Source organism: Carassius carassius, chromosome 8 (genome assembly GCF_963082965.1).
Source record: "Carassius carassius chromosome 8, fCarCar2.1, whole genome shotgun sequence".
NCBI lineage: Eukaryota > Metazoa > Chordata > Actinopteri > Cypriniformes > Cyprinidae > Carassius > Carassius carassius.
In genome coordinates this window covers 21,890,025-21,962,113 of record NC_081762.1, presented here as the reverse complement: position 1 = coordinate 21,962,113, position 72,089 = coordinate 21,890,025, and the positions used below count along the sequence as shown (strand labels likewise).

Here is a 72,089-nt window from a genome sequence, read left to right as displayed (position 1 = left end):
TCCAGTGCTAGCGTGTCCAGGTCACAGGAGTCAAACAGATCGCTAATGCCCTGCTCATCACTCAAACCCAGCATGTATTCATCGCTGAGAAGAGCAGGAGACAGCGGCACGAAGGGGATGGTCTCCTCCGGCTGCTGGAGAATGGAAGACAAGGAGGAACTGAGGGGTGACATGGGGGCACTTTCAGTCAGGGGCCCATAACCGTTAGAGCTGCCGTTGATCTTCACACCATCAGCCATTCCATCTGTAGTGGCTTCTGAAATGATAAAGAACAGGAAAAAAAAAAATACTTGGAAGGATGAACTTAATTTGAAGAACCAAGGTAATGTTGCTGTTGAAGTCCTTGCCTTGGGAGACTTTGAGAAACGCAGGGTGATTTCCATTCACATCAAGGCCATTTTGCAGCAGGCTCCCGGAGTCACCACCGTCCGTACAGAGGAAAACATCAATGGGACCCTTGGAGCTACTCAGGTGGACTTGTAAACTCTGAATTGACATTAAAAAGGAGTTAAAGTATATAGAACAAATACAAGTCACTTTCACTTACATAAGCTGCCTCTACTAGATCCAAAGTAACTATTAGACCCGGTTCAAAACAGTGTATTGAGAAGCATTTTGGTAAACCCAAGCACAAGTAGACAAGTGAGACATTCCCATTCACAATCTCTTTTGTAGGGTTGGGTACCAAAACCCGGTTCCAATATGGCACCAGTACCTATGGAACTGGTATGCACCGAACAGAATCAGAACACAGATTTCAGTCCCTCATTTCGGTTCCTCTTAAAGTGATCGACTGAAATATTTGTCCTGGTTCTCCGAAGTGTACACAAGCAGGGACGTTGCTAGGCTTTTTAGGCGGGGCTATACATTTAGCTCCATAAACTGTACACAAATTTGCGATCGCCTCAGAGTCAGTCCCCTTAAATTTCACATGAAAACGGCAGCAGACCGGTCTCCTCTCAGTCTTTCAGCGCGCTCTTCAATCCACAGACCGCGGCGGAACAGCGCGAGCTGACTCAAACAGAAAAATATGTGCTTATCGATAGATTGTTAGAATATCCGTATATGTGCAGTTCTTTGTCATAAATACAGTTTACAAAAGTCCCCAGGGAGTAGGGCTGGGATAAACAATTATTTTTTAAACTATTAATCTAGCGATTATTTTTCGATGCATCGATTAATCTAACGATTAATTTTTTTCCAGACCGATTCGATTTCGATTATCTCCCCATTAATTGACTACTAACAATTTATAAATGTTGATTAACATATCTGAATGAAAAAAAACACGAATTACTTATTGCAATATATGTTTATTGCTCTTAAAATTACAAAATAAAAGACTGACTAAGAATGCATTACTTTGCACTTGTATAGAGATAGCATTCAATAAAACCTTGAAGCCTTGAAAACACATAGCTTACTGAAACAAGCTTACTGAACACATAGGGCCTAGCTTACTGAAAAAAGTTCTTTCAGATGAATATAACAACTTGATGTCTAGCATTCAATAAAAAAGGTCACCCAAAATACTTGTTTAGAGCAATTGAAAGAATACAGTAACCAATGTAAACTTGAGGGCTTTAAGCTAATACAGAGAGTGCTTTTCCAAAAAAAAATAAAAATAAAAAATAACAGTGGGAGCCAACAGCCTGTCGTGGAGAAAAAAACAAATCTCTCAATGCTCCACGTGAAACTTTGGCGTTCCGCCCTTTTTCTATCGTGTCTAATGATTTTGGTTAATATGCACGAGAGAGAGCGAGAGAAAGAGAGAGAGAGAGCAAGACAGCGCTCGTGTAGTTTAAAGACTGTGAGTGCGCGAGCGCGCCTGAAACTTGGGTGTTTCGCCCTTTTTCTATCGTGTTTAATGATTTTGATTCATATGCACAAGGGACAGAGAGAGCAAGAAGCGCTCGTGTTGTTTGAAGACTGTGAGTGTGCGCGCACAGTCGGGGCTCTCTCTCGTACGCGCCCTGTCAGGCGCAGCACAGTCATTCTATTCTACATCACTCACCGATCAAATAAGGCTTTGACAGCCGCCAAAAAAAAGATCAATGCAGAAAAACCCCTGGATTGGTTATATAACGTTGGACAGAATGTTGATCCGGTCATCGCGTATATTCAGCGCACATAAGGTAAACGTTTTGCAAACGTTTTTTAGAGAAATAAAAACAGGTCGACGAATCGATGCGCATATTTTGCATCGACGTATTTTTTGCGTCGGCGTCATCGATGACCTCGACGCGTTGTCCCAGCCCTACCAGGGAGCAATCGGTTTCTCATCTAAATGTAAAGTTTTCGCTCCGTTAATCGCTCGTCACACCGCAGCCATTTCCTACAGCAACAATCTAGCCCTTAACACATATGAACGTATACTTTACACTTATTTAAATATACTTAATTTAATTATATATACTTTATACATACACCCCAAAAAATGGTGGTGTTCTCGTTATATCTTTTAATGTAGTGTGTATGTAGAAAATATCAGTTTACATTTCAAAACTTTCATTTTGCTATTGTCAGACTGCTTGTGCATTCAGAAATCTCACTAGATTATTAAAATTAAATGGCAAAATTAATGTTTGGAAATGTAGACTGATATTTCCTACTGACATACTACAGCAAAATATATAACTGGCTTAAAACCCTTTTTTTGGGGGGGCGAAAATACTAATGTGCCTAAGACTTTTGCACAGCACTTTACACACAACATTTTTGCTACTTTATAAAGAATGAACATACAGTCATTCACAGAACTGATTTAAAGACAGTGACAGACAACCCTCATTTTAACTACTTAACTACTGAGTGACAGATGCAGTAGAAACATTATGTGTGGTTTTATATCAAACAATGACCCAGATCATGAAATACATTAGCCTTAGATTAAGGGAAGCACAATTTGGGAAATGAGAGCATCAAATGAGCGTGTGAAAGCTATGGATTTATTTTGTAATGTTCTTTATTGTTATGCATAGGTTTTAGAGGCTCCCTTTTTTCTTTTTTTCTTTTTTAATAAATTCCCAGTTTTACAGATTGGATTATGAAATTTTCATATGAAGCTTTGATGGACTTGTGGCTTTAGCTACACTGTTTCTAAAATAATTTAATACATTTAAAAAATATGTTTTTAATATTTTTTTGTTTTTATGTTTGAGCTTAATTATCTCTATCATAACAGTCTGAATAATTTTGATTCCTGAACAGTAAACTTTGAAGTGTCAGCTTTGTGAACAAATGTTGATTATGTATCTAGTCAGAAAGAAAGATGAGCAGAAAATGCAAATTGGTTAATGAAAAACAATGATGAACAAGGACATTAACATTCGCAAGACCATCGATGTATTGAATAAGTAAATATAATTCCTTGATTTACCCTTGTAAAGAACTCTCATTGCTCTCTGCTGTCTTTACCGAAGACATCTTTACCAGTGTCGGCCACGGTAGCTTCTCTAAAGGGAGGGGTGAGCGGTAGAGATGCGAGGGTCGTCTCATAACCCACGGGTCGGGGCGGGTTAAGAAATTGGCACTTTATTTGCGGGGCGGGCTGGGGCGGGTTACAAAAATTTTTTTTAAATCCACTTATGTTGTGTGGAATTTAGAGGTGGAAATTTAGATTCTTTCAAGAGATTAGTTTATTTTCAGTTCGTTCACCAATATGATTCGTTCAGATTCGTTCCCTGATTTGTTCAGTGGCCATTTTTACATATTACACAAATACGCCACAGTAGGTGGCAAAAAAAAAAAAAAAAAAAAAAAAAAAGAGTGTCGTGTTATGTCTTAAGTCAACGAACGTATTTACTTGACAAAAACTGATTTGGCTTTATTAAAGTGCGTGTATGATCGCATTAAATAAATAGTCTAAATAAGTTGTTCCGATGAACAAAAGGTTCTCTTACATAATTAAACATTTTAATTGTTTGGTCAGATAGTTCATATATTATATATATTCACATTAATAAATCGGGGATTAAACGTGGAGTTATGCATGTATGCTAAAAACGAAAACGAGCGTATGTGCACCTATAACTGCGCTTTGTATCTGCCGATTGCTGATCAAGATTTACATGCTTGGCCGACTGACCCTGTATACTCATTCATTTCATTCTCGAACAAGATGTATCAGTTCATTCAACACGTTCACCTACGAGAAGATCTTATTCATTCACTACATTCAACAAATCACATGCTCAGTCACATCACCGAGCTGTTCACAAACTGCGCATGCGCTGCTAATAGCGCCGTGCTCGCACGCTGCTGTGGAGGGAGGAACTTCGGTGAACGAGAAATATGAGTCCATGGATTCGGTGAACGAGAACGATTCGTTCACCTAAAAAATTAGTTCACATACGAACATTCACTAGTGTAATTCCCTATAGCCTGTATTAAATATTTGGAATGTATATTTTCATATTTTATTAGGTTCTTTTTCTAAGGTCACAATACGAAGGTCTAAGCAACAATGTAACTTTCGTGATGTCCCCGATGCGCGGGGCGTGTAAAGAAATATTACTTTATTTGCGGGGCGGGCCAAATAATTTCAAAAAAGCGGGACCCGCGGGTTGGAAAAAAAGCTGACCCGCGCATCAATAGTGAGCGGGGGACTGAGCCGTTGGTTGAGAAAAAATTAAAAAAATAAACCCTGTGGATCGAGGCGATACAATGATGTGTAAAGACACAAAATGATCAGTCCGTGCAAGAAACTGAACGGTGTTTATATTGTTTTTTACATCTGATGCACTGCAATGCCTTAACTGTCTGAGTGCCTCCTCAAAACAATGCCTGCATGCGAGGTGTCTTCTTGCTTTACGGTGAATCGCAGTCTTAAGTGCATTACTGCCACCTATCTCTTAAGTGGACCATTGATACTCCTAATTGAGATTGCCGCCATCTCTTAACCTGACCATTGACACTCATCTACAATGCACTTATAAGTTTGCGATCTGCCGTAAAGCTAGAAGACAATGCCTCACGTGCAGACTGTATTTTGAGTAAGTGCTCATACGGTTCAGACATTGCAGTGCATTGGAGGTAAAAAGTGATATAAATACCGTTCAGGTTCTTGCGCAGACTGATTGTTTTGGGTCTTTATACATCAATGCATTGTCACGAGCCGCAGGGTTTAACTTGGTTTTGTTTGTGTGTTTTTTTTTTATTTATTGTACATTTTAGCCATGATTCCCATTCACCTCCATTATAAGCCTGACAGACTGAAACGGTTTGTTTAAAAAAAAATCTCAAGTGTTCTACTGAAGAAACCTACATCTTGGATGCCCTAGGGGTAAGCAGATAAAGAATTAAAATTTTTGGGTGAACTATCCCTTTAAACTTGAACATATTTTAAGGATTCTGTGCCATGACCTTTAAATATTATACATACTTTTGAGGATCCAGTGTTTAGTTTATCCTGATAAGCACTTGTCGTCACAGTTGTAAACACGACGGCATTCTTTTGTGAGGGGATTTGGTGGCACATCATCCTTGTTTACAGGCGGAACATTAAAGAACGCGACACACGTCTCCCAGAAATCTTGCATAATTCAACCAATCTGATTACAATCCATGTGCCATATGAAACAGACATTAAGCCAACGGTCTGCGAGTGTGATATCTGAGGCTGAGACTACTTCGAACACTACAATCATTTACTTGTTTCTTGAAGCCCCTCCCTCAGAAATACGCAATGGGCTCAGATTGGTTCGCTGGTCCTGTGCGTTGTGATTTATGCCCATGACCTCTGGTTTTATTGTAAACAATGACGTTGTCAATATTGCTCATCAATTTGAGCCCGACTGAGACGCAGACAATATTAGTGAAGAGGATCACGCAGGACCTGTGCATCATGGCTATTATTGGTATGCTTTGTTTGTTGTTGTTTCATACTTTTAGACATGCTTAAAGCTGTAATACAGCATGGCAATCGCTTGTTTGTCCATGTAAATCACTTCTCATACAGGTGCATCTCAAAACATTAGAATATCATGTCTTTATTTTTTGTATTAAAAAAAAAAAAAAATATATATATATATATATATATATATATATATATATATATATATATATATATACACACACACACACACGTATATACACATACATACACACAAGATTCATTCCACACAAACGGAAATATTTCAAGAGTTTGTGTTTTAATTCTGATGGTTAGGATTTACAGCTTAGGAAAATTGAAAATTCAGTATCTCAAATTTGAATATTCCATTTTGAGCTTGATTAGTTTGATTAATTTTGAGTATAAATACTGGGTTCCTCTTGGGCTAGTTTAGAACGTGACCACAATTATGGGGAAGACTACCGACTTGACAGTTGTCCAGAAGACCATAATCAACACCCTCCACAAGGAGGGTAAGCCACAGGAGATCATTGCTCTGTTCACAAAGTGCTGTATCAAAACATTCATAGGAAGTTGACTGGAAGGAAAAAGTGTGGTAGGAAAAGGTGCACAAGCAACAGGGATGTGGACTTGACAAGGAGTGGACTGAAGCTGGAGTCAGTGCATCAAGAGTCACCACACTCAGACGGTTTCAAGAAAAGGGCTACAGCTGTCACATTCCTAGAACAAAGCCACTCCTGAACCAGAGAAGACATCAGAAGCATTTTACCTGGGGTAAGGAGAAAAAGAACTGGACGGTTGCTCAGTGGTCCACAGTCCTCTTTTCAGATGAAAGTAAATTTAGCTTTTCATTTGGAAATCAAGGTCTGGAGCAAGAGTGGAGAGGCACAGAATCCAAGCTGCTTGAAGTCTAGTGTGAAGTATCTGAAGTGATGATTTGGGGTGTTGTGACATCTGCTGGTGTTGCTCCATTGTGTTTTATCAAGTCCAAAGTTAATGCAGCCATCTACGAGGAGATTTTGGAGCACTTTATGCTTCCATCTGCTGACAGGCTTTATGAAGACACTAATTTTCTTTTCCAGCAGGACTTTAGCACCTGCCCACAGATCAAAAACCACTTCCAAGTGGTTTGAGGACCATAATATTATTGTGCTTGATTGGCCAGCCAACTCACCTGACCTGCACCTCACAGAGAATCTACAGGGTATTGTGAAGAGGAAGATAAGTAACATCTGACAAACAATACAGAGGAGCTGAAGGCCGCCATCAAAGCAGCCTGGGCTTCAATAACGCCTCAGCAGTGCCACGGTCTGATCACCTCCATGCCACGCTGCATTGAAACAGTAATTCATGCAAAAGGAGCACCAACCAAGTATTGAGTGCATAATTAAACCAGCTATGGAGATATTGAACATTTCTGTTTTGGAAATCTTTTTTTGATTGATCTTTAAGAAAATATAATTTGAGATAATTAATTTTTAATTTTCCTAAGCTTTAAGTCATAACCATCAGAATTAAAACAAAAAAACTCTTGAAATATTTCAGTTTGTGTGCAATGAATCTAGAAGAAAGTTTGCTTTTTTTGAATTAAACTACAAAAAATGATATTCAGAGAGAGAGAGAGAGAGAGAGAGAGAGAGAGAGAGAGAGAGAGAGAGAGAGAGAGAGAGAGAGAGAGAGGCAAAGCAGGGGGGTGCGAGGAACCGTATCAAGAACCGCTGCTTTAGAACATCGATTTTGAAACTTGTGAATCCATAGAAAAAGGACACAATCGCAGGTTCATATACAAATAGACATTTTGGTGCACCCCTAGTTTTAACAGCATGGCAACAACTCTTCCTCATCTTTAAAGCAGCACAACATGGCCTTGCCCTCTTTGTTGCATGTTCCAGAGGAGTAACTTCTTGTAGTCCCTACGAGCCGTTTTTGTAGGCATTAAACTGCCAGAATTTTAAAAGACGATATCTCTGTTTGCATTGAATGTTCAGCGGCGAAACTTTGCAGATATTGCTCATGCTCAAACACCAACATTACACACTAATGTAAAAAAAAAAGTGAAAATCGCCAATCAACCACCCCTTTAATATGCATAAACTAAAACTTAAAATTCGTTTACCTCCTTTGGGTCAGGCACCTCCAACTTTGTTTCTGATGGAGCCTTAACCGCTATGACGGTTTGGTCTTTTAGGCTCTTTATTCTTTGGATGTCCTGATAGGTCACATAGGCATATGTGAGAAAGGTTAAGGACAAAAGAGGGAATTACTTTCATTCCTTCCAGTGCTCTCGTTTCCTGATCTTCAGTGGCCATTACACACTTGAGAAAGTACAGCTGAGTGCAAATAAAGGATATTTCTGACTGTGTATCTCCTCAGTCATCTGCTGGACGTTACGTGTGCAGGTCTGAATGAGCTCATCCAGGCGTCTCTCCTCCTGAGTGAGCGCCAGCATTTCTCTGGCCAGGCTCTGACTCTGAACGGCTGGAGATGGAAATCCACCCTCTGATGGCAAACTGGAGCCCCTGCAAACAGCAAAGAGCTCAAATATAATAAACGTCCAAAATAATCAGCATTGTTTAACGCAAACCACACTTTTAAGTAACTCACAGCCATTGTATGTTGTTCTTTGACTTCTTCTTGATGAGGCGCACCCCCTCCAGCACGTTGGTGATGTCATAAAGACGTCTCTTCTGGACGTTGAGCACAATGGCGGCTTTATTGAGATCCAGCACTCCATCAGAGGACTGAGCAAGCAGTTGACAGAACTTTTTAGTCAAGAATCCCAAGGATGTGTCGTATCGGGTCTTCTCCGGTGGGGTTTTGGGGGCTGAAATATAAGAGGTCATTTAATCATTCATAACTCTGCAGCAGAATGAAGGAGGGTTGGTTTGTGACGTAATTATATGGTATAACTTAATATTAGGTGGCTCTTCACGCTTATCATATCAGCAAAACCGTGGATCACAGAATGAGCTTTATACCTTTGGGGACCTTCAGTTTAAGAGCTCCTTTGCGACTCCGAAGGGTTTTAGCTGGCTCGCTGTATTGGTGGTCTGTGATGTCTAACTCAAGTCTCCTTTTAGCCTGTTTCAAGAAAATAAAATATGAAAGGTGATCCAATCTTGTAGGGTTACTAGATTACATATACAGTATATGAACTACACAACTGAAATGCACAGAAAAGCTAAAAATCCCATCTTATGCAATATTTAGCTAGTCAATGTCCTCATTTTAAGAACAGAATGTGTAATGCACAATTGTAATTCATAGAAATGTCTGAGTGGATTGAGCCCAACACTTGCGTTATTTGGCAAATTGTGATTACCCAATAATTTTGCCATTATATTGTCCTTTTCAAATAAAAAATAACTAAACTAAAAGGGCCTAAAAGTGCATTTTTTCTTTTTTCTTTTTGCAAACCATTCAGTATTCATCTCACAAAAAGCAGCAGATATTAGTTTTCCCTAATAATACAACACTTAAGTCAACAGACTTGGAGCAGGCGGAAGCAAAATGGCTGTCCTCCATTACCAAAGCCTTAAACTCAGTGACCACTGAGAAACTTAAAGTACCACTGACCCCGAGATAATTATAGATGCAGTCCTGATCTATTTTTTGCATGTTGCAAAAACACTGCTGTCATCATAATGTTACATAGGAAACCGTTTGATGTCATAGGGAGTGCCCTTTTAAAGTGTTTCAAAAATGCATACATGCATTGCAACTAGTGTAAATGTAAAGAAAAAAAATCCATATTTTCGTATCTGGGGTAAAAAACAACAAACAAAATTGCATAATAGTTTATCAAAAACTTTTAATAAAATCGAATTTGCTGATTTTAATGTCCAGTTTGTCAAGTTATAACTTACTTCATCTCTATACAAATGAGATGATAGATTTTTGCAAACCTTAATTTTGCAGTAAAAAGAATAAATAAATTTCATATTTTTTAAACCGTCTCAAAACGGAGCACTTTTTTTTTTACATCAACATTATATTGACATTAAAATGCTCCTAGTCGTACATTTAGCCTCATAGTTTTATGATATTGACAATATAATCTGACAATCTTGTATAACAATTTTTTTTATCTTTACTGTTCCTTCATTCAACCTCATCTGCTTTTCTTACCCATGCTTTTTTCCCCACTTGCAATTCACTTTTAAATTGAAACCATCTACATTAGTTAAGTCTGAAGTGTTTATAATTTCTGCATTGTTTCGTGTCATGAACCCTATAGAACTAAAAAAGTTTGATCTCTTGATAAGTCGTTTAAGTTTGGGCGATATGACAAACATCGACCTCAAGTATGCCAAATTACTTCCTCAAGAGATGCCACTCAGGAGTTTAAGCGCTAAATAACGATAAAAACAACAGTTAGCAAAGCATTTGGCTTAGCACGGAGTCCGCGAGCTCAGAAATGACTCCATCCCCCATCCTAAAGACAACAAACCAGGGCCTAGACTCCACTAATTCAAGCTTATGCGAGTTAAGCAGACTCTTAGACTTATATTAGACTATAACTTAGCGATATTACACTTAATATTTTCTATATCACACATATATAAAGCGCTTTACAGCAGCAACCCTCGAGCTTTCGAAGAAAACTTTAAAAGGCGTGCAACTGGACAACCAACCGAGTTACAAATACTACAGTACTGATATTTTTAGTTTAAAAATCAACAATGCATAAAAGCATATCGTATCATACAGTTACAGTCTTATTGTCTAATACAATTAAAAGTTAAATCGTAAAAACAGCAGGGACTACATTGCGGAAATATGTATGTCTGTTTGTGGTAAACAGTCGTCATGCGTCATTACGCATTTTTGGGGGGACATTGGATAAAGGTCTTATTAAGTATCTAAAACTTGCTGATTAGTTTTGCACGATCAACCTGCCGTTACTCCAGAAACTGAATGCACAAAGCAGCTCCAGCAGTAGCCATGATGACAGCAGAAGTAGGCTAAGTGGACTTAGCCTAACGACTTAACATTTACCAATGGATTGAATGTGTAACACTTCACGTTAAACACAGTTACAGCAGACACTTACCGGTGGTCGACCTAGTGTGGGTCGCAGTCCTGTCCCAGGTGTCGCTCCTTGTAGAGGAGTGGTGTATAAACTGTCAGCAGAAGCCTCGGACACGCAGACATTATTAGTGGACGGCGGTGTGGTTATTTGTATTCGGGCAGCACTGGAATAAGCTGCACACCGTCGATCGGAAACCGCACTAAAAACACCGTGTTGTTCACCTCTAACAACCCCTGTTAACATTACTTGTCCTGGGACCGAGGAACCCCCCTTTCTCATGATCCTCAGAGGCGCAGGGTCCCTTTGTCCCACTTGTGCTTTGAGGCTCGTTTTCTCTCTAATCCGAGCGAGTGGATATAAAATAATCATAAATGATGAAAGCGCACAGTGTTAGGAACGCATCGCTGTAATATGAGTGAAATCACTAAAGGCTAAGACACCCGATGTAAGAGATTAAAATGCGATGCGAACTCCCTCTCGCTAGAGCGAAAAATGGCTCCAGGAAGCGGACAATGAAGTAGGGGATGAGGTTTACGCGCGAAAGGTCCTCCCGCGAAACTCAGATTTCCCGGGAAATATTTGAAAAGGATTTGCATACGCGAAATCATTCGCCAGCACCGTTCTGTTTTCCGCCCTCAAGTGCTGACGTGTGGGTGTAGTGGAGCCAATGAAAACACACGATGGAGGAATTGTTTTTAAATACACCGGTTTGTCCTTTAGAGGGCGTTTTATATTTGACACAGCACTATAATAAATAAATAAATCTAATAAACACGTAAACGTAAAAATGGAAAACGTACATAAACCCAAAGAAGCTCATAAAATGTGTTTAAAAAGCATTTGAGAGTTGTTGTTACCCACAACCAAAAGGAGCAACAAAATTAAAAACTGTTTGTTAATTTCAATAAAATAAACATTAAATAAAGTATAATGAATAAAACGTCATTTTATTTTAATTCAGTTCTTGGCAAGGCAACATTTGTTGTAATAAAATTACTAAGACTAAAAGTGAGATAAGAATAAAACACACACAGACACACGTGGGTCAATATCACCGGGTGCTTTTTGGCGTCCTGTACATAATACATTTGCCATGATCACTTAACATAAAAATACTATGGGGGTGTGCTATATTTTGCTAAGTTTTTATATTCATAATAAAAGCATTACTTGGCTCATTAGATACTTTTTTTTTTTGTAAGAGGATGTGTTATTTTGCTATATCACATGCACTGCACATTACATTTAAATGATTGTAGCTCTTGAAATATTGTCAATTCATAAAAAAATGAATTCATGAAAACGCCATCCCCTTTAGTTGACGGCAGGACAATTTATTTATTTTGTTATTATTATTGTATATATATATATTTTGTCTCTTCAATGGCGGGAATTTCGAGGATTCAACGGCTGAGGTGAGTGTCTTTACAATTGACAAATTTTCTTCGTCTGAGTTTGCTTACTTGCCACCCTGTGGACATAAAATATGCCAGAAGTTATTAGAATACAGTATTTTACAGTACAGTATTTGTACGTTTAAATATACCAAATTCTCTTCAACAACAAAACTAAATATTTAGAAAGTCACAGTTTGTTGTAAGCTAATATGCTAATTGAAGCTCAAAATGTACAGCATTCATTTGTAGTTAATACTGCTAAAAGCTAAAATGATCACACACCATTGGGATTGAGGGTGTACTTTTATTATTATTATATATATACGGTAGATTTTTTTTCTTTCTAATTCTCATTGTCTCTAAGCCTCATTGTCAAATTGTGTCATGTGTTGTGTGTTCCGCATTATGTGCCCACCCTGTCATATTGATATTTTACAATAACATTTGAATCATATCTATATAATCCAGTGTGTTCAATAGCTAGGTGTGGGGACAATAACATGCAAACAAAAAACTGCATCAAAATATCAGTTTTCTCCAAATAAGAAAAAATACATGTGCGAATTGTATGGGTTTCTTTTAATGTATTAAAAAATAAATAACCCTGTTTAAGAGACATCATACCTTTCAGGAAATATCATTTGCATCTTAATTTTACAATGAAAATTTATTTAACAGTAATAATTATGTCCATGACAGGGAAACTAAATTAATTTAAAATCTTAAATATTGTAGAAACTATAGTAATAAGAGAGACACCCTTCAGGGTTATACTATGGGCAGAGAATCTTAAACCTTAAAACTAGAATACAGAAAAAAAAAAAAAAATTATTGCAACGTTTAAAATATAATCAAATTATCCATATCATAAGGTTAATATCAACAATACTTATGATAACTTGGAAGTCTTTAATTGTGCAACTGAAAAACTGGAACTTTCTGGGTTAAAAAAAATAATAATAAAAAACCTTTTACACAGTTGTATCTATTAGATATGGATTACACATAATGGGAAATTCACATTGGCTTTGAACAGGAAATAAAGAACAACTGTTTTACATCTGTGTTTTAATACAAATTCCCAGTAAATAGTTTAACAGGAAGAATTTTTAAGTTTTAAAACATAAATGCATCAAATTAATTTGAGCAGCCTTTCCTTAATCTTCATCGTCATCAAATCTGATCTTTTTCCCTTGGAAGACTGTGATTTGTGCCTGCTGTTCCTTTCTCTTCCTGCTAGCCTCCCAGGAGGGATGAAGGGACTGCTGGGGTGGGCCTGACATCCTGCCAGGGGGACCTCTGGGATTCCGCTTCTGCTCAAACTGTGGCCTTCCCCTCCCTGCCCCTGAAGGTCCTGCTTGATTTTGTTCAGCAGCTTTAAAAGTCTCTCTGTTGGGATTGAATGGACCCGTCCTGTCAGCACCACGGTCTTGGCCTTTATATTGAGATGCTTTCATCCTAAACTCTGGACCTTTCCTCTGGTTCTGGAATCGAGGAGGTCTTGGACCATCACTGCGAGAGCCAAACTTTGCTTTCTGAGAGGACACGTTAGATTTGGACAACGCTGAGCAAAACACAGACTGTAATTTGCCAAGGTTCGTCTCATGCGGTTTGCCGGTGGCCTCCTTGTCAGTTTTTTGAAGCTCACTCTTATTCTCCTCGACTTTACTTTGGTTACTTTTCCGTTTTTTGAATATGCTAACTTTGCCCAGAAAGAAGTCATCATCATCACTCTCTTCAGACTGAGACGACTGCTTATGGAAACGCTCCTCTGTGCTGTCATCAAAATATTCCTTCTCTTCCTCCTCATCTGATAAATCACTTTCTTCATCGACCTTGTCTGCCTCAGCCCTCTTGGTCTCAGGTAGGTCTTTTTTCTCTTGTGGCTTTAAGGTGGTCTCCATTTCTTTGCTTGCTTTACCAATGTTCTTCTTACTTACAGATGAAGACTTTTCAGGAGAACTTTTGACATTTAGAGCCGTGGCCTCTGTTTTCTGTGATTTGACTTCGACCCTTTTAGATTTTTCTGTTCTGGTAATCTTGGAAGGTGGCACCTCTACGAGATCAGAATCTGTACTTTCTGTTGGCTCTGCAACACTAGACGTATGGATCTCAGTGGTAGGAATGTTCAGCTTTTCCTCTACCACATCACCAACCTCTTCACTGTGACCACTCTTTTGGTCATCCTCGGGTTCCTCGTCATCCTCAGGTTCCTCTTCCGATTCCTTATCTTCCTCAGGTTCCTCCTCTGGTTCCTCATCTTCATTCTTGGACTGCACCGTATCCAGTTTGTCAGTCTTCTTCTTCTCAGCTTCAGCAGCCTTAGCTCTTTCTTCTTTGATGGCTTCTTTGACCTTCTCGAGCTTGTTGATGAAGCGGGAATGTGTGGCGATGTGTGCTATGGCTCTGTCCACTGGGCTTGCCTGAGGGTCCTGGAAAACCTTCTCAAGGTCAACATCCTCCTGAAGTGCAGTCATGGTCACCTGATCCAGTTTAAGGCTCCTTAAAGCCTTGATTTCTTTCATGATTTCCGCTGCTTTTTCTTGGCTTTCTTTCACCTCAGATTCCTGACCCTTCTTCTTCTTCTTCAGAGAAGCCACTTGCTCTGCCATATTACTGATGATCAGCACCCTCGTCCTCTTCACTTCCTTCCTCATCCTGATCACCTCCTCTGGGATGGCCACTGCTTCAGAGGATTCCTGTAAGGGGCAGTTATTTCAGAATAACATTATAACAAGTAAAGAGTACGTCAGTGTAATACTGTTTACAGAAAGAGTGAATAAAAGCAATAGTTTCAATGAAATAATTCTTCTATAAAGGAACATTATTATATTATTTACTCATCTTTATTCCAAACCTGTATTCTTTTGTTTTCCAGTTAAACACAACATTTAATTTCTGAAGAATGTACCTCAGTCTTAGGGTCACAGATCTGTTTTATTTCAGTAGAACAGAGAGCTCTACAGTCCAGTAATTATTAATATTATTATTTTATTTGTTTTGTAATCAACAGCAGCTGCAACATTTTTATTATGAAGGTTCTCATTTACATTGTGCACACATTTATTTGCATCATAATTGTTTAACCTTAAAGGCATAGTTCACCCACAAATGAAAATTCTATCATTAATTACTTGCCCTCATGTCATTCCAAACCTGTAATACCTTTGTTCATCTTCGTAATACAAATACAATTCTTTTCCTCCGCATCACCGTCAGTCACCATTTATGAGAGTATGCATGCATTGTGGTACTCTCAGAATTGCTGTTACTTATTTTATAATTACGATTACAATATAATTACACTGTAAACCCTAATAAGTTCACATAACTCAAAAAATATTTTGTAACAGCTTACACAAAAACATTTAAGTGATGTTTTTAAATGTTTTAAGTTTACATAAAATTACATTTCTAGTTGCCTTAAATTATCTCAGTTATCTTATAAATACTGATTTCACTCAAAATTTTCTCTATTTATCAACTCATATAATGTGGGAAATACACTCAAATGTAGTCTTTTGTTGTCCATCCTCAACCTAACCACAGACTCTACTCTTTACCACAACGGTAAAATTACAAAACCAACATAACAGAAACCTTTATAAATTCTAACATAACACAACATTTAAGTACTAACTTATGTTCCTCTGTTAATCTTGTGTAAAAACACACAAAATAACACTTAATTTCTACATTTATTTTCCTTGTTTTCTGACGCAAAGCATGATGGGAACTAGAAAATGCAATCATTTTAAGTTCACCTTACTACAACAAAATTTTGAGTTTACAGAACTTATTTAAATTAAGTCCAATGAACTTTCATTATTATTTGAGTGCAATTAACTAATTTCATTTGACTAATTTCACTGTTCGGTTTTACAGTGTACGGTTGAACCACTGATGTCACATGGACTATATTTTTATGATATCCTTACTATGTTTCTGGGCCTGGGAAGATTTCAGATACATTACTGTTTATGGAGGGTCAGAAAGCTCTAAGATCTCATCAAGAATTTCTAAATTTGTGATGAACAAAGGTCTTATGGGTTTGGAATATGACATGAGGTTGAATAATTAAATAACAGAATTTTCATTTTTGGATGAACTAACTAATCCAGTGTTTTCTTTGAATGAGAATGATCATATACGGTAGTCTACCATTCAGTTCTTCCCTTTGTTCACAAAGGCTGCATTTACTTGATGAAAAAAAAAATAGTAATACTGTCTGAAATATTTCTACTTATACTACATATTTCAAATAAAAGTTTTCTATATGAATACATTTAAAAATGTAATTTATTCCTGTGATGGTAAAGAAGCATCTTTACTCCAGCCTTCAGTGTCTCCAGAAATCATTGTAATATACTGATTTGCTGCTCAATATACATTTCTTATTATTGTCAATGTGACAGTTGTGCTGTTATTTATTTTTCATTGGCTCAAGTAAAAAAATATAGATGTGAATCATTACCCTAATTTTGTTTTAATTGGATGAATGAAACACTTTGCGTCTTTGATTTATTCGCCCCAACCATATTTAATTTGAACATTTTGGAATAATTTATTTATATAGCATACTGTTATTTAGATTCACTGGTAAAGACCTTTATTTTATTTAAAAGCAAATTTTAAAACTAAAACAAATTCTGAATGCTGATTAAGATACATCTTATTGAATGTGTGTTGATTGTGTTGTTTGGACTGTAGAACTATGCAGTTATTGCCTTTAATTTCACATGTAACAGTTAATCTTTTAATTTAAGGCCAGTTCTCTGTAGTTTCAACCCAATTCAAAAACAAAAGCTAAATGCTGATGTCTGTACCATCTATGTTTGTACTGAATGTAGGCTAATTACTGTGCAGTTACTGCCATTAATTTCAGATGCGTACAGTTATTGTTTTAAATAGCCAAAAGCCGGTTTGGCCTATTAAATACCAAATAAACATCTTGTTTATGCACACTTTCCTTCATGTTTGTAGCTTAAAGAAAAACAAAAATCAGAAATCGGTATCGGCCAGTTTGCTTGTAAAAAATTGGTATCAGCCATGAAAGATTGTGATAAAAAGTGAATATGGACAGTCATTTTTATATTTATATATATATATATATATATATATATATATATATATATATATATATATATTTACATATAAGTTGTAATCTTGTTTTCAACATCGAATCCCAGGATTCAAATATACAGGTTGTTGTTGTTGTTGTTGTTTTTGGTGCAAAAACTCTGGCGCCTTGGTTCGGCACGACCATATTCGAGCAGGGTGCTGCTATGGGCAGAGTGGTCAGACGTGTAGTGGTCACCACGGATGCTTCACTATCAGGCTGGGGAGCCCTATGCGATGGCAGACCAGCATTCGATACGTGGACAGGGGACCAGACGCGCTGGCACATAAACTGCTTGGAGATGGAAGCGGTTCATCTAGCGCTGCAGAGTTTCCTTCCGTTTGTGAAACACCGTCATGTTCTCATCAGAACGGACAACACGGCGGTGGTGGCATACATCAATCGCCAGGGAGGTTTACGTTCGCGATCCCTGCAGGGATTAGCGAGACAGCTGCTGTTATGGACGGACAGGGTACTTCTGTCGATTCGAGCAGTGCACGTACTGGGCAGTTTGAATTGCGGCGCCGACATGCTGTCCAGGGACGGCATTGTACATGGAGAATGGAGGCTCCATCCGCAAACGATAAATATGATCTGGAATCTGTTTGGCAAAGCGGAGATCGACCTCTTTGCGTCGCAAGAGAATGCCCACTGCCCTCTGTACTTCTCGCTGACAGCATCCCCCCTGGGGGGAGATGCGCTGTCGAGCCGCTGGCCCAAGGGACGGAAGTATGGTTTTCCCCCAGTCAAGTTAATGCCGCTGGTGCTGCAAAAGATCAGGGAGGAGAGATGTGCGTTGATCCCGGTAGCACCCAAATGGCCCAACCAGCCGTGGTTCCCGGAACTGGTGAACATGTCGCGGCTTCCCCCGTGGCGGATCCCGCCGAGAAGGGACCTCTTGTCCCAGGCGAGGGGCACCATATGGCACCCCAACCCAGAGCTTTGGGACCTGCATGTGTGGCAGATCAGCGTGGAGTATATCAGCGAGTGCTGCAGACAATAGCAGAGGCTAGAGCCCCTTCCACGAGGCGTTTATACACTCTGAAGTGGAAAGTATTTGCTAACTGGTGTGGACCCCAGCAGTTGCGATATCTCCATTATTCTGACCTTCCTACAGGAACGTCTGGATGCTGGCAGTACCCCATCTACAGTGAAAGTCTACGTGCCCGCTATCGCCGTTTTTTATGACTTGCTAGACAGCCATTCAGTGGGGAGGCACACCTTGATAACGAGTTTTCTTCGGGGAGCTAGGCGGCTTAATCCACCCCGCCTTCGTCAGATGCCGGTCTGGGACCTGTCGTTAGTGCTTAGTGCGCTGTCCGACCCACCTTTTGAACCAGCCGAGTCTAGCGACCTTAAAGTGCTCTCATTTAAGACGGCGCTACTGCTCGCGCTAGCTTGCGGGAAACGAGTGGGAGACTTGCATGCCCTGTCAGTGAACAGCGCGTGTATGCAGTTTGGACCGGACGATTGTATGGTCGCGGCTATTCGCCTAAAGTACTCTCAACGCTGTTCAGAGCTCAGATAGTTACAAATCAAGCATTTTGCCCCGAGGAGGACATTAATTCAGTGTCTCAGAAGTGCGCTTTGTGCCCCGTGCGTGCCCTACTGGTTATGTGAACAGAACTAGCCAGTTTCGAACTTCAGACCAGCTTTTCGTCTGCTACGCGGGTGCCAAGAAGGGCAGTGCGCTGTCGAAGCAGAGGCTATCACACTGGATAGTGGAGGCTGTGCGACTAGCTTATGCTTCCCGGGGAACCGCCTGCCCAATCGGAGTACACGCCCACTCCACAAGGAGTTTGGCATCGTCATGGAGTTGGGCGAAAGGCATGTCTATTCAGGACATTTGTTTCGCAGCGGGCTGGTCGTCTCGCAACACGTTTGCGAGATTCTATAATTTGGACATTCCCTCGTTCGCATCACATGTGCTGTCAGTGCAGGAGGAGGGAGTTGAGCAGTCATTGGACTAAGTTAAGGCACGCCTTGCCTGGCGCGTGCACTAGCCATGGTTTCGACCAGGTCATATAGACAGCGTCAGTTATTTTAGTAATAGTTGCGGTTAAGGTATTCATTCACTATCTAGTGTGGCACCTTTATTATGCCCGCATTATAAGCCGGCAGTGTATTCCCAAGCACCAACATATTGCTGCATTTTCCCCATATCACACCAGTGTTGCTTATCTGGGTGCACTGGGTTACGATGGTGTAAGAGCTGATTTGGCTCTGTGCCAAAAGGGGTTTCAACCAGGTCCGGTACCCGACCTAGAGCTAATGCGCTGTAAGAACTAGTGCTTATGCTCTTCTGTGGCTCGATGCGAGCTGGGCCGGACAGTATTTCCCACACGGCGGGGGTTTTATTGTTCCCCATACGTAATGTCGAGAGACCGACTCGATAAGGGAACGTCTCCGGTTACTCACGTAACCTTAGTTCCCTGAGAGGAGGGAACGAGACATTGCGTAACCTGCCGTGTGGAAAACCTTCCAGCCTCATAACTCTCGTTCAGTCGAAGATTCTGAGGTTTTTGGCGCCCGCCGTCACCTATATTGATGGCTGTCAGCCAATCAGGTGAGGGCGAGGGCGCCATTGGATATTTGCAAGCAAAAGAGTTATTCAATCAGACTTCATAATTTGAGGAAATGGATTTCCCCATACTTAATGTCTCGTTCCCTCCTCTCAGGGAACTAAGGTTACGTGAGTAACCGGAGACATTTTATTTGGGAAGTACTAGGCAATAATAGATTTGACTGTGCGATGTCCGAACTGATTGCACTGTATTTTATGCAACCCAATGATTTTATGTAAAATCATTTTCTATTTTTAACTGTCTTTAAATTCTTTTTAAGTCAAATTTTTTATCATTTTCAAAGTTTTTTAATTACTTGTTTTATTTTTGTGATTTATCTTCATGATTATTTTACTGTCTTTTATGTAAAGCACATTAAATTACAACTGTGAACCAAATGTGCTATATAAATAAACTTGCCTTGCTTAATAATTTCACTGGCTCTCACACTAAACTAAAATATTTCACAAACACCACTTCAAATACACTTACCTCAACGGTTAGTGATTCTTCATTCTGGCACTGATTGATCTGTTCATTTATTGTCTCTAGACTCGTCTTCTGGTTCTCCTGTGTGGAACCATCAATCTCCTCTTGCCTGTCTTCATCTGTCTTTATATCACCCTCATCCTCTTTTAGTTTCTTATCATCATCTTCATTGCTTGACTTCTCTGAACCCAAATCATCCTCATCATCATCGCTGTCTGCTTGTGACTGATCTAGCGACGTGGCATTTTTTGCATAGTTTTTTGCTTGTTTTCCTGCATTTATTCTCTCCTCTTTGAAGGCTTTGATGGCTGCTTTTATGCTCTGGATCTTCTTGCTGAACTGTGGGTGTGTGGCGATGCGGGCGATGGCTCGTTCGGATAGGCTAGCATCTTTATTCCGGCACACTTTCTCAAAGCTGATGTCCTTCTGAAGGGCAGACTTGGTGACGCTGTCCGGCGTGATAGTCTTCAGCTCCTGGATCTCCTCCCGAAGTCTGGCCGCTCGTCTGCGGAACTTCTCCAAGTCTGCCTCACTTCCTTTCTTCTTCTCCAGGACTGAGATCTGACGGATGAGTTTCCGGATGAGGAGCACCTTCACCCTTTTAACCTCCACCCTCATTTTGACCACCTCATTGCTGAGGATCAGTACTGCAGGCATCTTTATCTACTTTCTGAAAACTTTGAAATGAGAAAAGCAACAAGTAGTGTAAGCACCCTGGTGAAGGGTAATTTTGTTTTTATTGATTTACTTTTATAATTTAACATCATCTTCATTAAGCCATGCTTCTTAACATTTTTAATTTCAGCACTGGGCTATTACTTGCTTAGAAACACAAGGAAATTGTCACAGCAATACTATCACGATAGATAGTATTCTTTCAAAATAAAATAAATAAATCTTACTGACAACTAGTTTTCTGGGCTAAACTATTAACTACAAAAAAAAATTAATTGTAAACAAAATACATGTTATTAAGTGTTATTTCGTTCTTTTTTTAAAGTCAAGTCTTGTTTTCGCTATCAAATCACAAGTTTGTATAAATAATTGCATTTTTATTATAGTTTATTAATATTATTTTTTTGTAAAAATCTGTTTTCATTTGTATAATTTATTGTATTTTTTTCCTAACTTTTGGCCACATTCGTTGTGAGAATGGACAGGGAAATATATGTCCATCTTATAATATATTTATAGATATTTTATACATACAGTTTGAGCAAACTGTGACAGTAAGAAATATTGAATAAATACATTGTGTGTAATTGTGTGTGCATTGTGTGCAACATTATGCAACGCAAATATAATAATGTTGACATGATGAGATCTGTGAAATCAACACTTCTAATCTGTGAGTGACTGGCACAATAACATTGTAAGTAAACATTGACAATAAACATAGATATAACCTCCCCACAACTTATACTTCCAAAAATCTCACAAAAATAAGAATTAATTTTCGCGACATGTCTTAACAAGTTTTTGTTCCTTCTCATCCAGCTCGAGCATGGCTGAAGACATGTGTCGGAGTGGTCTGAACTGTTCTATTTAAAAACACCACGTCTGCACAATATGCCACCAGTTGCACTCCAGTATTATTATACAAACCATCACATCCACAAGTTATGTCCATGTTAACACTTACCTTCACAAAATAAACCTTTAAATCAGACAGAAGGGTTGTCTGCTCAGGACGCCGCCATCTTGCCTTGGGAACGTGGCGCGGAGCGTACGGCGTCGTGACGTCACGACGCGTCCAGAATAAAAATGGGAGGGCCTCACGCAGACTGTTTTTATTTATTTATTTCTGTCTAGTGGAAAGAAAACACTTGACAGTCCCGCATTCGCGTAGCGATGCTCATCTATATTAGGACGGTAACGTAGTTTCCCCTCGAGTGTTCAAATTGACGGGAATCTAAAGGGTGGAGGATGAAGAGGCGCAATGTGGACTGCAGCAAACTCCGTCGCCCGTTAAAACGGAACCGAATCACCGAGGGTATTCACAGCAGGTACGGACGGAGAACCTCCTGGGCACCGACCGCACCGTAATGGCGTCTCTGAACGGAGCTCGGCTGTTTATGAGCTGTCACAGTCAGATACAGATGACATTCACTGTGATCATTCACTCCGGACTGAGTGTGTAGCATCATATACGTGGATGTGGCTTCTGTGTATCATCCATAGGCTTCAATAGTGCAGAATATGAAATAATAAGCATTACTCATAGTACTGGCCATGGCATGAATGTTCTTCTGCAGTTGTCTTTTATAGCCATCATCACAAGATCCAGCTTGTGCAAATGTGTTTTGGTGCTTAGCTTGGTCATTGGCTGCTCAACCAGCTACAATAAAAAAAACAACTCGACCAATTGGTAGATGAATTGTTGCTGGTCCACCAAGAAAATAACTCCAGAGCTGCAGTTGGATCTTCCAGTAGGGCATTAAGATGTCTTATGTTGTTGTCACATGATAGAAAAGCTTCTGCCACATGTGTTGGGTTATTGTAATGAAGGTAATCCTATGCAAACTGGTTGATTTAAGACTGCTCTTGTTCTAGAAATGTTTAGATTAAACCCTGTGCAACTTAATTCTTCTAGTTTTGGTTAATTTCGCACGATGCTGTGTTGACTGAGACCCATCTGAAAAAATGAGTGTGTCTATACACTACCAAGATCTGCTTTGCCAAGACCTCATTGGTGGAGTATATTTGAATAGTTTTTATATATGTGACCCTGGACCACAAAACCAGTCAAGATTTTTTTATAGAGCAATACTTTAGACTTTAAACATGATCTTTACTTAATATCTTGATTTTTGACATAAAAGATAAATCGATCATTTTGACCCATGCAATGTGTTGTTGGCTATGGCTACAAATATACCTGTGCTACTTATGACTGCTTTTGTGCTCCAGGGTCACATATGAGGTTCCCGCAGTTAAAAATGTCAGGGGAAAAAAAGCCTGGAAGAGTCATGATAATGCCTATAGCAATTTAAAGAATCCAAATTTCTATGGTTATGGATGCTCACAGAAGCAGACTACTTTATAAAATGACTTTTGCACACAAATATTTGTAACATAATGAAAATTAAATAATTTATAATAAAAATCTATATTTTTTTATAATTCATACCTGATATATTAATGGAAATCCTCCCTAGAAAGTATTCTAAAAGCATGCAAGCAATGCATGCACTATGGACAGCTGGAACAATAATCAAAATTCATTATATTTTTATGATTCTTCTGATTTCTCTTGATCTGGCAGTACCTTCCTGTACCTGAAGTTCCTGGTCGTTTGGGCGCTGGTTCTGCTGGCTGATTTTGTGCTGGACTTCAGGTTTGAGTACCTGTGGCCTTTCTGGCTGTTCATCAGGAGCGTTTATGATTCCTTTAGATATCAGGGACTGGTGAGTATTTGGCCTTTCACTGATGTGTAATTGAGGAGTTATTGGCTCACTCTCTGCATGATTCTTTATCATTCAGCTTTATGAACGCCTCTGAGTGATGTGTTCCACTCAGGCTAAATCGATCATCCCTACACTTCTCATCTGATTCCACAGGCGTTCTCTGTGTTCTTTGTGTGTGTCGCATTCACATCAGACATCATCTGCCTCCTGTTCATCCCCAAGCAATGGCTGTTCTTCGCCGCCAGCACGTATGTCTGGGTGCAGTACGTATGGCATACAGGTAGGTCAACCTCGCCCAAGACCCATCTGACTTTTCTTGAGTATCATTTTAGCAGTAAGGCCGGTTACACACTATAGAGTTGACTGAATTTTAGAGAACACATAGGAGAGATGAATTTGTGAAAGTAATGCAAAGTAATCATGTAACCGGAAGTTGCACAATCTGCCTTAGGCTTCCATTGACCAATGAAAACTTCATACTCGTGCTTTCAGAAACCCAATTGACTGTTTTCTTGTTTGATTTCAAACTATCCCAGTTTATTCTACATGTCTGTCCATGAAATGCTCTGTCAGAAGTTTTGCTAGTGTGTAAGCACCTAAAGCCTTTGTCGCTGATTATTCAGTGGCATAAATCAGGAACATTCTGCTAAATATTACGCGACGGTTTGCTTTTATAGCAGTTACTAGAGGGTGATGTTGAAAGGCCTTTTCTTATGCAAATGATAGCATTTAGATCTGTCTGGATATTCCTTTATCTTGAATGTGTTTGATGAGTGTGATTTTAATTTTTTTTTTTTTTAAGCACTCATTGGTGACTGACATCATAGTTAATGTATTCAAAAGTGTTTTTTATTTTATGTTTTTGAAAATTCTCAACTTGATCAAACACAGTAAGACGGGGATCTTTATAAAATAATATTACAATTTAAAATAATCTTTGCATTATAAATGTAACACTTTTGATCAATTCAGTGCATACTTGTAGAATATACTGTATATGCTTCGATGTAGAGATTGACCCTGCTCTTTTATTTGAACTCTGAGTGAACAGCAGAGATCTTTGATGGATTTTTAAGTGCTCCTGTCATTATATGTCCTTTTCTTGGGTCGATTCAGTGATACCTCAGGATAGAGGATGAAAAGAATTGCTTGTTCCTTGAAAACCGCTTCAATATTCCTTGAGCTGTGACTGTAATTTGCTTCTGCTGACACACAACTTGCAACGTGTCTCAACAAGAGAGTTTTTCCAGCAAACTAGTGTTTTGTTTGCAGCCTAGAGCTTGTTTTGTGAAACCTGTTTGAAGAATTATAAATTCCTAGTTATACAGTAAGAATATCCTAACTATTACAGCAGGCTAGAGAGTTGTTGATAATTATGCATAGTTTTCCCTGTCTCTTGTTCTGTTTTCAGAGCGAGGTGTGTGTCTGCCGACTGTCTCTCTCTGGATTCTCTTCGTCTACATCGAAGCAGCCATCCGATTCAAGGATTTGAAACATTTTCACGTAGACCTTTGCCGTCCATTCGCAGCTCACTGGTAAGCTTCGCTTGCATTTTACTCGGCCCCATTTCAGTACATACTTGTATGATCCACTTTCTGTTATGCAACAAAAGAGGATAAATTCTGAATTATCTTCATGCTACTCATTTCCAAACAATAATAAAATAAAATAAAACTGCAAAAATTCACTAGCTTCTTCACTCACAATGCATCCCTTTTGATTTCTATGTAAAAAAAAGAAGGTTTTGTAATTTTGGGCGAATTATCTCTTCAAGTGCTTCAAGTCACACCACGTTATTCTTTGACAATTTTTGATTATTCAACAACGCTGATGTAACTGTACTACTTATATCACACAAGTCAGCTTTGTATTTGTAAACACACTGGTGGCGTCTCCATAGCAGCACATGGGAGGGTTGCCATCATCTGAAGGTGTCTGATGTTGAGTCATCACTAGTTGTACCAATCATGTTTTGTGTGTTTTCTGTAACATGCTGTTCTGTTCTTTCATTGCAGCATTGGCTATCCCGTGGTGACGCTGGGCTTCGGATTCAAGAGTTATGTGAGCTATAAGATGCGTCTTCGCAAACAAAAGGAGGTGCAGAAGGAAAATGAGTTCTACATGCAGCTCCTACAGCAGGCCCTGCCTCCAGAACAACAGATGCTTCAGAGACAGGAGCGAGAGACCGAGGAGGGTAAGATCACCACATGACCAGTTTCAATACGACCACGTCGTCTTCATTTGTTGAAGCCATGCAAAACAAAGACGAAACAATTTCCATCATTTTCCATTAAAAAGAAATTCATTTTGAAATTAAATGCATTTAACTAATGAAAAGTGACCGTTATGGCATTTGTAATGTTAAATTATAAATAATAGTTATAAAAAATATAAATGCTGTTCTTGTAAAGGGGTCATGAACTGCTTTTGTGTTTTATTCTGTACTGTTCTCTGAGGTCCACCATGTTATCAAGATTTGTACATCACAAACATCATAATTTAGAAGTAATAGGCTATTTTCTGTCCTGCTTTGACCCCCCTCATCAGAAAACATATTTTGAATAGAGTGTAGACTCTGCTACGATTGGCTAATTGTTGTGTTTGTTTCACAGTGTACATTCCTCATAGATGGACGCTGCTGAGAATTTTTTATATATATTGTTTAGGTCAAAAATGCATAAATAACTCAATACATATCAAGCGATTTGTAAGAAGAGACCAAGCAATAGCCATTACTGTCAGATCCAATATAGTCGGCATATCATTCATGAAAATTCAGCTTTGCCAGCTTTGTTTCCTTTGTAGTCATACCAGTCAAACAGCATTGCCATGTAACCTTAAGATCTCTTTTATTCATTTGGCAGCCACCTCAAAAGGCATGTCTGAAGCAGACTCGGTCCTAGTGGCTCAGAACGGCTCTGCTATTTCCAAGAAGCTGCCCATCTCTCTGCCTGAACTAGAGTACAAGGAGAAGGGCAAAGACGGGGGGAAAGACAAACAACAGCAGCAGCACAGCATAGGAATAAACAACAACATCCTACAGACTGTGGATGCTAAACTACAGGATATTGAGTATATGGAGAACCACCTAAACACTAAGAGACTCAACAACGAGCTCAGTGGCAGTGCTGAGAACCTGTTCCTGAAAGAGGAGGGGGGCGGTGGAGGAGGAAGCTCTGCCACCTCCAAACATTACAAAAACTCCTCCCCCCACAGCCACAACTCTACCAATGGCAGCGTACCATCCTCCTCATCCAGTAGGAGTGAAAAGAAGCAGAAGTGTGCAGGGAAGAACCTTGCACCTCACAGAGATCTGATGGAGAACTGTATACCTAACAACCAGCTCAGTAAACCAGAAGCATTAGTGCGGTAAGAGTCCTACTGTGCTCTGATTCAGCCATTGGAGTGCGTTCGTCCTGTTCATTCTCTTTCACTCTGTCTGGCAGGCTTGAGCAGGACATAAAGAAGCTGAAGGCTGACCTGCAGGCGAGCAGACAGGTGGAGCAAGACCTGCGCAGTCAGATCAGCTCTCTGAGCAGCGCTGAGAGAAGCATGCGCTCTGAGCTCGGTCAGCTCCGCCAGGAGAACGAGTTACTGCAGAACAAGTGAGAGATCAGCTGCTTAAAACCCATTCCAGATGTCTACCGGTATATGCCAAAACACATTTTACATGGGACTCTGACCGATTAATTGGGGACCACTTGACAGGTGGTGTTTTTCATTGAGGGAGAATACTAGTGTCGGTTATTTGATTATGTAAGACTGAAAGTTCATCATTGACATGATAAATGATTGCGATTGGCCAGTCCTAATCAGTACTGAGAAAGCTACTGGTATACAGGTAGGGACAATAATTAACACCTACATAAAGGCCATTCAACTAAAAATACACTATAAAAAAATAAAATGGTTATTTAGACTTATTATTAAAGGGTTAGTTCAGCCAAAACTGAAAATTATGTCATTAATAACTCACCCTCATGTTGTTCCAAACCCGTAAGACCTCTGTTTATCTTCAGAACACAGTTTAAGATATTTTAGATTTAGTCCGAGAGCTCTCAGTCCCTCCATTGAAACTGTGTGTACGGTCTACTGTCCATGTCCAGAAAGGTAAGAAAAACATCATCAAAGTAGTCCATGTGACATCAGAGGGTCAGTTAGAATTTTTTGAAGCATCGAAAATACATTTTGGTCCAAAAATAACAAAAATGAAGACTTTATTCAGCGTTGTCTTCTCTTCCGGGTTTGTTGTGAGTGTGACTGTTGACGTATGATGCTGCTGACGTGTTATCTTTGTTATTGGGCGCCGCAGAAATCACGTCAGCAGGATCATACATCAGCGGCGTCGTGAACGTGCTCACCCATAAACACAATCAAGCCTAGAGAAGAAAAAAAAGTAAACCACCCCTTTAACTAATTTAATAAATTTTATAAAAAATAAATTTCTTGTTTGTTACAGATGTTTTTTTGCTTGTATATGTGTTTCAACATCGGTGTTGGCCATCATCAAAAAATCTATACCACTGAAAAATTACAAAAGCATGTCTTAAAAAATTACTAAAAGTTTGATTTAAAAATACAAACAAATACAATTAAACTAAAAACTGAAAATACAGAAAAAAGTCATTCATAATACTAATAAATACTATAACAGCATATAAATATTAAAATAACACTGATTTAGACCTATATAACTGACCAGTTAGACGTTTGTTTGTTTTTGTTTTTGTTTGTTTTTGTTTGTTTTTAACCAGTAAATCCCATTAGTAATCATTTGTGATAGTTTTATTTGTATACCACCTTTCATACTTTAAAATCTCAAATTGAAATGAAAAAGCTCAAACACTAAAAGCATACTTTTTAAATCTGTTTCCAAGGCCCCCAGTTTTATGCTAATCACTACAATTGCTAATTATTAGTACACTTCTAGCTCTCTACATTCCTGTGGTAACACCTGCCTTTGTATCATCAGATGCTCTCTTCCTGCAGTTGTTTATGCCAGTGTTGATTAAGTGTGTCTCTGTATTAGGCTTCATAATGCTGTGCAGGCCAAGCAGAAGGACAAGCAAACGATTGTGCAACTGGAGAAGCGGCTTAAGGCAGAACAGGAAGCACGAGCCGCGGTGGAAAAGCAGCTTGCAGAAGAGAAGAAAAGAAAGAAGATTGAAGAGGCCACAGCCGCACGTGCTGTCGCTCTGGCAGCTGCCTCCAGGTGAGACTTCACTCCAAACTATTGCTTCAACCCTGTATTCTGTGGGACAGTCATTAAATGATGTTATGTTGCTGTGTCTTGGTTTTGTTATGTCTCTGTGCTGGTGGACTTGACTCTCGCCTCCCTTCACAGAGGAGAGTGCACTGATTCACTGAGGAGTCGTATACGTGAGCTGGAGTCGGAGTGCAAGAAGCTCACACATGACATGAAGCTGAAGGAGGAACAAATAAGAGAGCTCGAGCTCAAAGCACAAGTAAGCCAGAACCCCTGCTGACATGCTGCTTTAATATGACCAAGAGCAGTGTTTAGAATAAAGCATTCGGGGAGGAATGACCATTGTGAGGCATATTGCGGTTCAGTCAGTGAGTGATTTGTAGGAGAAAGACATTTGAAAACATTTTAACATGAAATCAGAATTGTCTTTTTTTTTTACTTCACTGCCCATTAATCCAAAAAAAAATAATGTTTTCTTTGTTATTTTTCATTAAATGTAAACTTCCATTTCTGGACCAATTTTCTTTTTCAGCTAATGTTGTCTAGACCATAAAGGCTTCTGGTTAATGTTAACTCAATAACCAAATAACTATTTAACTGATTTAGTGATGCAAAAATACACCAAGATCAAAAACGAATTAGATTTGTTTCATATGAGTTTGAAGTTTATATGGATATATTTATTTACAGTTAACAGGCCCATTTACTGTAATCATTACAATATACCGGACATTGATTATGGAACACCATATGGTTAAAAAAATAAAATAAAATGCATATATATCATAACTGTACCCATAGTAAATTCAAAGCCAAAAAACATAAATATTCACATGATTATCATAATTATATCGAAATAAATTATGTCACAGTAAAATAATTCTATAATACATCTTTATCAATATAATTTAACAAATATAGATAAAAAAGAGGATTAATCCGCATTTACAAAAAACTATTAAGAATTAATTTGTTAAAATATAACACCTTTGAATTGGTCAGTTTTTTAGTTTTTTATTATTATGAGTCAGAATAAGTCTGTAAAAGTCAACAAGCTTGTATCGTAATATTGTGAAATATTATTACATTTAAAAATACTGTTAATAGATTTTAACATGCATTTTATTTCTGTGAAGACTGGAGGAATGATGCTGAAAATTCAGCTGCACATCAGTGTCACATGATCCTTCAGAAATCTTTTCTGATTAGCTGCTCATGAAACTATTCTTATTATAATGTTGAAAACAGTTTTTAATGTTTTTGTGGAAACCATGATACATTTTTCAGGATTTCGTGATAAATAAAAGGAGAAAAGAACAGCACTGTTTTTAAATAGAAATCTTTTGTAACATTAGAAATACCTGTGGAGTGCTTATAAGCATTTAAAATGCATCCATTCTATATAAATTGGCTAAATTAAGATAAATAAAATTTACAGACCCCAAAATTAGTATAGTAGTGCATAACAGTAGTATACATTTCATGAGCAAATTATTTCCTGAAGTACTCTGAGAGAGAGAGAGAGAGAGAGAGAGAGAGAGAGAGGTGTGTGTGTGTGTGTGTGTGTGTGTGTGTGTGTGTACGTACGTGCATTATATGTGTGTTTTATTCATTTAAAAACAGTTAAATATGCACACACGAAACACCTTTTTTTGTTATATTTGGCCTGATTCCTGGGTCAAAGTGTTTATTCACTACATGATTGGCTGCAGATTCTCATTCAAGTCTTCAAGCAGCCTCGTAGCGTTCAGAAGGATCCAATCTAATCTAAAGACGCATTTAGCCCTTTTTTTATTTTTCTCAAAATATTCTGTTTCACACAGAAACGTCTACCAAATTGTGGATGTAAAATAAGTTGAATGATGTTTCATGTAGACTAAAACATCCCTTCAGATATTTAACTCTTCGTTTCTTTATGTGCAGGAATTGCGCAAATATAAGGAGAACGAAAAGGACACAGAGGTTCTGATGTCAGCGCTGTCGGCCATGCAGGACAAGACCCAGCACCTAGAGAACAGTCTGAGTGCTGAGACCAGGATCAAACTGGATCTCTTTTCAGCACTCGGAGATGCCAAGAGACAGCTAGAGATCGCTCAAGGTCTGCCCCCTTCCTGTCTTAATGTGTTTCTCAGGCTTGTCTGCTTCTGCTCACTTACCTATTCTCTCTCTTTCCTGCACACAGGTCAGATTTTGCAGAAGGAGCAGGAGATAAAAGAGTTGAAGCAGAAAATCGCAGAGGTCTTGGCGGTCATGCCCAGCATCACCTACTCGGCAGAGACCAACAGCATGACCCCTGTGACCCCACATTACTCCTCCAAGTTCATGGACACCAGTCCTTCCAGCTTGGACCCCAATGCCTCCGTCTACCAGCCGCTCAAGAAGTGAATGTCCAATCACATCGTCCAATTTGCTCTTAGATTAGTCTAAGAAGTTCAGTATGCAAACTAATGGGATGGGCTAGTATTTGTGTATGGTTTACCCCTCCTCTGTTAGTAAGGCTCTTCTTTGTTGTTGATAAAATAAGTGGAGAAAAAAATAGAAAAAGGGATGTCACATTGACCAGAACTGCCCTCCTTGTTTAAGGTTATTTTTGAAGCTCTTACACCTAAAATCTTTTCTTGGGAATGGCACTTCACAACTTCCTGTTGTGGTTCTTTTGTCGTCCTCCATCTGTTTTGTGAGGTCTTTATGAAGATCTTTCATGATTTTATTAGCACCGCCTCATCTTTGTGTTAAATCTGAACAGTTTTATGTGCCAGTGACTTCTTTTACTTCCCTGGTATAAACGAACCATCTTTAGGTTTATTGAATGTAAAAAGAAAAGGGAAAATGTATTGAAATGAGACGGAAGTATTTGTGATGGGAAAACTATGTATTTGTTGCAATGGAGTGATTTAAGAATGCTTTTCAGTTTAAGTATGACCACAGTATTGTGCTTTTTTTTTTTTTGAGGGGGGTAAAAAGCGTTTCATTACAGATGTTGGATCTGAGTTGGAAATATTTTAGGTGTCGGTTCCTCCCGTTGCGGTTTCCTAAAGGGTCGAAGACACGAAAAAAACCTATGTATTTAGGGACTGATCTTCACATTGTATTTGTTGACATAAATGCTGCATAAATATTCGGGAATGTTGGCGTATTTTGCAGTTAATGCAAGTCCTTTTTGTTACCGGACAAAATTGAAATAGATTTTAGTTGAAACCGGTTGAAAAGCTGAACAGATGATGTCTTGTTTGCCAGTTATGTTACACAGTGCCTTGAAATATGTTGTTTTATATAATACAAGCAGTATTCACCCACCCCTAGAATCCATCTGATTGGTCAGCACCCAACATGACCTGTTTTTTTGGGGGGTTGTTGTTTTTTCAGCATGGCATTTAAAATCATCTGCCCTCTTGTTGCTAAGTGTTTTGTCAGCAGCAAGCCCACTCTCATCCACTAGTTATCAATGTTCTACTGTTTCTGTCATGTCTCTAATTTACATTAACATGCTCACTGCATTTTATAATACTTCCTGAATGGTTTGATTTTGGTAAAATGTGCCAACTTTTCCTCCCTTCTACCATTTAAGGATAATGCAAACCATGCTTGATTTCATAGAGACATTATTCACTGACTGAGACAACACCTGCGAATCAATCCATTAATGCCCCATGACTGAGTTCTCCTCCACATTTCTTTTTCAGTGGTTTAAGGTTTGTGTCATGATGGTTTAGTCCTTGTTTTTACAACAAGGCTTTCTTTGTTGATTTGTCTACCTTGGGAAAGTATTACTGTGGATTGCATTTGGTGTTTTTATGGTAAACTTTGTGGAGAGTAAAGAACATGCCTTTGTTTTCACATTTGATTGATTTATTTATTCTTAAAGAACATAACTAAATATTGAGGGTGTGTGTGTGTGTGTGTGTGTGTGTGTGTGTATACAGGGGTGTAAAGTACATCATTACTTGTTAGGAAAATTTTCACTTCATTCAAATGCCATCGAAATGTAATACTTTACAATTACTTTTACAATTGGAGAAAATAATAATTTGTACTCCTTTCAGTGTCATTTTGCCTTCTAAATATGTAATCGGTCATAACTTATATTTTCTCCTTCTTGCACTTTTGCCAGGGTTGTGAATGTTTACAGCAGTCAAAGAATTTTAATGTGAGATTTAACTAGCTGTAAATCCGGTCATCCGCACTTGTGAAAAGACTCCAGGGCAATTATCACAAACTAATTAAATTAAATATAAAACTAAATGCAATATAAAATAAGTCAATTTTAAAAAGTATACAACAAATATTTCATTACTTGCTATAGAATAATAATATTTTTTGTTGTTTAAACTTTTTCATTTTTGTTTAGTTAAGGTTGAAGGACTAAAATAACTAAAACTAAAATGTTTTGGTAAACTACATACAGACCAATACAACAAAATTACTAAAATTAGCATGTAAAAAGCAGAAAGTATTAAAATAAAGTTAAATTAGCAATACTATTACACTGATCTGCCTTAGCAAACATTTAGCAGATATTTTACATTATAATTATCCATACAATTATTATTAAAGAAATACTGAAATGCTAAAAAGTCATCATATTTCACTTGATTTGATTTTATAATTTCATCAACATAAGCCTTAGCTTCAATAGAGGGCTATTTTTATGGCCACATGAGGGCGACAGAGATGAGATCCGTAGATTCCTCTCTATGCTCTCACTGTCTTTCGTGTCTGGGAATCACGGACTGAATTCTAAAGTAACCCTTAAGAATGTTGACTGGTCAGGCATTCACAGCGCTCATACAAGGTTCCTTATAAATAAATAAAACGCTTGACTCTTGTTTGATATTCGCGCGCAACCATTTCAAAAAGCACACATCTGACGAATGGATCGTTTAACGCCGTTGCCATGGAAACAGAATCTTTGCGCGCGTAACTCGAACGTCATTTTGATCGACGGATGAAACGCCGCCCCGGAGACGCGGAGGCTCAAGTGTTCCAACAGATGTCGGCGTCGACACGGCAAAAACAAAGTTGAGAGTGAGAAGACGTAGTTCATGGCCAACAGCAGCACCTGAAGACGCTTCTCCGCTCATAAACATCGCCATGGATGTGCTCAAATCTGCCACAAGGGCTTTTATTCGCAGTCCCAGCCTGACCAAACAATCCAGGAGCTCAGGCAAACACCAAAGTGAGTAACGTTAACGTTATTCGTGTCAACAGAGAGACTTTCGTCTCATAGTGCGTGCTGTCGATCCATTAGCATCTGGACCTGTTTGTTAGAAGTGCTAACCATGTTTGGTAACTTAATACACAGTTTTCCTTATAGTTATGGAAGCTCTGTTAGTTAGTTTGTGTTAAAAATGTTTGTGTTTTTGTGTTTTTAAATGGCTCTTGATTACAACTTAGAAATATTCTCTGAAAAGTTTTTTTAATGAAAGGCATAGGTGACTATTTAAGTTATATCTGTCTTCGAGATTCACAACCTTCATACCAGACTACATGTTTTAGGGTTCATATCCACTATATCTGGGTCTCAAAACCTGTTGAGCTCCCTATCTAGACCGCAGTAATGACCAAATACGCTGTCTAGGTTATGAGAAATTGCTGGAGCATGTCACCAACACTAGCATGCTTTTCATTAGCCCTCAAAAACTCAGAATTTTAATTTTAGCAAATCACTTTTGCTTTAAGTGCACATTTCTGGAGGGAAAAAAGTTGCAAAATATTTCCAGGGTTGCACAGTTTCACCCATGTAATCATTCACTATGCAAGCACATACTGTCTTGGTCCAGGAGGCTGGAATGTGGATATGTTCATCTCAGAGCTGCTCTCTGGCACTCTTGTGAAGATCCTGAGATATTTCTACACTTCACTGACCTCCTGTTATATATTCTGGAAAATCACACGCAGAGGCCCACAGTGCAGTGGCTTTGACCTTTATAAATCTTCCAGAGAGATTTCTCTTAAGGAGGCTGCATCCAAAACATTAAGGAATATTTATATGTATAGTGTGACTTGTGTGAAAAAAATAAAATGTTTCCCAGCAAGGCCCAGCTATTGCTTTTAAAATGTAACTTTGTCTCAGATTTACACTACTTAAAAATATAAAATAAAAAAGGCAAAAACAAACCAAAAACAAAAAAAGATACACACTACTGCTTTAGTTTGGTGTAATACTCCAGTATTCAGTGTCATATGTATGGAAGCATATGGGTAGCAATATTCAATTTGGAATGTAATCAAAACGTACGCGGACCAACTGTCTTGTCCATGTTCTCTCACTTGAATCCTCTTCGTGAGTCTTGAGTCTCTTGACCTTCTGCAAGCCCCGCCTTGTTCTCGCAGTGATTGACATGGCGGGAGGGGGCGGACACGTGATCGGCTCGGAATGCATTTTCAATGTGCACAATGAATTTTGCTACATTCATTGTGGGACAATGAATGAAAATGCAATCGTAAGGGTCTTGACTGTGAGTGTTAATGCAATTAAGAAAAATAGCATTTGAATGATAATTTTGCCACAGTTTTTGCTTGAACATGTTATACATATCTAATCATTTCTGTATTACATTTTCATTTTAATTTAGCAACGTATAAAGCGTTAAAATTAGAATTCATTTTACATATTAAAACTAGTGTGTGAAATGGCAAATGAAAATTATGTAATTTCATTTTCATTTTGCACCAACGTTGCACAAATGTATCGGAAAATGTAAATGTAAATACAGAAATGCATTGCCATTTTACATATTACATTCCAAATTGAATATTGCTACCCATATGCTTCCATACATATGACCCAGAAGTCAGAAGTCATTCTAATATGCTGATTTCAAGAAACTATTATTATTATTTTTATCAACATCATTTATGTTGAAAACAGTTGTGCTGCTTAATATTTTTGTATGAAACATAATGCATTATTATATATATATAGCTTCACATATAAAATATTAAACGTGGGCAATTAAGGAATAAATATTTTATTTATTTTTCCCCTTAATTGCCCACATTTAGTAATTTAGAAGTGATACGTTTTAAAACTGTAGTTTTAATTGCTTTAAACAATTGTTGCAGTTGTGTTACAGTGGGTTTTTGAGGGTTAGTTAAAAAGAGACCTTATGAGAAGTTGCCTACAATGGTTTTGTCAAATAAACATAATGCAAAGCCAGCAGTGCGATTTTGTCGGCATCTGAAATCTGTTTCCTTCTCTTTGGCATCGATCCTGGACTAGTTTTCAAGGAGATATTTGTTTGCTGGCAGTTTTCAAGCCATTCTAAGGCAAATTTGTTTCGACAAAGACTTCTTCAAAGTTGCAATGGACAAGCTCAGAGCAGAGCTTTGAAATCAGGTGAAGTGGGCTGGCTTGGTCTTAACAAGGTCAACCTTTATTTATATTTTTCCTTCAGTGCGATCAGAAAGTTTGCTGTGCATTTTCATTTCCCCTTTAATTCTGCCTTGACTTCACAAAAGCGGCTCTGTTTGTTGGCTGAGAGCTGCTTATCTACATGACCTGGAATGCAAGAAGTCTGCAAGTACATGGTTATGATTGTGTTCGGTCATAATTCAGTCACAGTGAAGGCTAAGGCTTTGCCAAAATGGTAAAAGTTTCCAACACCATCTAGCTACCAGTGTTTATAGGTTGTTTTCTCATGAAGTGAAGGATGAGTGATGAATAAGACACATTTGTGTGTTTAACATTCTTTTGTTGTTGATCTACTGACCTACTTTTAGCTGCAGTACACACTTAAAGCGTTAGTTTACCCAAAAATGAAAATTATGTAATTTATAACTCACCCTCATGTCATTCCAAACCAGTAAGACCTCCATTTATCTTCAGAACACAGTTTAAGATATTTTAGATTTAGTCCGAGAGCTCTCGGTCCCTCCATTGAAACTGTGTGTACGGTCTACTGTCCATGTCCAGAAAGGTAAGAAAAACATCATCAAAGTAGTCCATGTGACATCAGAGGGTTAGTTAGAATTTTTTGAAGCATCGAAAATACATTTTGGTCCAAAAATAGCAAAAACGACGACTTTCAGCATTGTCTTCTCTTCCGTGTCTGTTGTGAGAGAGAGTTCAAAACAAAGCAGTTTGTCATATCTGGTTCGCAAACGAATCACTCGATGTAAACGGACCTTTTTGAACCAGTTCACCAAATCGAACTGAATTGTTTTAAACGATTCGCATCTCTAATACGCATTAATCCACAAATGACTTAAGCTGCTAACTTTTTTAATGTGGCTGACACTCCCTCTGAGTTCAAACAAACCAATATCCCGGAGTAATGCATGTACTCAAACAGTACACTGACTGAACTGCTGTGAAGACAGAACTGAACATGAACACGGAGCCTTCTTGGACTAAATCTAAGATATCTTAAACTGTGTTCAGAAGATAAATGGAGGTCTTACTGGTTTGGAGTGACATGAGGGTGAGTTATTAATAACATAATTTTCATTTTTGGGTGAACCAACCCTTTAAGCTCATTTCACTACTTTTTGTGGAATCCAGAAAAAAAAGAAAAAAAAAAATATATATATATATATTATTATTATTTTTTTAATTTAACTGGGTTGCAGTTCATTTTGCCAGCTGGATTGTGTATGATTCCTCTTTAAACCAGTGGTTTAAAACTGGTGGGTCACGAGTCACTACCCAAAAAATCGGTGGCAGTTTTGTTCTGATAGGGTCATGGTTGAGCAATGAAAAAAGTTTACTTTAAGTTTTCTATTAACTTTCAAATGGGTGGTTCAATAATAATTCACCTTGATAATGACACCTGCTCAGTTCAGAAGCCTGTATCTCTGAAGCTATGGGGTTGCATGAATGCATTTGGCATGGGCAGCTTGCACATCTGGAAAGGCACCATCAATGCTGAAAGGTCTGTGGCACTGCTCAGGTGTTATGAGAGCCCAGGTTGCTCTGATAGTGGCCTTCAGCTCTTCTGCATTCTTGGGTCTGGCATATCACACCTTCCTCTTCCCAATACCCCATAGATTTTCTATGGGGTTAAGGTCAGGTGAGTTTGCTGGCCAATTTAGAACAGGGATACCATGGTCCTTAAACCAGGTACTGGAAGCTTTGGCACTGTGTGCTGGGGCCAAGTCCTGTTGAAAATTAAATCTGCATCTCCATAAAGTTGGTCAGCAGCAGGAAGCATGAAGTGCTCTAAAACTTCCTGGTATCTGGCTGTGTTGACCTTGGACCTCAGAAAACACAGTGGACCAACACCAGCAGATGACATGGCACCCCAAACTGTGGACTGTGGAAACTTTACACTGGACCTCAAGCAACATGGATTGTGTGCCTCTCCTCTCTTCCTCCAGACTCTGGGACCCTGATTTCCAAAGGAAATGCAAAATTTATATCATCAGGGAACATAACCTTGGACCACTCAGCAGCAGTCCACTCTTTGTTAATCTCCTCCACATTTTTGAATGGGTTTCATTCCACAATCCTCTTCAGGGTGCGGTTATGTGCGGTTTTCCCTATTGCTTGTACACATCTTTTCCTTCCCTTCGCCTCTCTATTAATGTGCTTGGACACAGAGCTCTGTGAACAGCAAGTCTCTTTTGCAATGACCTTTTGTGTCTTGCTCTCTTTGTGCAAGGTGTCAATGGTTGTCTTTTGGACAACTGTCAAGTCAGCAGTCTTCCCCCATGATTGTGTAGCCTACAGAACTAGACTGAGAGACCATTTAAAGGCCTTTGGAGGTGTTTTGAGTTAATTTGCTGATTAGTGTGTGGCACTAGGTGTCTTCAATATTGAACCTTTTCACAATATTCAAATTTTCTGAGATACTGAATTTGGGATTTTCCTTAGTTGTCAGTTATAATTAAAGCCCTGCATTTCAGCCCGAGCCCGACGGGCCCCGACTTATTTACGCCCCTAGGGCCGGGCTTTGGGCTAATTTTCACGTCATAGTTCACATGCGGGCCGGGCCTCGGGCCTTTTTTGGGTTATCCTTCTTTTTATATTTTTAGACATTAATAAAAAAAAAAAAGAGAGAGAGAAGTTGACGTCGATGATAGAAAAACAAACATAGAAAGACATTTCATAACCTTGTAACTTTCATAATCTGATAATTACACTGACATACGGACACGCACGTACGCACACAGAAGGTTTTCCGTCAGCATGACACACGATTATACTTCACTTATATCCACTTACTATAGTAGTAGCTATTATAGGCCTCTAAATTAATGTATTAATCATAGCCTACTTGGCCAACTAATAATTATAAAATGATGATGTAGCGGTGAGCATTTCTGTATCTGCACCTGTTGCTGCGGGCCACGCAGCAAAAAAGAGAGCGCTAGCCAAGTTTGAGGAAGAGTGGGAAAACATTGGGGAGCAGGATGAGGATGATGACGATGAAGTACAGCAATACATGCGCCTCAATCATAACATGGAATGTGATGGACGAGATGTGCTGCTATGGTGGAAACAGCACGAGACCCTGCTACCGCAACTGTCAAGACTGGCTCGCTCTGTGTTTAGTGTCCCGCCAGCAGCAGGAGCAGCGAACGTGTCTTCAGCACAGTGGGAAGAGTGATAGAAGAGAGGAGGACTGGGTTAAAACCTTCCGATGTGGATGCTATTCTTTTTCTCCGCGATGCTCTGTAAGAGACTGTTCTAACTTTTCATTTGATTGGACTCTATTTTCGTTTAACTGTTGGAAAGAAATGGGAAAAAAAGAATGGCCATGTTCTTTGGTGCATTTTTGAGGTGAGATTACCTGCAAGTTTGTTTGTAATTTATTTAATTAACTTTGTAGGCTATTGCTCATTTCGTTTGCGAGCGCTGTTGCGAGCAGCCTGAGCCTGCCTCAGTTTTTCAAAAACTGTTGTTTTACTCACTGTGGTTTGATAAATAAACATTTATTAAACTAACTGTCTGTGTTATATGCTTGAAGTGTTTTATATCTATGGATTTTATTGTAGCCGAGTAAAGTATTAGCGTTGATTTTAGAAGCTAAATTGATCAAACATGTTTTACTCGCTGTCGGCTCGGCTGCTTAATCGCATAAAAAAAAAATGCTCCAAACATTTGTCTAAATTAACTTAATAAAGAAATGAAACAAAACTGACCTATTTTAATGGCTGCAAATAGGGCAGACTGCCGCTGTGTGATGAAAAAAAAAAAAAAAAAACCGGGCTCGTGTCGGACTCTGATTATTCTGATTATTAGTCGGGCTGATAATTCTGATGAGCTGTCAGTCATGGGTCGGGCTAGGGCCAGAACGTCTCGGGCCAGGGCCAGGCTCGGGCCTAGATTTGATCAGTCTGTGTGTAATGAATGAATTTAATATACAAATTTCACTTTTTGAATGGAATTGGTGAAATCAACTTTTTGATGATATTCTAATTATATGACTAGCACCTGTATATACAGTACAGACCAAAAGTTTGGACACACCTTCTCATTCAAAGAGTTTTCTTTATTTTCATGACTATGAAAATTGTAGAGTCACACTGAAGGCATCAAGGGCTATTTGACCAAGAAGGAGAGTGATGGGGTGCTGCGCCAGATGACCTGGCCTCCACAGTCACCGGACCTGAACCCAATCGAGATGGTTTAGGGGTGAGCTGGACCGCAGACAGAAGGCAAAAGGTCCAACAAGTGCTAAGCATCTCTCGGGGAACTCCTTCAAGACTGTTGGAAGACCATTTCAGGTGACTACCTCTTGAAGCTCATCAAGAGAATGCCAAGAGTGTGCAAAGCAGTAATCAAAGCAAAAGGTGGCTACTTTGAAGAACCTAGAATATGACACATTTTCAGTTGTTTCACACTTTTTTGTTATGTATATAATTCCACATGTGTTAATTCATAGTTTTGATGCCTTCAGTGTGAATCTACAATTTTCATAGTCACGAAAATAAAGAAAACTCTTTGAATGAGAAGGTGTGTCCAAACTTTTGGTCTGTACTGTATGGTTACACCACATAACTTTGATTTGGTTGAAGTTTGTCAAATAATAATATTTTTACAATCTCTTTACTGATAAAAATGTGAATTGCATCTTAATGTATTTTTTAATTAATGTAAATAAAATAAAATAAAAAGTGTCTTGTTATTGACCCAGTACTAAATGCAGATAATCAAAACTTAACGCAAGTGACTACATTGTTCACAGATAGCAAAATGAATAGACTTATCAGCTTTTAAACAGGAGGTTTGATAAAGATTTACCTTGTCATAGTTCATAATTACTTTTGGAAGTATTTCATTTTGCTATCTCCTATGATCACTTCTCATCAGAGTGATCAGAAATGTCCTTCTTGCTGCTCCAAAGTCATGTGCCTGAATGGAGAAAGTGCGTAGCTTGCCGCAAACATGGCTGCGTTGTAATGAAGAGAGAGTTTTTATGGTGTTTTATAGTGGTGAGATTTATCGCCCGTGCCTCTGGATCGTTGGTGTGTCGGTGCCCTGCAAATACTAAAGAGTACAGCAGTCTGACGCAGAGCGCCAAGGAGACGTCCAGCAGCAGCTGTTGAGCCTTTTCCAAACAGTCCATTTGATAAAAGCATTCGATATTCACCTGTCATGTTTCAGTTGTGTGGAAGTAGAAACATAGTAGAGTTAAGACTTGTTAGGAAGACCTGGATTATCTTTTTTTTTTTTGTTCACAAAGCTATAGTTTGCCCTAAAGAAATTGGGTTATGTTTAGTAGTTGTTTGTAATTCTCACACAAAAATATCATATCAAGGTCCTTGTTAACATGTCACCATCGCTTGCATCATCTACTTTTATCTGCATTTGTCTTTGAAGCAAGAATGACTTCCTGTTTCTGAGAGTGCTGATTATTTTTCCAATTTGAAAAATAAACAAAATGATCTCTCTCTATCTGGCCAAGACTGAAATAACTCCCAACCTTACCATGACCTCAGAGAAGAGAAAAAATATTTGTTTGCACCGTAATCATATCTGGCCCAACAGCAAGTTGAGTTTCTGATTTTGGAGCTTGAAGGCAGGAGGTGGTTTGGGTTACTCCACCCTTGGATGGTTCTTCAGGGACATGGTTATGACCAAGTAGTGCTTCCCCCCCCCCCCCCCCCCCCTGTGATTAAGGGCCCTTGGGTGTGTCACTAATCAGTATGTCACTACCAGGGCTGTATTATTACACCCTTTTCCATCTCTCAGTGTCTGTGAATTACCCTGGTTTTATGCTGGGGTTGTAGACCATCATCAATAATTTCAGCATGATATGCTATTTAAGGAGCTGTGGGAAAAGTAATGATACAGATCCTGCAGCTTCCTAAAGTGATTTAAGGACACAAGAAGTCACTCATCAGTTTCTTTGTAATGATTTGAACATCTTTGGTATGGCTGGTTCTGTTGTTTGTGAATTTTGCTCTTGTTGTAACACGTTACTGTCGGCTGTGCACAAAAATCAACAATCTCTTTCTGAGACAATGATTCACTGTTTCCTGTGATTATGTATGATTCATTGAACAAGTGGTACAGTAGCTTTAATGGTTGAGCATTTGAGAGGATTCTGGGATTCTAGCAGATCAGTAGCTTGTTCGGACAAAAGTAAATGAGATGTAGGAATAGTGCAGTTTACATCGTATTGCTCCATGAGAACTTATAACACTACTGAATGGCAAGAATATCACAAGAAAGCTTTTTTTTTACTTTATAATATAACATTTAGGTATAATATATACTTTAATGGCATATCTGGGTCATTATCATTAATTAGGATCATATAGAAAAATTAACACACTAAGGATGTACTTTGACTTAAATATCTGTGAAAAACAAACCTATGAGATCATACATAAAAATTTAACGTGAGGGTGTATGTTCACCAGTTTAACACATCTGACTAAATGGAAAAAATGTCTTGTCTGTTTGGGATTGGTTCCTTTGTGTTGTAATTCCCAGAATTTGTCTGTGGGGGTTTTCTGAATTTAAATGTTATAGCTTCACTGCAGAAAGCAGTCAGGTGACTGCAGGAGCCACAGATAGTGTTACCAGAGCCAAACATGTGAGCCTCAACCGAAATAACGAGAGCATATATTTGTGTGCATTTTAGTTAATGGATGGAAGAAACTGATTAATGTGTTGTAATCCTATTGGGAAATTATGCAGATTGTGAAGGCAGAAGTGTTGGAGATTTTCTAATCGTTTAAGAAAAAACATTGCTTAAAGACGTCTCTTACAGCTGCTCCAGACCTTTGACTGTCTTTTTGTTTTCAGTCAGCCCTGGAAATAAGGATGTTCAGAGGCATCCAAAATGTTTTTGGCCTTGAATATCTTTAGATATTTAGAGTGTTTAGAGCAAAGGTTGTTTTGTTTCTTTCAATATTTCACAACTCTTTATGACCTCTAGAGTCTTTGGTGTGCATTTTGAAGCTGTTTGTCCGTGCTGACTTTGTTTAACCCACATGTGTGGATGGTTTTTGTAGCTGTTTAGTGTTGCCTCATAACCTCTTCACTCTGTTCATTTTTTTTCTCCCCTTGCTCCAGAGCTCCCTGAGAACTGGACTGACACGAGAGAGACTCTTCTGGAGGGAATGACCTTTAACCTTCGGCATCTGGGCATGACTCTTGTGGACCAACCCAAAGGCGAGGAGCTCTCAGCCGCTGCTGTCAAGAGGATTGTTGCCACTGTGAGTTCTGTCATTTGACACATAGCTCAGATTAGGGCTGGACGATAAAACGATAACAGTAATCATTAACACAAACACTAAATGCACTAAACACAAATACATTTTTAATACATTTTTTTATACAAATACCTGTAGTTACATTTTTTTTAGCATGATATTGAGGTGATATGTGTGGTTTGAAGTGTGGTTATCACGATCTATATGTATGCTACTATGGAAGACCAATGGTCAATTTTATAAAACTCAAACAGAATAATGAAATTTCATCATATAAAAAAAGATGTTCCTGTTTGTTGTTATCATAAATGTACACAAACCTGTTTCATGATTTGAAGTGATATCACTCATAAAGAACATCCAGAAATTAATTTTAATATTACCATAGTGAAGTTTTTGTCATGTTCTGACCATAAAGGGTAGTTTAAACCATAATTAACGGTCTGGTTTCTACAACTTCGATAATCAAAAATCAGCATTTAATATTGAAAGAAACAAAACTTGAAATTTAGTTTACCGTGATAATTAGCCTTACCGACTGATATGAACATTTTTAACATGATAATTTTTTGGCTGTATTGCCCATCCATGACTCGGATATGAAGATATAAGAATATACAAAGATTATATCAGTGAGACCCCTAAAACCACCCTAGCAATCACAGAGCAACACAATAAATCACACAGAACACCTCAGAAAACACATAACCAATGTTTCCTCTAATTTCTTTCTTGCCGAGCTAAACATTTCTTTATTGGGTGGACATTTTGGCCAAAAATTCTTTATACCTTTACTGCATGTGCTCCAGTGATGCGCGTGTTGATCCAAAATCGGTTAAGAGTCATCCAAAAATATTTTTAATGATATTCGAGTCGCGGTCGGTCGGGTCGTTTGAAATAAAGATGGCAATTAAACCTTTGTAATTTAAATAGTACTAGACACAATTTTGAAATGCATAGGCCTACACTTTATTGGCTGAATAACTGGCACGATTATAGAGTGACCACCTGTCACGCTTTACGTTGTACTGTACAGCAATTTTACCCTTTGTCCCGCCTCACGCAAATTGAGCATCTGTCCCACTTTTTCATTCGACCCTGCCTAATAAAAATATTACTAAGCATTAACTTATGTCCAGTAGTTCAGAGGAGAGCAATAAAAGCATTACTCGATATGCTGAGTCGTACGTCAATCAAACTGTTGACTGGTGCCCGAATGCCAGCATTTATCATACCGTACATCACACACGTTCATATCACTCTACTGACTGCAGTAACAAGTTAGCCCCAGTCATTTTTCCAGATTCTGAAATAGCCTAGCTAAGAAAAATACTGTAGAAACTTTGGGTGATATTTTGAGTCAGGAAGTGTTTTAATCTTTTAGTCGGTGGGTTTAAAAAAAAAATATATAGGCAATATATTACAGAAAGCTTGAAATTTCTACTTTTAAACGAAAATATTCAAACCAAAATAAATAGGCTACTCTCTGATTATGTAATCCATATGAAATGAGAGTCAAACTCTCTAACCAATAGGCCACGACTTCCCAAATGTGCATTTCTCTCTGGCGTTCATGGCGAGTCCTCATCGTCAACTTCATCTTAGCAGCGACACAGAAAACACCAGTTTATTACTAAACGATTAAATGTCTCCTTGCTAATTTAGACGCATTCATAATCATTACTTTATAAATTTCTTTGTGGCAAGCCTGATGTGTGTGGTCATAACGCTTATTAGCCTGTAGGCTATAGCCTATTTACGTAATTAAATTAATAATAAGGGGCGATACATTTACTTCTTTTTAAAAAATGCGGGTCAGGAAGCGGATCGGGTACAATATTTTCTTTTTCTTTTTTTGCGGTCCGAGTAGCAGGCGGGTTAGTTGAAAACATCGGTCGGGTGCAGGTTGTTTATACACTGACCCGCGCATCACTGGTGTGCACACAAAAAAGTGTGTAACTTAACTTTAAGGTGGTATTTATATTTGATTTAACCCTTGATTTAAATAAACCAAGAAATTCTATTAAAATCCTTTGTGATTATAAATGATATTAATATAAAAATTTAACTCTTCTGTATGTCTACTACATAGGGATGTTAGATAACTGTTATATATAGTTATAGTTTGCATACAAATACAGCTGTGAGTGACTAAATATGTGCTGCATAATATTTTATGACTCATATATTAACAGAACTTCCTAGAATCAAGAACCAAGTTCTGCATGGACAAGCAACCATATTAAAATCTTTTGTTCTTGTTCATTTTGTTCATTTGTTAGGCCAAAGCCAGTGGGAAGAAACTTCCTAAAGTGGCTCTGAAAGTGTCTCCTCAGGGAATCGTCCTGTATGAAAGTGTGTCCAACCAGCTGATTGAGAACATTTCCATATTCAGGTGAACTCCACACACTTCTGGCATGACTTCTCTCACATTCACCTGCCTGTTAAACATTCACACGCTATGAAAGTAATGGTCTCTGACACTTCCTCTTCTTAGAAGTGAGCCCGTCTGACCTACAGTGGAGACGATGTATCCTTCCATCCAGTGTTTTACCACACACACGCGCACACACACAAACGTTTGTTTTTGTGAAAAGTGGGGACATCCCATAGGCGTAATGGTTACAGCTGTGTCTGCTCCATATCCATATCTCTCTGCAAAACATCAATTTTATTTACTCAAAACTGACTGCAAGTCCTTAACTCTGGTCTGTTTTGTGACCCTTTCCCCCAGGATATCATACTGCACCGCTGACAAGATGCATGACAAAGTGTTTGCTTTCATCGCCCAGAACCAGCAGAATGAGACGCTGGAGTGCCACGCATTCCTCTGTGCCAAGCGGAAAGTGGTGAGTGTTTGATGTTTTCCTTATGAAAGCTGTGAATCTTCAGTCACCATAAAGACTTCTGACTGGAACAAAAGCAGTCAAACAAAGCATGGAGGAGGAGGACAGTTTTTTTTACAGAATAGCTGACTAGCTCACATTGTGTCTGTTGAAGGACAGGCTGTTCTTCAAAGCATTCATTTCACTATCCAAAAACATGCTTGTTTATGGTTAGATGCTGAGGGTTAGATACAAAAGCTTTCCTATTGAGCCACATACCTAGGCAACCATAAGTGCACTATTGAAACAAAGGCTGATCAGGAAGCTGGATGAAATCAGAGATGCATTTGTTTTGACCAAGTGTAAGCAGTCGCAGGTAATCTTCAGAGAACGCACTTCCAGAATGTGCTGTGCCAAGCTTGGTGAAACAAGTCTGCGACTGTAAACAATTTGAGAAAATTGATGATTATAAATCCGCTTTGTTCAATACTAAAAAAGTTTTGGTACAAAAGCAGGTCAATGTAATTATTGACTGTTTATGAATGTTATAGTTTACCAAGTATGCAGAGTATTTTTGCTTTTTTGAAATACTGTGTTGCTAGCTTAGCAACATGCTAATGTAAAACTATTCAAATCAGTTGTGAGGATAGTTGATTTCAGATGTGATTTTGTTGATGTAAGGCAGCTTATTTTCATAACATAAAAGCTTTGATTTATGTAGGGATGTAATGATTAATTTGAAAAACATTTCAAATATGTGACTATTCAAATCGGATGAGATGTCAAACAAATCGTGATATAATTGGAGTAGTAGTTTATATGAATGTATCTCTGAGGGGAACTGACTATCTTTAGTAAGGTTTACATGGTATTTTCTTTTCATCTTGCCTCTGAACAAAGCATATTAAAGTAGTGTTCATAAGCTGCTTTCTTTACAGTGGTCCAGGAAACACTGAATCATTTGTGTTCATAAGCACCACCTGCTGTCAGAGAGTGAATCTGCTCGTCTGCTGTTTCCTTCAGATGTGTTTTATGCAAGCGGCAACCTCCCGCTCTCTCTCCTGAGGCCAATAAGGAAGTGACTAAAACTAATTCATCGACTGGCCGCTTGAGGCTGGCTGCAAAAGGGAGTCAGTCCCATAGACTCCCCATGTTATAATGCCCAACTTCACAGCAGAAAAAAAAACATGTTTACAGCCTGGTGCAAAAAATTATTTTGGTCTATTTAGCTAATTTTACCCTTCATGACAACTGTGAGGGGGGGTGATTTTTTTTTTATAACTCATCCGTTTAAATTATATTAAGCTTTAAAATACTGCCTAATTAAGGGCTGCTGACACTGCCGTCGACCTAGGTGGAGCGTGGCTTCAGCAACCAGCTCCCGCCTTTTTGCCCATTTTCTATTGTCCGGGAGAGTCGCGCGATGATGTGCTGCCAAGATGGTGACGGCCCCCTATGCACACTTTCAAACTTTTTTTTGCTTCAAAAACGCTCTTCAGCAGTCTACGGGTGATGTCACAGACACTACGTCCGTGTTTTTATACAGTCTATGGTTTCATGTGATTAAATTCTGTGGTTGCCTCATTGTAAAAGGAAAGTGCACAGACAAAGCCTTAGTTTGTTCATATTAAGATGTTTCTTTTGTGTTACTTGTTTGTTACTTGGGGTTTGTTTTAATATTTCAATTTTGTTTTATTTCAATTTCACAAAGAAACGTGCAGCAGCAACAACCTAATAAAAAGACACCTTTTCATTTACTGTAAAATGCCTTCAGTCTCATTTTGTTAACATTTTTTTGAGAATCGAATCGTGAAATCAAAATCGAGACTCGAATCTTGAGTTGAATGAATCGTTACATCCCTAGTAATGTTTTGATAATATAATATAATAAATTACATTATATACAAATATTATACTTAATATTTTCAGTATATTTTATAATGCATTTAAAGGGTTAGTTCACCCAAAAATCTAAATTATGTCATTAATAACTCACCCTCATGTCGTTCCAAACCCGTAAGATCTCCATATATCTTTGGAACACAGTTTAAGATATTTTAGATTTAGTCCGAGAGCTCTCGGTCCCTCCATTGAAACTGTGTGTACGATCTACTGTCCGTGTCCAGAAAGGTAAGAAAAACATCACCAAAGTAGTCCATGTGACATCAGAGGGTCAGTTAGAATTCTTGGAAGCATCAAAAATACATTTTGGTCCAAAAATAGCAAAAACGACGACTTTATTCAGCATTGTCTTCTCTTCCGTGTCTGTTGTGAGAGAGTTCAAAGCAGTTTGTGATATCCGGTTCGCGAACGAATCATTCGATGTAACCGGATCTTCTTGAACCAGTTCAAGGGTTTGGAATGACATGGGTGAGTTATTAATGACATCATTTAGATTTTTGGGTGAACTAACCCTTTAATATAAAATATATTACCTTTTTTAATTTACTTACTTGGCTCCAGTAGTTACAATAATGTGTTTTATGCTCAATATGTTTCAGAACAGAGCTTTGTTTTATAAGTAAAAATAATACATTGGAAGGTTTTTTTTTTTTTCTGTTCTTTCATATTCTCTCTTATCAATGATTTATTTAATTCTGTCTGTCTCTGATAGTTACCATAAAGAAGTGTTTTATGTCTATATATTCTATAGAGAGAGGCAGATCTGGTTATTTTATTATAGCTTTGTGTGAAATTCAGACTACTACTTTGCCTTTCGGTTTGATTTGTTTAGGTATGTTATTTGGTCTAAAAAGTTTGCAAACCACTGATGACTGCTGTTGAAATCACTTAAAAATGTGTGTGTGTTTGTATATATGTATGTATGTATATATATATATATATATATATATATATATATATATATATATATATATATATATATGTGTATGTATATATATGTGTATGTATATGTATGTGTGTATGTGTGTGTGTGTGTGTGTGTGTGTGTGTGTACCGTATTTTCCGGACTGTAAGTCGCACTTTTTTTCATAGTTTGGCTGGTCCTGCGACCTATAGTCAGGTGCGACTTATTTATCAAAATTAATTTGACATGAACCAAGCGAAAACATTACTGTCTACAGCGGCGAGAGAGCGCTCTATACTGCTCAATGCTCCTGTAGTCTACCCCTAATAAACATAGAGCGCCCTCTCGCTGCTGTAGACGGTAATGTTTTCGCTTGGTTCTTGGTTCTAAATAAATGCGGCTTATAGTCCAGTGCGACTTATGTTTTTTTTTCTCATCATGACGTATTTTTGGACTGATGCGACTTATACTCAGGTGCAACTTATAGTCCGAAAAATACGATATATATACAAGCCTGCATTTATTTGATCAAAAATACAGAAAAAACAGTAATATTGTGAAATATTATTACAACTTAAAATAATAGTTTTCTATTTGAATATACTTTAAAAAAAATATTTATTCCTGTGATGCAAAGCTGAATTTTCAGCATCATTACTCCAGCCTTCAGTGTCACATGATCATTTAGAAATCATTCTAATCTTCTGATTTATTATAAGTGATGGAAACAGTTCTGCTGTCTAATATATTTGATGAATAAAAGGTTAAAAAAAATTCTAATAATATATATTCTAATAATATATTTTCTTTACTATCACTTTTTATCAATTTAACACATCCTTGCTGAATAAAAGTATTGATTTTATTTAAAAAAAAAAGAAAGAAAAAAAAATTACTAACCCCAAATTACTGACCAGTAGTGTATATTACAAAATATTTATATTTTAAAAACATAGCTTCTTCTTTCTCTTTTCTTTCTTTATTCATCAAAGTATCCTAAAAAAGTATCACATGTTCTGAAAAATATTAAGCAGCAGAACTGTTTCCAACTTTGATAATGAGTCATCATATTAGAATGATTTCTAAAGGATCATGTGATAATGATCCTAAAAATTCAGCTTTGCATCACAGAAATAAATGATAATTTAAAGTATAATACATTTAAAAACAATTATTTTAAATTGTAATAATATATCACAATATTACATTTTTTTCCTGTATTTTTGATCAAATAAATGCAGGCTTGATGAGCAGAAGAAACTTCTTTCAAAAACATTAAAAATAGTAATGTTTCCAAACTTTTGGTCTATATATATATATACGTGTGTGTGTGTGTATATAATGTGTGTGTGTATGTGCATGTTGTTCTTGTGTGTATAATGCACAGATACTCTCTTCCTTCCTGTCTTTGACTCGCTCTCGTCTTGTTGTGTTCTCTCAGGCTCAGGCGGTCACACTCACGGTGGCTCAAGCCTTCAGAGTGGCCTTCGAGTTCTGGGAGGTTGCCAAAGAAGGTACAGTGTCATATCTCTCCACAGAACAATGTGGAGGTTGTATATAACTGCAGAGGATCATACGCCACAAGTAGAAAATAATTTGTCACCTTTTTGTGAAGATGCTCTCCTGATGCAGACTTTGAGGGCATTGAGGCTGTCGTGATTATGGCAGTCGTGCCATGTTATAGAAACGATTTAGTAAACGGAGATTTAGTAAACAGAAGTCAGTTAATGCATCACAAAGAGATTTATTGTATATCTTCAACTTTACAAACAAATTTATGTGATCGTATACAACTTATTAATACTTGAAGGAATAAAATTTTTCCAAAATTAAAATTTACTCCCCAAATGAATGGGTTCCATCAGAATGAGTCTAAACGGAATGCTTCGGTCTAAAATATGAGTCATCTCGTCTGAATCAGGCGAGAAATATGTACCGATCAAGTGTAAACAGGTTATGGACATTCTCATATTTTGGCCATACGAAATGGTTTAAAGTTAAAATGCCTAAATGATAGATTTCTTACAAACACACAGCTTTTCACTTCAAACGATATTCATAGATTTCCTGGAGTTGTGTGGATTACTTGTAGATTATTGTGATGTTTTTATCAGCTTTTTGAACTCTCATTCTGAGCAATTGATGTTTTCACTTTGGGATAAACTTTTTGTTCAATGTTCAGTGAAATGCAAGTATACAGGTGCATCTCAATAAATTAGAATGTCGTGGAAAAGTTAATTCAGTAATTCAACTCAAATTGTGAAACTTGTGTATTAAATTAATTAAATGCACACGGACTGAATCTGTTTAACCCTCTCAAGGCAGGCGTTGCTGATTTGCAGCAGTTAAAAACTAAAAACCTTATTACTCCAGATACATATTTTATGTATCTGGAGTACTAAAAGCTTTACTAAAGGTTACTAAAGTTACCAAGTTACTAAAACTTAATTTGAGCCTGAGAGGGTTAAGTCTTTGGTTCTTTTAATTGTGATGATTTTGGCTCACATTTAACAATAAACCACCAATTCACTATCTCAACAAATTTGAATACTTCGTTTGACCACTTAAAAAATAATAATAATAAAAAAAAGAAATGTTTAGTGAATTTTTGGCCTTCTGCAAAGTATGTTCATTTACTGTACATGTACTCAATACTTGGTAGGGGCTCCTTGAGTTTTAATTTCTGCCTCAATTCAGCGTGGCATGGAGGTGATCAGTTTGTGGCACTGCTGGGTTGGTCTGGAAGACCATGTTTCTTTGACAGTGGCCTTCAGCTCATCTGCATTGTTTGGTCTCTTGTTTCTCATCTTCCTCTTGACAATACCCTTTAGATTCTCTCTGGAGTTTTATACACATTTTACAATTTGAGTTGAATTACTGAAATAAATTAACTTTTCCACAACATTCAAATTTGAGATACACCTGTATATTTCGGTTTTATTTTATGGTATAGCATGAATTTAATTCATGGGTTGCTCTACTTTCAGAGAGAGAGATCCGTGTGAAATGGGATTCAGCTGGAGAGACGTCCAACAGTTCACAGTCAGAGAGATCTGTCAGCCTGAACAGCCTTAAAGTAGGAGGTACAAACTACTTAAACTCGCTGTGCCTTCTGTTCTGTTCTGTTCTTTGTGTGTGTGTGTGTGTCTGTATGTGTGTGTGTGTGATATATCCCTTTAGCACTTTGATACTAAAGGGCTATGTGTCTATTCTAGCAGTAGCTACAGAGAACCTGTTGGACATTGATGATTACTCATCTGCTGTGGAAAATGTTGACAATCCTACTGAACCCAACAATAACTGCACCACCCTATGGGTAAGACGAGGCCTGCAGGCCATTAGCTTTGCTCGTCTTGTTACAGTTCGATTACCATTTTGTTCCTTATTTCAGGAGATGGATGATGGTCTGGAAGAGGCTTTTTCAAGGTATGAGGCACCCAAAGCTGTTCTTATCTTCTCTCACAAGCTTCTGTCTCATCTAAATCTCCTTTCTATCTCTCTTCAATGAGGGGCAGGAAGGGCAAATCCTTGAGAAGTGAGCTGCATGTAAAAAAAAAAAAAAAAAAAAATCTCCCGCACATCAAGACGATCTCAAACTACAATCTTTCTGTGTTTGTTCTCAAAGATTTTTGGAAGAGTTTGAAATATTTCTTTTAGTTTGCTCCACATACTATTTGGCCTTTGATTAATCATCCGGAGCAATTGAGCAGAGGCACTTTTCCCATACCGAGGTCTCATGAGACAGATTTGCTGATTGTATTTGTTTATTTTCCACAGAGTCAAGCTAGAGCTTTACATAACAGTACTTTGGCAGGGTATAATTCACCCTGCGAATGTAGAGTTGGCCTTCAAGGATTTATTTTTAATGGCATAAAGATGAAAAACCTGACCTGAATATTTGTGCTTTGAGTACAAATGTTTTCAATTTTATTTGATTAAATCCACCAAACAAGCTGAACATGGAATGCTTGGAAATGTTTCCTCAACAAGCTTATTTATTTTTATTTATTTTTTCCTATCAACTGCTGTTCTTATCTGCTTTTTGTGGGACTTATAATGGTTGCAATGAATATTTGATACTGTAAATAAGAAAATAAAATAGTCAATAATAATAATTATAAGAACTGCGCAAACGAATTAAAAATAGGAAAAATTGAGATTAAGTGTAAACGATATGCCCAAATAATAATTTTATATATATTATTATTATTATTATTATTATTATATATTATTTTTTATTTTTTTAACTGGGCAAAATAAATCTAAACTTTTTATTTACTGGATGCAGTTTGTTACTTATTTAGTCATTTATTACTTAATATAAGTCCTGCATCAGAGGAGCCATGTGTTGACTGAAGGATATTTATCAGATTAATTTAAGATGGGAGCAGCCTTATTGAGCAGCAACATTTTCATCTGGGCTGAAGCAGATAATACCGCATTTAACCTTTCATGCCTACCGGAAGATTAATATCAAAAACTGGCTGTTTCATGCATTATCACTTGTTTTAAAATAGAACTGGTTCTTAAAGGGGTAGGGAGAAGCATCCAGTGGCACTTGATTGTTGTGCTCTCTCTTTGTTCCTAGCTGCAGTTTGGATAGCTATTACTCTCCAGGTAACAAGCACAGGTCCAGTCCTGTACCAATCCAACCTGAGTTTAACATCCACCCGCTCCATACCCAAATCTGAGTTCTGTTTATATACCTTCTGTCAGTCTGTAACATCATCCCCCTCCACTGTTGATCCCTGCCAACTTTCACTCGTCAACCCAACCAAATTAGCATCTTGGGCTGGTACTGACCCAACACACAGACCTGATTGTGTATTTGATGGCAGGGTTCTGCAGTGATCCATATTTAAATTCAGTGTGGTTTGTTTACAATATCCCATCATTCTCAGTGTAGCCAGTTTGTATGTTATTTGTGTTTTCATCCTGTTTTTGTATCCCTGAACATAACGCTTAATTAAGTGTAATATGATTGCATTGATGTACTGCATGCCTTCTAACCCTACAAATAAAACCACACTAGTTGTTAGCATAGTTAAAAACATAGCTACCACCCAAATGTGTCCTTTTAAGGAAAAGTTCACCCAAAAAAATTAAAATTTGTTGAAAATGTACTCACCCTCAGGCCATCCAAGATGTAGATGAGTTAGTTTTTCATCAAAACAGATCTGGAGAAATTTAGCATTAAATGACTTACTTCTCATTGGATCCTCTGCAGTGAATGGGTGCCATCAGAATGAGAGTCCAAACAGCTAAATAATAATCCACAATTAATCCACACAACTATAACGTCTTGTGAAGTGAACAGCTGTGTGTTTAAAGTAAAGTAAAAAAAAAAGTAAAATTAAAAAAGTTCTCTATTCATAATATTGTTCTGTCCATAATTGAAAAAATATACATACAATAATTGATGGAGTGGTGTGGATTACTTGTGAATTATTGTGATGTTTTTATCAGCTGTTTGGACTCTAATTCTGATGGCACCCATTCACTGCAGAGGATCCATTGATGAGCAAGTGATATAATGCTAGATTTTCAAATCTGTTCTGATGAAGAAACAACCTCGTCTTACATTTTCTGGAAATGTACATTTTGGGGGTGAAATATAACTTCAAGGAAACCTTTTGACTCATATGGGCAATTCCAGCAATCAGACCTGTACATCTGCATCACTGAAGAGGTTTTTTCAGTTCTTCTGTCTCTTTCCCCATAGACTCGCTGAGTCTCGTACTAACCCCCAGGTCCTGGACATTGGGGTGACGCCTCAGGACTGGAACTCTACCGACTGGGACAAGACCAATGGAAATGCATCAAAGGCCGAAGAGCTCAGTCTCTGAGCACAGATAGGTTTGTGGGAGGAAGTAGATCTGGGAACCTCGTGCAGGAGTCTTCTGCCAGTCGAGAGAGCGGCACACTGGTCCTTCTTGTCCCAATCATCTGGTCCATCACACCAAAGCAATAGCAGATGAGTCTATTTTTGCAAAATAATAAAAAAACCTATACTATACCTGAGTTTACATGCTTTATTTTTATCAATGAAATTATATACAGAATAATGTATGTAGATACCAGAATCAGTATTGTTTCATGTATGTCTATCATATGAAATGTAACATTGTGTATATTCAGGTGCACTGTAGAGTTACTCTAAGATCTAACCCTGTAGTTTGTTGCTTTGAGATTCATTTATCACCACAAGGCTCTTCATTAACGATAACATGGAAATCAGTATTAAATTGACAGTACAGCTTATCTTTAGTGTCTAATGAGGCTTGTGAGTAATATTTTGATATTTACATGATATTTGATTTAATGCATACTTTATGATTGTTATAACACCCAAAGGGGCTATTTAATATTTCTCTAAAAAATCTAATAAAAGTGTTAATATTATCTAAGAATTAATCCCATTAATTTTTGTGTGTCTCTCATTTGTATTTCATTATACAGTATTCCATGATCTTATTATTATTCCTTGATAGTTCATTATCTGTTATTATTTATTTTAAAATTGGAAATGATATTGTATTCATCTGTCTTTGAACTATGTAAACTATGTAGGGCTGCTGGTATTCTGGTGAATATATCTCTGGCAGATATTATTACATTACATTATTTAGGTTTAATAACGTTTAAAAAAATATTAATGCATATTTGTCCTTTTCAAAATTAATTTCTCACATTGCTAGTGCTACACCATCCATTTAATTAAATCAAAAAGCTGCTAAAAATGTAAATGTATTAAATGTTAAATATTTTTTAATAGAAAGGTTAATGTTACATTTAAAATTTTTAAAATAAAATGTGTATATAACTATATTATTCATCCTGTAACAGGTCAAATTGTTTTGATTATTATTTTTTTTAACCGTTTTTAGTCACCAGGAGAGGGTAGCATTGCCTTTTAAATTTCTCTGGCTCTTCATCTCCATTATAGTTTTTGTGTGAAACACTTGTTTGTGTGCATGAGGTGGATTTCATTCACATTTTCTATATTCATCCCAGATGAAACATAATGCACTTGACACATGTAGGGCAGCTGCAGCAGAGCCTATTTGTAATACCACAGGAGAGTTATTGTGGCGGTGGATGGCGATATATTGCCAAGAGGACCCATACTTTGCTTGAAAATATCAGACCTGTAAATCAAATGCCAAGCAGGTCTTAATAAGAGCTCAATGGATATCAGTGCAGATTCTTTATAATGGTGTTTTCCTGTAACCCAAAGACAGCTTTCCTTAAAGGGATAGTTCACCCAAAAATGAAAATTCTGTTAGGAATTATTCACCTTCATGTTGTTCCAAACCTGTAAGACCTTCATTCATCTTCAGAATACAAATGAAGATATTTTTGATGAAATGTCAGCGATTTCTGACCCTGCATAGAAAGCAATGTAACTGACACGTTCAAGGCCCAAAAAGCTAGTAAGGACATCATTAAAATGTCCATGCGGCATCAGTGGTTCGACCGTAATGTCATGAAGCTATGAAAATACTTTTTGCATGCAAAGAAAACAATTTATTGTCTTCCGTGTCAGTCTTCAGTGCATATTCATGGACCATTTTAATGATGTCCTTACTATGCTTCTGGGTCTAGAACTTATCAGTTTTGTTGCTGTGTACAGAAAGCTCTTTGATTTCATCAAAAATATCTTTGTTTGTGTTCTGAAGATGAACGAAGGTCATCTGGGTTTGATACAACATGAAGGTGAATAATTCATAACAGTTGACATTTTTGGGTGCACTATCCCTTTAAATACATATGATTTTAGAAAGTAGAAAAAGTGAAAGTGAAGTGACATTCAGCCAAGTATGGTGACCCATACTCGGAATTTGTGCTCTGCATTTAACCCATCCGAAGTGCACACACACAGAGCAGTGAACACACACACACACACTGTGAGCACACACCCAGAGCAGTGGGCAGCCATTTATGCTGCGGCGCCCGGGGAGCAGTTGGGGGTTCGATGCCTTGCTCAAGGGCACCTAAGTCGTGGTATTGATTTTGTTTATCAAGTTGGACTAACTTCACCTTGCTATAAAAATGGAAAAGTTGTTCCTGTCTCAGCTTATAGAACGGAACCCAAGTGGTTGACGTGGATGTAGTTGTGTGTGTGCATGTGGGTTGAAGTGCGTGACGCAAAGTGCTCGAGAGAATCCTTGACGCACCAATACACGCGCACACACTCAAACAAAAACGTGTCTAAAAACGTGTGGGAGGCTCAGAGCTTCAGAAATGTTCTCCCCTCACACAATCCATATCCTCTCGCCTGAGGACTTTCCCTCAAACTTCATTGGCATTCGTTCCATAACGTACCCCTCCAAATTGTGTGAAATGTTCGAGTCCTATTTCCTTTTCTGTCTCTCGTCTATATATAGGTGAATTGTTGGTGAAATGCCATCGATTTCGCCAAGGTCTAGTTCAGAACGGATGAAGCTGACGCTTTACAGCCAGTAAAAATAGATTAAACCTAAAGGGCAGAAAGTCTGGAGCACACAGGCTTCTGTATTCACAGCGCTGTCTGTGATTGGCTGATGGGATTTTGCTTACACTTTAAACACACCAAGGTTGAACAAGATGGATGGATTTGATCACAGAGAGTCGGTTGAGAATCTGTGGCCCATTACTTTTTACTTCATTTTTTACCTTAGAAGCCATCTCCTATAACTCACTGTTCAGCTGCGGAGTAATTTTGATATAACAGCCATCCTTTGTGTGTGTTTGACCCAGATGAATAGCTCCGATCCGAAAAGTTCCAGCTGAAGGTCTTTAATTTTATGCCGTAGTGTGTATTTCTTACCATTCAGCTAGTTATAAGTAGTGCTAAAAGTTGTTGTTTTAAACAGTTAGTGAAGTGTTATCTCTTCATTAGTCAGTGACAGGTGTTTTTTTATTTATTTATTTATTTATTTTTTACTGAAGAAACTGTTTGGAGGAAGTCTGTAATTAAACCATCATGATTTGATGAGACAGGCACAGTTTTTTATTGGTATTGTTTCCACAAACAAGATGCACAATGTGGTTACATAAAGGATTTGGATGCTTAACGTATGAATGTCACCGCATTAGATACAAAATATCAAACCAGGTGGCATACACTCTTCATACACTCACTTAAAATTACCCAGTTATACGGACCAGTTCCTTAAAAGTAGTTATGAAAATGATAGAAAGTGATTTTGTGTCATCTTATCCTGAGATACCTGTACATTATAGTAATTACAGTCCATTTATCTGGAAGAGTATGTTCATTATAGTCTGTTTCTGATGTGTTGGCCGGTCTGGTTTGAGACCAGCTAACTGAACATGTGCTTGCTGTCACTGGTCTTGTACATCTATTTTTTCTTTGTTAAATGTAAGCATTTGGTTTTCTGAGTATCCCAGGGCTGCTAGTTGTACATTTTTAATACATGAATGTAAATTGTGATTTCATATTTATTCTAATTAAATAATAGTAAATCACAATATATGTTTATAAATCTTAAGTAGTGTCTTCTTAGATAGTGTCTACATTTCAACATGAATATATCTTTATTATTAGGCATGTCAATAGGCAGATGTTCTTGCTTTTTTAATGAAAATGGTATGCCTATGCATCCTCCTGTACATGTATCAATGCAGATATTGCACTATTTTAATTATCACATGCTGCTGTAGTTGTCTCTATTCACTTCAGTCACTATTTGTAAATGTATGTTATTGTTGGCAATTTCCTAGCCCTCTCAGCCATGCTGAAATGTGTAGAAAAGATGGGTATTAGCATTGTCACTGACTGTGAGGACCTTTTGGCACCACAGCCAGCCTTTTTTAAAGTAAGTGAAAAATACTCCTTTTGGTTTAGATTTGTGAGATGCACTTACAATTAACATAGTAAAATATTTACATTAATAACTATATACAGTATGCACAGGTATAATAAAAAAGTCTATCGATGTGCCCTATGATAAAGATATAGTTATATTGCGATGTAGACAAATATATATTGGCACCCTTGGTAAATATGATCAAAGAAGGCTGTGAAAATTAATCTGCATGGTTAATCCTTTTGATCTTTTATTTAAACATTTCACAAAAATCTAACCTTTCATTGGATAGTAAGAATTTAAAATGGGGGAAATATCATGTCAATATCCTCAAATAAATGTTTTTCTCTTATACACATAAGGACACCCCTAGAAATTCTTAGGAGTAAAATAACTCTGAAGTATATTCTCATTCATATTCACAATTTTGAGTACTCCATGGTGATTATAAACATGAAATTATCCAGCCATTGCTTCCTGTTTTACAGAAATATAAAGGGGGGGGGGACAAAGCCTAAATGCCCTTAATCATCCATCACAATGAGAAAAAACAAATAATATATTTCTGATGTGCAGCAAAAGATAATTGAGCTTCACAAATTGGTGAAGTGGCTTTAAGAAAAGAGCTATAGCAGTGAAAATTCCCATTTCCACCATCAGGGCAATAATTAAGAATTTCCAAATAACAGGAAATGTTACAAAACTGCCTGGAAGAGGATGTGTGTCTATATCATCCTAATGCAGGGTGAGGAGGTCAGTTTGAGTGGCTAAAGACTCTCCAAGGGTCACAGCTGGAGAATTGCAGAGATTAGTTGAGTCTCGGGGTCAGAACACCTAAAACAAATTGTCAAACAGAACCTACATCAACACGTTGTTTGGGAGGGTTACAATAAAAATTATCCTAGCTCATTCAAAAACAAACTAAAGCATATTCAGTTATCAGACATGACTGGAACTTTAAATGGGAATGGCTTCTATGGTTAGAGGAAACTAAAAAATGAGCTTTTTAGCAGCAAACAATCAAGATGGGTTTGGTGAACACTGAATACAGAGATAAAAAGTACCCCATGTGTACAATGAAATATACTGCTGTATTTTTGATGTTGTGGGACTATATTTCTGCTGGAGGTCCTGGACATCTTGTTTAGATACATGGGATCATGAATCTGTCAAATACCAACAGCTAAAAAAATCAAAAAGTGACTGACTCTGATAATGGGCCATGTTTGGATCTTCCAACCGTACAATAATCCAAACAAAAACCTCAAAAACAACACAGAAATGGGTCTCTGAGCTCAAAACCAAGCTTCTGTTATGGCCATTCCAGTCCTCTGAGCTGAACCCTAAAGAAAATGGGTGTGGTGAACTGAAGAGAAACACCAACATGGAGCTGGGAATCTAAAGGGTCTGGAGTGATTCTGGATAAAGGAATGGTCTCTGATCTCTTGTCGGGTGTTCTCTAACCTCATCAGGCATTACAGGAGAAAATGTAGAGCTGTTAAACTGGCAAATGGAGGTTTCAAAAAGAATTCAATAAAAGGGTGTCCATGTGGCCAATGTGTATTAGAGAAAAATTTTTATTTTTATTATTACATAATATTATTTCCCCCCATTTTAAATTCTTATTATCCAATGAAAGGTTAGATTTTTGTGGTTTTTAAATAAAAGATCAAAAGGATTAACAATGCAGCTCAATTTTCACAGCCTTCTTTGATCATATTTACCAAGGGTGCCAATATTTTGGGGCATGACTGTATATATATATATATATATATATATATATATATATATATATATATATATATATATATATATCCATATTTGCATTTATACATATTCAGGATTTATACATATTTTCAGATTTCATGATATGTATTTATATCAATGATTTACATTTATATATTCAGACTTATATAATTATTTATTTACGAATTATAACTATATATTCAGGTTCACTTACATATATACAGACTTATAACTATATATTCATATTCACTTCTATATATTCAGACGTATAAATTATATATTCAGATTCACTTCTGTATATTCACAATTTACATTTATTTATTCAAATTTATATTTATATATTCAAAATTTATATATTCAGACTTACAACTATATATTCAGATTTACATTTATATACTCAGAATTATATTATATATATATATATATATATATATATATATATATATATATATATACACAGAATACCTAACTAATTAAAAATAGAAATATTTCAAGCAAATATAAATATACCTGTTTCAAGAAAATATAAAAATGCTTTGCTAAAAACTCTTTAAATTCAATTTGACATTTTTTTAAGGAAAAATGTTAAAAACAATATATACCTGTTACCTAGGTGAGTAATAATAAAATTAATCAAATCCTTACTTTGTAGCCAACAAGTAACCACCTTCTAAAAAAACATATGTCCAATAATACATTCTAAAGCAGAGGGAGGTCATACAGTAGTTTCTACAAAAGATACAGTAATGGGCTTCTAGAGGAAAAAAAAGAATCAGACACTAGCTTGAAAATACATGATCTTTTATTTTTTGTGGTTGTACATAATTAGACATTTATCTATGTTATGCCCATATAAATTGTATTATTCTGTGTAGAATAGCAGAAACATGCTAGCCCTCATGAAGCATTGTTCAAGAACAACAGTTAACAGACTCAGTGGATTACATAAAACATTCCTTCTGTTTTGAAATCCATGCGTTATAGTAAATATGTGGAACGAATGTCATCGTCACGTTAGTTGTGCACCGCTCTGACTCCAAGTTCTTCTCGTTCGTTTGGGTTCTTTAAGGCATGATCTCTCTGCTTTGCCTTCAGTAGACATTCAGGATGCTTTACTGGAAATGCTAAGTTGCCCAACACAGAACTATGTACAAGAAATACACTCTTTATGTAGCATAATCTTAACCTGACACCTTATTTTAAGTTATGGTGTGTAACTGTATGCTGTGGACTGAGTGAAAGGATGATTTCACACAGACTGTCAATATACATGTCCATACACAGGCCAATGCATCGATTCACAGAAGCTTAACATAAGCATACACATACTCCATCACTGCACTCAAGGCTGTCTGTTCCTCATCATGACAGGCTGATAGAAATAGTAACGTGGGGCCTATTTTTGTTTCTGATTTTAAACAGGGACTGAACTTTTTATGATGGACTATTTATTCTCAGTCTTCAAAGATGCTTGTGATGCTTCAAATATAACTTTGAAATTGAAATATATGTGTGTGTGTGTGTGTGTGTGTATAATGTATTTATTTATTTTTCTTTTGTGTTCTGCAGAAAAAGGAAGCCATTGGAGTTTGGATCTTTGGGGAAACTATGACAAAAGTTAAATTTTTGGGGGGGGTGAACCAATACCTTTAAGACATTTGATATTTCTACAACCTTTGCTCCACTATTTTCAGAGTTTGCAAATCTAATTAAAATAAAAAATATATACATATACTTACAGCTAGTAAATCCTGACAGTTATGGTGATAATCTGAAACTTTCTACTCTACAATGAGAGAAACCTATTAAGATCATTAAAGCATTTTGACCATGTGGTTGTTAAATACATTTGGTTCTTAAAGGGATAGTTCACCCAAAAATGAAAATTCTGTTATTATTTACTCTCTCATGCCATTTTAACTGTATAAGTGTGACTTTCTCGTGTAGAACACAGATGGAGATATTTAGCAGAATGTCCAAGCTGCTCATTCCCATACAGTCTTTGGTCCCCATCCACTTGATATGGAAACATCAGCTTGGACATTCTGCTAAATTTCTTCTTCATATTGAACAAATATGGGTCAGATGGGTTTAGAACGATACGAGGGTGAGTAAATGACATCATCTAAACTATCCCTTTTAAGCTTCTCTAAGTAGTTGAGCTATCTGTGTCAGTGTGTTTGTGTTTTAGTCTACGTCATGAGACGAGCACCAGAAGCCCGTCCAGCTTTCCTAACTGATGACACAAGCACGAGAGCGCAAAATGTGATTCCATTTCCTAAATCTTTCCAACTGTGAAAGCTCTCTCGAGTGTCACTAACAGGAGAATTATTCTCTTCAATAAGTAGCAAATGAGCTGCCTCTCTTAAATCCAGATGTTTGCGCTCGTTCTTTGGAGATTTCTCTTTGAAAGGACTTTGGAAGTAAAGAATGGGATAAGCTTGGATTGCAGGAGGGGCATACATTGCTCATTCTGAAATCATTTCAATCCTGATCGCATGACACTCTATTAGTGTTGACTGCTGGGTTTCATATGCAGGGGAACAATGTAAGCTGATTTGTGCAATTATGGCTGTATTTGGAATAGGATAATACTATATTAATATTCAGTTTGCATGGGTGCATCTAATTGAAAATGTCCAGGTCATAATTCAACTGAAAAATAACATAAAAGATATGAAATAAGACATTATATTTTGCATAATGTAAAGACTATTTTAGGACCATTGATATATTTTTCAAGACATTTAAGACCCCCCCTTCTAAATGCATCCTGATGTATTAATAACTTCCTTTTTTTTTATCATGCACACTATCATTCAAAAGTCTGGGGCTGTTGAGAGCTTGAAAATGTTTTTGATAGGGGTCTTTTGTATTTACCAAGGCTGCAATTATTTGATTATAAATACAGTAAAAACTGTAAAAAATTTATTATAACATATATTAAAATGCAATTTATTCCTGTGTCAGATGGCAAAGCTGAATATTCAGCATCATTATTCCAGTCTTCAGTATCACATAATCCTTGTGAAATCATTCTAAAATGCTGATTCTTTTTATTTTTTTAGGATTCTCTGATGAGTAGAAAGTTCAAAAGAACAGCATTTATATGAAATAAAAATATTTTGCAACATTACTTTTGATCAATTTAATGCATCCTTGCTGAATATAAGAATTAATAAAAATAAAAAAACGACCCCAAACTGTTGAGTGGTATTATGTTAATCTTGTAAACATTTTAAAATTAGTTATTTTAATTTTTTTATAATAATATCAACCTAAATACTATAATGCTATTTAGCCTGATATTATTTATACATATATTTCATTTCTTTCTTTAGAGATTGGCTTAAAATATGACCCAGACATGAATAGGTTTTATAAGATTTGCCAAAATATGCAGTATGTCATTTAGCAAACTCATCTAACCAGCTGTGATTTTTACCATCTCATTCTTCTTTATTTGAAACAAACATTTTTCCATAAATTGGAAAGCAAGCAGTAAGCAGCACACTAGTATTCCACTCCGAACAAAGCCCATATCTGTTCATTATGCCACTTGTGTCACATGAAATGATTAATGAATGAAAAGTGCTGCAGGTTAATACAGGACCCAAAACCTTTAGGCGTCTCTGAAGAGAAAGCACGTGGCCGGTCCTCTCTGGTTTAAGCCAGTCCTCACACGCAGCCTTCTGTTCTTCTGCGTAAACTGCTCAGACTGAATATTGATATGAGCCATTTTTCACTCCGCAGTCTGCCTGAGCTCTCTTCCCCATGGCCAAGGTTAATTAGCAGTCATTAAAAAGAAATATACGCTTTCCTCCTCTGGCAGGAATGAAAAACGAAGGTGCGAATGACTCGTAGATGGCAGCCGAGTGAGAGGACAGCACGTTAGCCTGTCGCCATGGTGATAGAGACGGCGGGGTAATGGTCACCAATGCTGGGATGTTTAATTGTTCTGAGATTCCTTCAGGTGCCTTTTTTAAACATGCTTGATTAATGGTGCAATCCATCCCTACAATGAGGACTTTTGAATATGAATGGCCACCCAACCTGAAGTACTCTACACTTCTATATAGTATATAGAAGTATTGACTTTTACACTCTTCTATGCATTTGAAAAATGAGACTGCTCTATTTCAATTCCACTACTCATTGTGTACATTAGTTTGGAGATTAATGGGAGGTTTTGTTCTTCAGATCAGACACTAACAGTCTAACATGCGTCCTTGGGAAATGCACACAGTGTATAACCTTATTAAAGTCAAACTGCTGCAATGTGGAACTGAACTCCGATCATGTGGCGTCCCGAATGCCCATTGGCTGAGGGAATCAGTGTTTTCTAGACCTCTGACCTGCATACTCACAATTCTTCACTCCTGACATGTCAGGACTTTAGCTAATAAGGACACTATCCCGTCAGACAGTACACTACGAAAAAGACTATTTTGTTTTCAAACTGCTCATCCTGTTGTACATTTTGCTTGAATTGTCAAAAAGAACACTTCTTATAAGTTATAATCCTTAATGAGAGGGAATTTAAAGCTGACATGTAATGTGCTCACAACCCTTTTTACTTTTGTAATGTGATCTTGTCAACCAAATTACTAAACTAAATGTTGTTTTTTTTACAAAGAGTTTTTTTTTTTTTTGCTATGTTCTCTACAGTAAAAATAAAATTTACAAAAGATGTTATATACGAGGTTATATAAGGAATAATTGACTCCGGGCTGTGCATTATTTTTCTAATAATAAAACAGCCCGGAGTCAATTATTCCGCTTATACTGTTACCACACCTCAAGACATCGATCAGATGATATATTTAAAGGGACTGGTCCGGTTTTTGTACATAAATCGCTATTGTGAGTAGGCCATCTCATCCAATGCCTCTTTTGCTAGTTCCAAAATGTAACTTTAAAGATGGTGATGGAGGCATGAGCTGTTGATAACATTCTAATGCAGTTATTAATGAAGTTATTAGAAAGAGAGTGAGAGAACAGAGACACACACACACAGAGAGAGAGAGAGAGAGAGAGAGCTTGTGTGAATTAGGCTTCCTCTGTGCATCTGTAAACAGCGCTGTTATTACCTCGCTAGTGAGAAATTTCATGTGTATTCTTTAAGTTGCTACACTGTATGGCTAACTGATAAAATCGCCAGGGCAGCGCTGACAACACCTTTTTGTGCAAACTGCATGACTGTTATTACAGTTAACTATGCAAAGTGATACGGAACTGTAATGCGTTCAAGAGAGCTGCCTGGAACTACGTTCGCCGTGCTTTTCCTTGAAAATAATCGCACACCTCAGAACGTTCGTCAGCCACTCAGATTTAAACATTCAACGGCCCCGTAGTCTATCTAATCTAATTCAGTAATGATCTGTTGAATGAAATCAAGTAAACTGAAGTGCTTTGCACTTCTGAAAATAATGGTACTTAAAAAGTTCTTCACAGCGATGCCATAGAAGACCCAATCAGTCAATAGGGCGTTTCACACTGCAGGAACCTTTTCATAGTACTAAACTAATTGTGGACCCACTTTTGGGCGTTTTCGCACCGCTGGAACTGGGTGCGATTTTTGTATCGGACTGCCTTTTTCAAGAACCAAATTAGCTCCTATTCCAGAGCAGGGTCTAACCAGCACAACTGGTACTAACCGTGATGTAAAAAGACACTGATTGGCCAAACCTGTTCGAAAACGCCCTCACCTGCTATGACTTAAAGCACAGTGTTACATACTGTAAACATTATGTCAACTTATTTTGCAAGTATGATGGACAGCAATAAATGTACGGACGCTGAAGTGCAGGCAATTGTAGCAAATGTAGCACTGCCTGTTGTTGTTGGAGATGCTTAATCCTCCTTTCCATTCTTTCAATCTCTTTACGTATACGTCGACATTCCATGTCCATTATTGTGAAACCTGCGAGACGCATCAAAAACACAGCTCCGATCACAGCGTCCTCCATCCTCCTGTTGTTAACGTTGTTCTTTTTTGTTAACGCTGTTGAACGTCACGCACAAATGACATCACCATCGACCGACTAGCATCACGTCCTAGTACCCACGGTCGGTGCAAATGCAACCCTTTAAATGGTACTGGGAAATAGTTTGCGCAAAATCGCCCCAGTACTTTAGTATTGTACATTTAGTTCTGGAACTAAAGCAGTGTGAAAGGCCCTAATTGTTCTTTAAAGAACCATCTCTTTCTTATCTTTTTATAATGAATAACTTTTTTTAATCACAAATAACTTTTTGTGAAACAGAAAGGCTATTCAGATGTTTAGACAAGAACATTTAGACAAAAAGGTGTTCTATGGCATCATGAAGCACCTTTATTTTTAAGAGTGTACACTTTCCAGTTTGGTGAAGTAATCATCTGATGATCATACATAAAATGTTTGAATATTTGGTGTAAAGGGGTGGTTGACGTTTGTTTTTGTTTTTTTTGTTTTTTTTGGGGGTTTTTTTAGGCTTGGTTTTGTGTTTATGGGGCGTGGACTAACATGTGTAAATGCTTTATTTTTATTATTTTAAAACATAATTTTTCACATAATTTACCTTTGTTCTACGCTGCTCTGTCCCTTCTCCTATAAACGCGCTGAGGATTTCCTGCTATCATGAAGCCTCTCCCTTAGAAATACACAATGGGCTTAGATTGGTTAGCTGGCCCAATGTGTGTTGAGATTCGCTAGATTTGCACCTAGTTCACATCTAAACGTCCCGCCCCTCGTATGTTTTTCTTTTTGTTTGTTTGTTGTTTGTCTCATACTTTTTAGATATGCTGTTATGTGTAAATGCCACTGCTTCTGTTAGCTTTTAATATATTGTTTTATCCTGATTAAAGCTTTAATACAGTATGGCAACCGCACACACGTTTAACGCTCTTCATGGCTATGTGAAAATAGCTGTATAAATGGAACAGTTCTTTGTTGGAGCTGATCTGATTATATGAATAAGAGAGAGAGTTTCCCTCAACTTATTTTATGGCCACGTTTTACTAATTTGTGCACTTGTTTAATGAAGACAAAATGTGACTATGATTTAATTAAATGTGGAAACAAATTATCCTTTCATGGCTGATACCTTGTTTTTTTCTAATCCGCATTTCATATGTGGGGCACAAGAGGGTCATTTGTTATATATATATATATATATATATATATATATATATATATATATATATATATATAGTGTTGCTGATAAGCCTCTGGTCTGTGTTCTTGTATTTTGGAGGAGGTGTGACTTTGGAAAGTGATTTGCAGGGAGGGTGGGATCTTATGCTTTCAAAGCTAGCTTGCTATTGCTAGCCTCTCTGAAATCTCCTAGCCTACTTTAAAAAATATTGAACCAGTGAGAAAAAAATCAAGAATTGCTAAGAAGCTTATTTTTATCCCTGGAAGAAGAATCAGAAGAATCACTCCCAATAAGTCTTGGAAGGTGTATTGTGAAAGTAAATAGGGTCTGCTTTGATTTCATGTCGACTTTAAGACTGAATTGTTTAAAGGGAAAGAAATCTAAAATAAAAGCCTGTAGAAGACATAGTTGTGAACAATATGCTAATCATGAATGTAATATGAGGACCAAATTAACCATCACTGTACAGTAGTGTGCTCATTAGAGACACCAAGCTGTTGATTTACTTGAGACACGCAAGCGGTTAAATACGTTTTCTATCACTGTTATAATATGGAGCTCTTCATCGTCAATGGCTGATGTGCAGTTCGCTGTGACAGGGTCGCAGGTTGGTGAATGCGACACGGCCGATGTGGTCTATCATTTTTCCTATGGATGATTTCCTTAATGCCCTGAGTGCGAGAGTGCTGAGAAGAAAGATCCCACCGCACCAATTAAACCACATCAAATTAGCTAGACTGTCCATGACTGGCTACTGGAGGGAGGATAATGGAGTAAAGAAATCGAGGTGAAAAGAAGGAACCAAATTCACAAGATAGCGACGAGTATGGAGAGATAGTTAAGTATCGTAATGCCATCCCTGTCAGAGACCTGATCCTGGTTCGGAGCTGATAATGACGATGAGCTCAGAAAAAAACGCTCTTGCTTCTTTTTCACAACACACCTTTCTGGTTCATTTGGGGTTTATGCAGGGTGGCAGGTTTCTCCTTATCTCTGTGAGTCTACACAGGAGCCGAAGACTGTCCTGGTGGCGCTGCGTCTCTAGTTTTCCAGCTCACAACAACTGTGTTTGAGTCCTTCAGCTGAGGCAGCTGTGGATCGAAACTCAATAACTGGCTTCAAACTGCTCAAGCTTCCAGTTCTGGAACCATCTTGTCCATTTCGTCCTCAAGTTTGTGTCAGTGTGCCAAACAGACAAGCACCAAAGAGTTCATGTTGGTCAATGGGAATACTAAAAGGTTGTTTGATTGAGGATGAGAGGTGGGCTTCACAACTTTGTGATTTGATGGCTTACTTGTTTTGTCTCAGAGCACTTTAGGGAAGACAAAACAAAATGAGAGTTAGACTACATGTCCTCAAGGAGATATAACTATTGCTTGCAAGGCAGTAAAAGAACAGTGTTCAAATTTTAGGTGAGCTTAGGACACTAAATGTGCATCTTATGGTCAGCCGGCTGCACACAGGAATCTATAGGCGCACTATATTCCAAGACCAAGTGAACTGCCTAGGCAGCAATTTAAGCCTTCATGGAGCTGCCATTGACACAAAGCCTATTCTAAAAGGTAGGTGGGATAATTATATTAGCATCGCATGAATTCGTTGTGGATAAGAATGCATTGCAATGAGCAGTCCAATAAATACAAAATGGTGGACAAAGTGAGAGAAATGTCAATGTAAACATACTTCTAATTCATTTAACACTTAAAGCATAGCTACAAATTGTTTAAAATGATCAAAACGTTTACTATTTAATCAATCCTTTTTGTGATGTTCATTTATGCTTATTAGAGTATTATACCATTATGCGAGGAAGACAAACCCATCTAAACATCCCAATTTATTTTTCAAACATGAATCCAAAAATTATAAAATATAGAATTACAAAATATGACAATTTCTAATATAATATAATAAAATAAATGAATTATATTAAATTTATACATAAACTACCATTCAAAAATTTGGGGTAAGTAGGAGTTTAATTTAAAAAAAAATTTTTTTTTTCTTATGCTCACCAAGACCGCATTTATTGGATCAAGTACTTTAAAACGATTAACAGTAAATACAATAATATTCAGAAATATAACAATTTATAATATATTTTTTATATAATGTATTTTATTGCTGTGATGCAAAGCTGAATTGTATTACTATATTTTATTACTCAAGTATTCAGTGTCACATGATCCTTCAGAAACCATTTTAATATGCTGATTTACTGCTCAACAATTTCTTATTATTATGTTGAAAACAGTTTTGCTTCATATTTTGGGGAAATCGTGATACTATTTATTTTCAGATTTATTTGATAAATAGAACGTTTCCAAACAAACGACAATAATTTTGTAACATTTTGAATGTCTACTGTCAAGTTTGATTAGTCTAATGCAACTCTAATGCACCCCAAATTTTTGAATTGTACTGTACATAAATACACACACACACACACACACATAATTCAATTCAAAAAGTACTGTATAAAGTTTACAAAAAAAAAAAAAAAAACTAAACAAAGTGAGACATGAGTGCACATTAGATAAATAAAGTATGGATGGTCCAGGCTTTCACAAGTTAAATACGTTGGTTAAACAGTTTAGAACTAAAATGAGGAACATCAATACCTTTGGTCTGTAACTATAACATCCTATCAATGGTGAGTAAAATGTTTTGTATTAGAAAAGCAAACAATAAAACATTTTTTTAAAAACTCCCAAGCTACAAAAGATCAAACTTAATGTGATATTTTTGTATTTTCAGTTCAGCACACAAACAAGTGAACATACCTGTCCTGAGGCTAAAGCCTATTATTGCCGAAGGGAAGGTGTAATTAGACCTTGCTGCGCAGTAGTCCCCCCGTAGGGTGCTCTGGGGTACTGCACTCTGATGAGTTCTTGGCTTTGTCCTTGTTATTGTTGGGCTCATTGTCTTTGATGATGTCATACTGGCGGCAGAACAGAGCTATCACACCTGTGCACAAACAGGCATGAGGAAGTGAGAGAGAGCGCAACAATTCAGAGTAAAAGACAGGATGGCAGAGTGGTAGTGATGGATGGGACATTGTCGAAAAAAGCAAGAAAAAAATGTATTGATGGATTGCACCATGATTCTGTTCCAAATAATAACATACCAATTATAGCCGGACTAGAACAGGATGATGAGCTGCGCTGCGGCCCTGAGTTTATATTGTGCTAGTATTTGCCATTTGATTATTTATTCTCTAGACTTCTCAAAGACTGGATGTGGATTATAAAAAGATAAGGAAGGCCTATTACCCCATTATAACATTAGAAACTCACTCATCTTTTCTCTGCTTTAAAAGAAAGGAAGGGTTTATGGCCACAGGCTTCAGATCTTGAAAACGAAATAAGTAAAACTTAATGACATTTTTTATCAAATCCCTGTGTACCATCATTTGCATTTGTACATACAAAGAGTTAGAAAACTCATAAAACTTACAGAATGTGAATGAATGAAATTAGATTTGATATGTATTTTTTACTCTGAAATTGCTAGTAAATTTCACAGACACTACAACCATTAAAAAGAAATTGCTAATAACACAATCAATTAAATGTGAAATTTTGAAATATGAGGCAAGCGAGGGAGTTCCCTTTTAGTCGATCTTTCTCGATGTCATGTCATGGGATCTTGCTTAGAGAGACTAATCCACTTCTAGTGCACATTGGAATGTGATGATTGCATCCAGCTGCCGCTGATCGCAGCAAGAGTATAACTAGGCAGCAGGTGCAACACATACTCAGCTTTTCACTTCAGAGCAGAGCGATCACGTAATTTTGCTCCTGACTACTCTACTGAGAGAAGAAGACTCAACGAGTTCAGTGCTCTCTTTGGAGCTCATGGTGTTGGCGGTATGGTGCTTCAGCTGTGGTGATTTCCTGTGTTGAGTAGGTTGGACACATCAAGCTGCACTACCCCTGGTTTGTGTTGCAGGCAGCCATCTCCCCTGTGCACTTCAGCACACTAAAAGAGCTTTTTCACTAAGAGAGCATTCAAGGGAGAGTGTTTTTAAAGACATTACATCTGGCAAACTTGACGTTAACGTCTTTGTAATGGCTTCCGTCTTA

General features: G+C 37.5%; 5 protein-coding genes across 7 annotated transcripts in view; 2 read left to right on the top strand and 3 right to left on the bottom strand.

Moving 5' to 3' along the window:
* Positions 1-11,495, bottom strand: part of e2f3 (E2F transcription factor 3) — an 11,794-nt gene extending 299 nt beyond the window's left edge. The window contains exons 1-7 of the mRNA XM_059556653.1: positions 10,908-11,495; positions 8,833-8,935; positions 8,459-8,678; positions 8,206-8,373; positions 7,971-8,085; positions 348-486; positions 1-256 (exon numbers count right to left, since the gene is read on the bottom strand). The exon at positions 1-256 is cut by the window's left edge and continues 299 nt beyond it. Of these exons, the coding sequence (XP_059412636.1) occupies positions 1-256; positions 348-486; positions 7,971-8,085; positions 8,206-8,373; positions 8,459-8,678; positions 8,833-8,935; positions 10,908-11,255 (1,349 nt within the window). The 5' untranslated portion in view covers positions 11,256-11,495. The remainder of the gene's footprint in view (positions 257-347; positions 487-7,970; positions 8,086-8,205; positions 8,374-8,458; positions 8,679-8,832; positions 8,936-10,907) is intronic.
* Positions 11,496-13,331: 1,836 nt separating this feature from the next.
* Positions 13,332-22,236, bottom strand: srfbp1 (serum response factor binding protein 1). The gene is made up of 3 exons (XM_059556651.1): positions 22,098-22,236; positions 20,459-21,132; positions 13,332-14,982 (listed from the first exon to the last, which is right to left on the bottom strand). Exons 2-3 carry the CDS (start codon positions 21,110-21,112, stop codon positions 13,441-13,443), a joined length of 2,196 nt encoding a protein of 731 aa, XP_059412634.1. The 5' UTR covers positions 21,113-21,132; positions 22,098-22,236; the 3' UTR covers positions 13,332-13,440.
* Positions 22,237-22,320: 84 nt separating this feature from the next.
* Positions 22,321-32,901, top strand: maco1a (macoilin 1a). Its single transcript, XM_059556652.1, has 11 exons — positions 22,321-22,461; positions 23,721-23,862; positions 24,016-24,142; positions 25,274-25,397; positions 25,878-26,056; positions 26,727-27,231; positions 27,309-27,467; positions 28,892-29,074; positions 29,207-29,327; positions 30,992-31,166; positions 31,251-32,901. The coding sequence occupies exons 1-11, from the start codon at positions 22,382-22,384 to the stop codon at positions 31,451-31,453; spliced, it is 1,998 nt and encodes a 665-aa protein (XP_059412635.1). The 5' UTR covers positions 22,321-22,381; the 3' UTR covers positions 31,454-32,901.
* Positions 32,902-33,986: 1,085 nt separating this feature from the next.
* LOC132145540 (low density lipoprotein receptor adapter protein 1-B-like) lies at positions 33,987-55,330 on the top strand. Of its 3 annotated transcripts, none has more exons than XM_059556650.1 (9): positions 33,987-34,244; positions 43,539-43,681; positions 45,961-46,073; positions 46,413-46,527; positions 50,751-50,823; positions 52,297-52,392; positions 52,525-52,625; positions 52,701-52,735; positions 53,898-54,413. In XM_059556650.1, exons 1-9 carry the CDS (start codon positions 34,160-34,162, stop codon positions 53,998-54,000), a joined length of 864 nt encoding a protein of 287 aa, XP_059412633.1. In that variant the 5' UTR covers positions 33,987-34,159; the 3' UTR covers positions 54,001-54,413. The 3 variants fall into 3 exon arrangements, with proteins under 3 accessions (XP_059412633.1, XP_059412632.1, XP_059412631.1); XM_059556649.1 differs by lacking the exon at positions 53,898-54,413 and adding an exon at positions 55,032-55,330 and having other exon boundaries at positions 33,994-34,244; positions 52,528-52,625; XM_059556648.1 differs by lacking the exon at positions 53,898-54,413 and adding an exon at positions 55,032-55,330 and having other exon boundaries at positions 33,995-34,244.
* Positions 55,331-68,392: 13,062 nt separating this feature from the next.
* Positions 68,393-72,089, bottom strand: part of fndc5b (fibronectin type III domain containing 5b) — a 21,596-nt gene continuing 17,899 nt past the window's right edge. Inside the window, exons 5-6 of the mRNA XM_059556647.1 lie at positions 70,788-70,971; positions 68,393-69,316 (exon numbers count right to left, since the gene is read on the bottom strand). Of these exons, the coding sequence (XP_059412630.1) occupies positions 70,832-70,971 (140 nt within the window). The 3' untranslated portion in view covers positions 68,393-69,316; positions 70,788-70,831. The remainder of the gene's footprint in view (positions 69,317-70,787; positions 70,972-72,089) is intronic.

Excerpts from the sequence above, each read along its gene's own strand:
- srfbp1 (XM_059556651.1), bottom strand. The coding sequence starts at position 21,112 with ATGCCTGCAGTACTGATCCTCAGCAATGAGGTGGTCAAAATGAGGGTG. Across the intron at positions 14,983-20,458 it reads AAGAATCACTAACCGTTGAG|GAATCCTCTGAAGCAGTGGC; the intron begins GTAAGTGTATTT and ends TGCCCCTTACAG.
- maco1a (XM_059556652.1), top strand. The coding sequence starts at position 22,382 with ATGAAGAGGCGCAATGTGGACTGCAGCAAACTCCGTCGCCCGTTAAAA. Across the intron at positions 26,057-26,726 it reads GGAGCGAGAGACCGAGGAGG|CCACCTCAAAAGGCATGTCT; the intron begins GTAAGATCACCA and ends TTCATTTGGCAG. Across the intron at positions 27,232-27,308 it reads AAACCAGAAGCATTAGTGCG|GCTTGAGCAGGACATAAAGA; the intron begins GTAAGAGTCCTA and ends TCTGTCTGGCAG.
- LOC132145540 (XM_059556648.1), top strand. The coding sequence starts at position 34,160 with ATGGATGTGCTCAAATCTGCCACAAGGGCTTTTATTCGCAGTCCCAGC. Across the intron at positions 50,824-52,296 it reads CTGGGAGGTTGCCAAAGAAG|AGAGAGAGATCCGTGTGAAA; the intron begins GTACAGTGTCAT and ends CTCTACTTTCAG. Across the intron at positions 52,736-55,031 it reads CTGGAAGAGGCTTTTTCAAG|ACTCGCTGAGTCTCGTACTA; the intron begins GTATGAGGCACC and ends CTTTCCCCATAG.